The 65,568-nt window shown below is 40.3% G+C and overlaps 1 protein-coding gene across 1 annotated transcript; it reads left to right on the forward strand.

Annotated features, from left to right (window-relative positions):
* The first annotated feature begins 3,659 nt into the window (after nucleotides 1-3,659).
* Nucleotides 3,660-59,552, forward strand: ALPK1 (alpha kinase 1). Its single transcript, XM_008071606.2, has 10 exons — nucleotides 3,660-3,892; nucleotides 8,200-8,354; nucleotides 37,056-37,254; nucleotides 48,309-48,368; nucleotides 50,057-50,143; nucleotides 51,018-51,094; nucleotides 52,044-52,139; nucleotides 54,318-54,422; nucleotides 55,185-57,330; nucleotides 59,416-59,552. Exons 1-10 carry the CDS (start codon nucleotides 3,772-3,774, stop codon nucleotides 59,550-59,552), a joined length of 3,183 nt encoding a protein of 1,060 aa, XP_008069797.2. The 5' UTR covers nucleotides 3,660-3,771.
* Nucleotides 59,553-65,568: the final 6,016 nt, after the last annotated feature.

The following is a 65,568-nucleotide window of genomic DNA, read 5'->3' on the forward strand; positions in this document are numbered from 1 at the left end:
GAACTCAAATCACTCCGTGAAAAAGATACCTGCACACTCATGTTCATTGCAGCATTATTCACAATAGCAAAAACATGGAACCAATCATGCTGTTCATCGAAGAGGACTGGATTTTTAAAAATGTGTTACAATACACAATGTAATATTATGCAGCCATAAAGAACTTCACAGCAACGTGGATGGGCACACCTTATCAACAAGGGTACTTGCATAATGAACATTTGCATACCTAACCCTGAACTGTACCCCACATCTTTAAAATTAAAAATTTAAAAAACAGAAATCTGCTGTTTCATCTACATTAAAAACCTGTTGGTTAGTGTAGCCACCGTCATCAATGATCATAGCCAGATCTTCTGTTTAACTTTCTGCGGCTTTCCATCAGTACTTGCTGCTTCATCTTGCACTTCAGTGTTATGGAGACGGCTTCTTAAACCACATAAACCAACCTTTGCTAACTTCAAACTTTTTTGCTGCTTCCTCACCTCTCTCAGCCTTCATAGAATTGAAGAAAGTTAGGGCCTTGCTTTGCATTAGGCTCTGGCTTAAGGGAATGCTAAGACTGGTTTGATCTTCTATTCAGAACACTTAGACTTTCTCCATATCAACAATAAGCCTGTTTCACTCTCTTATCATTCGTGTTTCACTAGAGTAGCACTTTTAAATTCCTTCAACTACTTTTCCTTTGTGTTCACAACTTGGCTAACTGATGCAAGAGGCCCAGTTTTGGGCCTCTCTCCTCTTTTGACATGCCTTTCTCACTAAGCTTAATCATCTCTAGCTTTTGACTTAAAGTGAGAGAGATGCGACTCTTCCTTTCACTTGAACACTTAGAGACAAGTGTAGGGTTATTAACTGGCCTAATTTCAATATCGTTGTATCTCTGGAATATCACACCTTCCTGGCAACAGGGAGAAACAAGAAGAGGGATAGAGATGGGGGAACGATTGGTGAGTGGAGTAGTCAGAGCACATGTAACATTTACTGACAACTTTTGCCATCTTATATGGGCATGTGATGCCCCCAAACAAATAGCAGTATCAAAACTCACTGATCACAGATCACCATAACTGATATCATAATAGCAAAAAGTTTGAAATATTGAGAAAATTGCCTAAATATGACAGAGACATGAAGTGGACACATGTTGTTGGAAAAATGGCATTGATAGACTTGCTTCCAGTGACTAATTCCTCACCACCTCATTTAAGTGAATACCCTTTTTTTTATTTTAAAGATGTGGGGTACAATTCAGGTTAGGTGTACAAATGGTCATTATGAGGTGTGCCCCTCCCTCCTGTGGCTGTTTCACTCAATTGCCAATCACCACCTCATTTAAGTGAATACCCTTTTTTTTATTTTAAAGATGTGGGGTACAATTCAGGTTAGGTGTACAAATGGTCATTATGAGGTGTGCCCCTCCCTCCTGTGGCTGTTTCACTCAATTGCCAATCCCACCCATGCGCCCCCTCACCCCGGGCAATTTCCAGCTACTGCCAATCCCTTTCTTACAGTATTATGATAATTGTTCAAAGTCTGCTTATGAGTGAGAACATATGGTACTCTGTTCTTTGTTTCTGTGATAAATCACTGAGAATGATAAACTCTAAATCCATCCAAGTTGCTGCAAAGTCCATATGTTTGTCTTTCGTTATGACTGAGTAATATTCCATTGTATATATGTACCACATTTTCTTTATCCAGTCCAGCTTCAATGGGCAGTATAGTTGGTTCCATGTTTTTTGCTATTGTGGATAGAGGTGCAACAAACATGCGTGTGCAGGTAATCCCCCCCCCTACTGGGAATATACCCGGAGGAACTCAAGTCATTCTACCATAAAGATAATGAATGGCCTTTCAATTCCTTTCAACAAGAATTTTATATTCAAGAATTCTGCTTGTGTTTCTTCATCAACAGATACATTATTATTTTTAATAAAGCATGCCTGTAGTATCCTCAAGTTTTACTTTGGAAGTTCTAGCTATGTTGTGTGTGTGTGTGTGTGTGTGTGTGTGTGTGTGTGTGTTAAAACCAAAACTTATGGAGTATACCTGCCAAATTAATATGAAAACCACAAAATTTTTATTTCTAGTTAGCCCATCTTTCATTTTCTGTTCCTGCTAATTCATAGAATAGAAAAAGATAAAAAGAAAGGATTTCTTGCTATTTCAAATTCAGAACCAACTTCTTAAAGTAAGGCTGTTATATAGTAGAGAACACTTAACCCCAGCACCAACACAATAATTTATTGCTTTAATAGTCTCAATGATTACTTCGTTGCATGGATAAGCTCAGAGACAGAAGAACTACAGCCATCCATGTAGCTGTTACTTTCTTTTCTTTTGAACTCGCTTTCTTTGGCAAAAACATTCTATGTGCCCTTATGAAGTGTCTAAGTCAGACAGCAGCTCCATTATCCATTCAGGCAAAGTCAGAAAGAGAATAATGTCCTTTCTTTTGTTAACAATGTACTATTTGAATAAAAGGAGAAGAGACATAAAGATTTGTTAATTAGCTGGACACAAACAAAAATAAAAACCAAAGAAACAAACAAAAATATTGGCCAGATCCAGTGACTCACACCTATAATTCCAGCACTTTGGGAGACTGAAGCAAGAGGATTGTTTGAGCCCAGGAATTCAGGACCAGTCTGGGTAACATAGTGAGACCTTGTCTCTACAAAATAAAATAGAATAAAATAATCAAAAAAATTAGCCAGGTGTTGTGGCATGCACCTATAGTCCCACTACTCAGGAAGCTAAGGTGGAAGGATCACTTGTGCTCAGGAGGTCAAAGGTTCAGGGAGCTGTGATCATGCCTCTGCACTCCAGACTGGGTGATCAAGGGAGACCTTGACTCCAAGAAAATAAATAAATAAAGATGTATTAATTGAATAACTTTGTTCTATTTATTTGTCAGTCATTTTTGTGTTGTTAGCATTATTTCATTCTTGAAATTGTCTTGACTGCAGTAACTCATGACATCATACTCATATTTACATAAGAGATATCTCAACTGTATATATGTTAAATGATAATATAAGTGGATCCATCCATATGCTAGAATCTAGGAAACTGGGTTTTCTGGGATATCACTCTTCTATTCTTCTTGGCAGTGTGCCTGGCAGTGAAGAGCTTTAAATTTGGCATCTGTCACTGCCTATCTTGGTCCAAATGATATCATGCTAAATACCATGAAGAATACTGCACAGGGGAAATCAGCAGTGGGTTATGAGTGATAAACTTCATATTACTGTGTGCTTGTGTCTGAATATTAGAACTGTTAGCCAGATGCTTCCTGTGGTCTTCCACGGAGGCAGAGAGTGTGGTGCCACTGGAAGCCAGAGGCACTGATGTGAAGCATGCAGGAGATACATAAATCATGGGATATATTCATTTCCTTTGGTCCCATGTGACTCTGCTGACATCACTGTGGGTAGCCAGTGTCTGCACAGGACCCTCTCCTTTCTGCACTCTGATGCCTTCGAGGTGCTGACCGGCTAGAGCAAGCCCTGTAGTCATTTCACACACTCCTCTAATAAAGTCCTCAGGGGCTGTCATGTATTTTCATGTGTTTGCCCTATTATCCCTCCCTGCTTGAGTCTTACAGATAATTGATGGTGCTTCAGTTAATCATCTTTCCCCTCCTTTGTTCACCAGGTATCTCGGCCTTCAAAAGGCTTCTTTATTGAGAATCGATGTCTTCTCCTAGGTAATTGATCACCATAGACCCAGGGACACCCGATTCATCGTTGAGGGAGGATAATCATCATGAATAATCAAAAAGCTGTGGCCGTGCTACTGCAAGAGTGCAAGCAAGCGCTGGACCAGCTCTTGTTGGAGAGGCCAGATGTGTCGGAAGAGGACAAGAGCGGAGACCAGAGGAGCAGAGGTGAGGTTCTGATGGGAGGCACCAGGGGCGATCTAGCAGGTTCATCCTCCTCTCCCCTGCCTGAACGACACGTTCTCATCTCTGCCCTATTTTTCTTCCCTTGGCAGATGACCACCGAGAGATGAGTGGATTTCTAGGGCATGAATGGGACATGGGCTGCAGGCGGACGGGCAGGGGAGGAAGCCCACTTTGTTGCAGTGAATTACTGTCAGTTCTAATTTTAGGCTCCAGTAAACATGAGGCTACAAGAAACAGTTTAGTTCAAGAAGAACAAAGGGTCCAAGTTGGCTGGTGCACGTAAATTTCAATTATTAAAAAATTGAAGCAACTTCTGAATGGTGGCGCATACTTTTTTTTCAAACTAGGATTTTGTGCTTCATCAGTTTCCATAGACTTCTAGGGTTTCCATAAATATGTCATCTCACCAGTCCAATCTTGCTTTTTTGATCACCAGTACATCCCTCATACTATATTCTCATGCCATTTGCAAAATAAGTTCATTCGTCCCAAGAATACTGATTCCATCATTATCAGGGTTTAAGAATCTGGCTTTTTCTCATTTCATAGTTTGTGCCACTCATAGTTTTAGATAAGTCATTGTTTGGGAAGTTTCCATCACAAAGCTTAGAAAGGTAAAGCAGTACTTATTTCTTTTTTAGCCAACTTTCGAGAGGCAATCTTTTAGATTTCTTTTAAACAATCAATACATTTTCCTCCATTTCTATAAAGTATGTCCCTTTTGCATGCTTTTAATATTTTTTCTCTGTATTCTTAGTGCTTTGCTATCCCTTACATAAATAAGATTCCCAAATAAAACACACACTCCCCATTTGTATTGTTGTTGTAGCTCATTATGTAATGGGGAAAGGTTCTGGGAGAGTCTTCTCTGAGTCCTGATATATAGGTACATACATATTTACAGGGGCACTATGGAGGTCTTAATCATTTGTAACTTGTCATCTGTGCTCTTTTCAAGATAAAACTCCCTACGTCCAGTCATCTCACAGACTTAGTTGGTGTGTTACATCAAGGTGTGACTTTGCTTGCCAGTTACGTGTGCCTGTCAGCCTGAGATCACACTCATCATGTCAGCCCTTATCAGGGGATGGCAGGTACTTGGCACCTACAGAATATGCTCTATTGCTGGTCTCTGCTCTCCCCAGGGGCAGTGTGTTGTATTCTGCTGTTTCCACTGAAGTTTTTCTTTCTCGTCCTTTTACTACATCAGGCCCTTTGTCGCCTCAGCCCAAATTCCTTTAAGCTTTGTATTCTCCCCAGTGAAGATGCTGAGCCCACTCGAGTTACATTTTTTTCTTCTTTTTCTTCCCAAGTGCCACAGAATAGGAGAAATAATCAGTTTAGTTCCAGATAAGGCAAATCATGGCTGTAAAATCATTAAATTAGACATGGCCCTTCAGGTAAGCTGCTTGGAGAAGTAAGTGATCAGAGAGGCGGTGGAGGCTACTGCTGGGTGTGGGGCTGACTACCCGGCTTAGCTGAATCTGGTAAACCCTCTGCCTCCTACGCAGAGCCAACGACAGTCACAGTGTTGACCCATCCCAACAGCAGTGCCACATGGTCCACCTGAGCGCCATGAGCAGGCTGACTGGATGCGGCCTGAACCAGAGCCCTTCGCTAGGCAGGTGGTTTCTGAGCAGCTCTAGCAGGCAGGTCGTGCTGCCACCGATGTCGTCACCACATGTGCTCCGAGAGAAAGGCATTAGTACAGGGTCACTTATGGCGGCAGGCCGAGCTGGCTAACTCCGGAACACAAACACTGTGGTTCTATTCTTTTCCCTCCTCCTCTCAACTTCATCCTTGTCTCTCAGAAATTGTCTTTGTCAGCATGGGTGACCACTTCTAGCAATTTCCCCAGAGATGGAGAAGGAAGTGAAATCCAAATAGAAGTACATTTTTAAAATGTGTTTCAGGAGCACTTTTTATCTCCCTATGTTCCACGGGACATTCTGATGGGCCTATGGGAAAAGGGTGGTGTGGAGGAGGCAATAATGAGTTGTAAAGAAGAGACTTTTTCTGTTACTATGCAGAGACTTGAACACATTCACGCTATTCAGTTCAAAATATGACAACACTGTGAATTCGGAAGTCACATTTCTGTTGTCATTTGACTACTTGTGTTTATTCATAGAGTGTGTTCAAATAATTTATTAGTCAAACTGGAACACCTCTGAGAGTGAACAAGAGCACTGTTCATAAATACACTAGGACCACGTAGGATTGTCCTAAGCAAACAGGAGTGAATGGTTATCCTATTCATGACTGTTTAAAAATGTCCTTGGAGAAGTTTTCTCCACTCATATTAGAAATACTTTCAGAAATTGAAATTATATCAGTGGTGGTAAGAGTGTCAGCTTTTTCAGCAGAATATGGCCATGTAGGTCCTGAACACTGTGACTGCTTTCTTGGAGGGAGTGCTGCCACATAGTAGGTGCTCGGTAGTTCTGGAATGGGCGTGGGGTGATACTTTCAGTGTGATACTTGTAAGTCATCCTTAGTAATCAATGTGGATCATTCATTGGTGTGGCCCGTGGGAATCCCCTCAATGCCAAGCAGTCTTTCCCCACCAGGAAACTTCCTTACATTTGCCCAGTTGATGACAATTTTATAAAAAGTCACTGCAGACCAAGGCAGAATTAGACTTTCCTTCTTCTCTTCTTTTTGTTTTTTCATTTCTGTCATAACTCTTTTGCTCTATTTAGTATGTCTCACATAGACATAAAATGATCATTCACCCATCATGGTGTGATTTATAAAGGTGATGGGATATGATGCTTGTATTCAGGAAGCTCACAATTCACTGAGAGTGACAGATGTCATTACAGAGCCATGGGAAGAAGGATGAAAAGAGCATGCTCTTACCTTAGAAGGAGCATCTCAACTCCACTGTGAGGTCATGGCAGGCTAACAAGAAGTGGCAATGTTTGCATTGAACTCTGAAGTCAGTAGGCCTGAGTTTGATCACAACAGCATTGGGGAAGTGCAATCCAGACAGCCAGGACAGGATGTACAAAACCATGACAGAATTTTAAGTAGGACAATTGGCCTGGTTCATCTTGCTTTTAGCAAAGAGAAGATTAGCATTGTGGAAGATGGAGTGGATGGACAAGACTGAAAGCAGTAATTCAGGCAAGAATTACCAACAAGGAAGGGAAGGAAGTGGATTTTAGGAGCCAATGGATTTGATAGACAATTAGGTTGGAGGAAGGAGAGAGAGGAAACAAGTCTAGACTGACTCCTGGGTTTCAGATTTAGGTAATTCAGTGAATCGTGGTACCATTCACCTACACAGAAAATAGAAGAAAAATCAAATTTAGAAAAAGGGGCTGAGTTCAGTTTTGGATGTCTTGAGTATGCGGTGCCCACAAGACAAGCAACTAAAGATTTATAGCTGGTAGTCATGCCTGCAGATTCGCAATCCTGCATTCAGAATTCTGGGGTCACACGTACTTCAGAATTCAGAACTTCTCCAACATTTGGAGGGTCTTATGGTGCTTATGCTATACGTTACATTCATACTCCAACAGAAGGTGGGACAGAACTATTTAAATGTTAAAATGTTTTACAGCATACCTTTTGAATAACCTCACTAAGTCCTTAAATGGTATTGTAAATAACCCATAGTCAATGCAAGTCTGTTCTGGGTGCCAAACTTAAGAAAAAAAATTCTGGTTTCCAGAGCTTTGGGGGTTTCTGACGTTTGTGTGGTAGATTGTGGACCAGTATACTCAGGAGATTTAACATAGTTACTATTATGAAAGAGGGCCCTTTCACAATTAGTTGACACCATTTCAAATCTCAGTTGTGCTCCTGCATTTATTGTCTATATTCAAACATAACCCATAGTGAAAGGATGAGATACAGTGAAGTCTTAGAGAAGCAAAGAGAGATTGTACAAATGGACTCTTCATTATCCAGCTGCCACAAATGCCATTCCATTCCAACCCTTTCTCACTTTACAGGGAAAATAATATTTCCTTCATTCCTTTCTCTGATTCTTCATGCAGAGATGGTCACCAAAGTGCTTTACTTCCTGCTAAAAACCTTTCTTAATGCCTGACTACCCCAATTTACCTGTAGGGCAAAGTAGACCAAGGCCACCCCTGACAGATAGCTCCTCACTGTTATTCTTTGAGTCAAAACCAACAGCTTAGACCAGCCAACAAGAGGTAGGCAGAAGGGTTTTTTGTTTTTTGTTTTTTGCCACTGAGGTACTTCATCATAACATTGGTAGCTCAACAGCCTTTTCTTTGACTGCAATTTCCTTACCTGAACTCTGACCTTTTCAGCTTCACTCCCCAGCGAGTTAAGGACCCTGATCCAGGAGGCAAAGGAAATGAAGTGGCCCTTCGTGCCTGAAAAGTGGCAGTACAAACAAGCCGTGGGCCCAGAAGACAAAACAAACCTGCAGGATGTGATTGGCGCCGGGTTGCAGCAGTTACTGGTAGGAAGAGCCACCTGTTCTTCTGACATCCCCAATGAGGCATTTAGACTCTAAGTGGTGTAATAGATTAAATTTCTTTGAAGCACAAGACAGTCCCCCTACCCTTATGGCCAGCTCTGCCAGATTGACTAATGTAGGGGCAATAGTTGTTTGAAAAGTATTGCTTGCTCATAAGAACTTTTGTTGGAAAGCCAAATCTAGTAAAAGTGAAGAAGGGTGGTCAGTGGGTCTAACATGAGCACTGTCATCCTGAAATATTTCTGTATCCTCTGTAGCCAGAGAAGTAATTTTGATACCACCATGCCTCATGGCATTTTTATTTTAAATGCTGCCTTCTAAAAGTTGGGTAGCTTAAAAAATAAACTCACCATTGTTTCATTAATGTGACTTGCTGCCTAAGCTATTGAAGTCTGGCATGTCCCTTTCCTGGGCCCCCCTGGGTTCCTGATCACTTTTGGATCTCCTTATGATTAAGGTTGTTTAGGAAGCATCATGTCAAAGTCGTTGGCGTGCTTATTTCTCAACTCATTTACCGGAAATTAATTAAACTGGTGCTTCTACCCCAGAGAGGAGACAGCCTCAAAAATAGCACAGAAGCTTAAATTAGAACTCAGGATACAGGCTTAGGTTCTAGGGATATCACAAGTACCATTGTTCTTTTTGGCAGCATTGCTTTTTACCCACATTCTTTCAGATGATTGTTAAGAGAGAAAATCTACTAGCTTATATAAGTTTTTTCTTACATGAAAAATATATTGTCTGTAGTTCAGGCATTAGAAACAATGACAATAACTTAAACAATTTTGACTCTGTTGGTTTACATGAGATTGTATTTTGGGGCCACCCAAAATAAATATATAGACATTGTTTTTGCATATTAAAGCAAAAATCTAGGGAAGATTCTCTGATCTACAGATCCACGACAGCATCTTTAGACTTAACAAAAACAGTAAAACCCTTCCTTTCTCATTTTCCAAAAAGACGGACAAAACAGATAAGCGGATTGGGGATTATGGACGAAAAAGAAAGTGAAAACACTCATTGGTGTGCCAGGGGTTTGAAATAAATGTAGTCTGTATTAGTGAAGAAGTAGAATTAAATAATAGCTATAATTTGTGTATCACTGTAGAGTTTACAAAGTACTTGTGTATACATTATCTCATTTAATTCTCAAAAGAGTCCTACAGTGATTAAGCTGCTCCTTGACTTACCATGGGGTTGCCTCCCAAAAAAACCAACTTTAAGTTGAAAATATCATATGTCAAAAATGCATTAAATACACATAACCTACTGAGCATCATAGCTTAGTCTAGCCTAACTTAAACTAGCTCAGGACACTTACATTGTTGTACAGGTGGGTGAAGCCATCTCACACAAAACCTACTTTATAGTAAAGTATTGAATATCTCATGTAATTTATTGAATACTCTACTGAAAGTGAAAATAGAGTGGTTGTATTCTACTAAATGTATATTGCCTTTGCATTATTGCAAAGTCAAAAAAATCGTTAAGTCACATTATTTTAAGTTGGGAACCATATGTGTTGCCATTGTTATCCTTATTTTACAAATGAAGAAATTTAGATTCAGAGAGATTAACTTGTCCAGGGGAAGAGAACAGTAAGTGGTAGAGCTGTGACTTATAGCCTTCTCCTCTGTCCGTCTCCAATTCTCCAACATGAAGCCTCAAGTGAAGAACTTGACAGCACAGGTAGAAACCCTGAGACTTGTTTATGCTAAAACTTGTTTATGCTAGAACCTTCTGCAGTGATGAAAATGTTCTACTTTTGTGCTGTCCAATATGGCAGCCACTAGCCACAGATGACTCTTGTGCACTTACAATGTGACTGAACTAAATTTTCAGTTTTACTTACTTCTTATTAATGTCTGTGTAAATAGTCACATGTGGTCAGGGCCACCATTTTATTGGACAGTACAGCTCTGAAGCAGTGGTTACACCCATTGTGTACCATGCCCACTACTGGGGGAGAGAGAGCTTGTTGGAAGGCCAAACCTCGCCTTCATGCAATTACTTATGTAGCAAATCCTCACATGTGCCCCACAAATCTAAAATAAATTTTAAAAATAAAAATATACAATGGAAAAAAAAGCAGTGGTTATTAATGTGAGAGCTCCTGACAACAGCATTAGCATCATTTGGAAACTGGTTGGAAATTTAAATTCAAATTCGCAATCAAAAACCCTTACCAAATAAAAAACCATGGGGATGGGTGTCCAGCAATCAGCATTAGACAAGTTCTTCAGAGGATTCTGATACATACTGAAGCCTGAGACCCACGGCTCTAAAGAGCAAAATAGGCAAGTGATGGGGAAAGGCAGAAAGCCTGAATGGGAATGTGAGTGGAGAAAGGGTAAGACAAGGAATAAAAAAGAATCCAGTGTGAAAGTGGTAGGAGACCAAGCGGAAAAGAAATCTCTTTTCCATCAATTCTGGAAACTGGAGTCATTCTGGAAGAGCCGATATTTGCTTCGCTTGCTTGGAGAGTCCTTGTGTGATTAGGCTTGTGGAGTATTAGAATTTTACAAGCCTTCCAAGGTGGCTGAGAACAGCATAGCCTCACAGAGAGAGTGACCCCTGGCTTTGACCTTTGGGCTTAGCAAGTTTCTCTGCTTTTGAACACAGGCTGAGGGCCTGAGATGCAGTCTCTATAACCAGAGTTTTACTCCTCTCGTTCTATCCTGCAATCATCAGATGCCCCTTTCTGCTTTCAAAACTGGTAGTGACATCATCTAAAAAATTGAAGACAGTGTTTTTAAAAATTCAAGTCTCGCTGTATTGGGGAGTTAATGTGAGTTGGGAGACAAGCTATTTATGGTTGTTATTCTGTTTTAAGAATCTGCCCACTATTCCTCCCATTAGGCCTCTATATAATACACAAATTTCACAGTTGGGGAAATAAACACATAGAAAATTTAAGAAGTTTGTGCCCAGGTCACAAAGTCACTCAGTACAGCTCTAAGAAGCAGTCCATTAGGCCTTCTTTAGTCCCTAATGTATTTAATCTGGGAGCTTTTTGAACTCTGAGCATCATTTTCTTAACTTCCCCAGCAAGCTATAAATTAAGTAACCACACCTCCTAATGACTTTTAGGATGCTCTCTTATTGTGCCAGACTCCAAGTGCACAATTGCTAAACCATTCTGTTTTGTAAATACGGAGAACTATAGCACCCTGTGAACCAGGCTCTCCGGGACTCTCCCTACTTTTAATATCTTAGCTTGTTAAAAGTAGCTTGAGTCAATTCCATAATTTTTTTTTTTGTCTCATTATGCCATCAATTTCTATATAAGAGTTTACCGAAACTGGATGGTCACACTTTAAGACCTGATTACTTGTGAGATTCTGTTTTCACATAAAACATAGGTAAAGGTGACTGAGTTTTTATTTTCATTTTTATTGCATTTTCTTACATAATGTACAGTTTGTACATAAACTTAAACTTTCTGTGACTTTTTTTATCCCATAAAAAGTTTCCCCTCCATTTTTAAAATTAGCATTACACTTAGAGTATAAACATTTATTCTACAAGTGAATTTCATAATTAATGGAACAAGGTTTGAGCACAGAATGCCTGAGAAAAAAAGAAAAGTCGTCAACAACTGTTTTTATATGGTAAAATTAAGGGTCCTTTACAATATTACTCTCTTAGGCTGAACTTACTCAAGAACAATCATGTGTGTCTTGTGCTTTGCTTTCTGGTCTCCCTTGCCTCCCCCATTTCCTCCCGCTGCACTCCTCCCCAGTCTTCCTCCCCCACTCTCCAATCTTTTTTCCTTTGGTGTGTGGCCACAGACAGAAATTTATGGCAGGGGCCAACCTCCTTTACACTCCACACAAAGCTTGCTGACTTGAGAGAGTTTGTCCGCGCTCTCCCAGAAAAAACACCTGCAGAATGCTCCCCGAGAAACCTGGAGAGATGGGAGATTAATGTGGCTGTAATAGCTGGGCAGTGTTTTTGGTATTATGCCCTCTCCCCAGGTAGATGGGTCTTTTCCGAGATGATACCAATTATTTATTGCTGAAACATCTGTTGATAACTGCAGCTGCCCTTGTAAAACAAAGCATATCACAGGGTCACAGGCTACAGGGACCTAAAACCTTACCTCATGCTAGTTTCAGTCTATTCACCAGCACCCTCAAGTCCATGGGTTACCATCATCTTTAATGTCTCATCGTACCAGAAAATACTCTGTAAACACCACACTGCCCTACCCTACAGGCTTTGAAGTATTATTTCATCTTCATGGGCAATTTATATTCCAGTGTCATTGTACTGTGGGAAAAAGAAGGGGAACCTTTTTTGTTTTCCATTTAATTGTATATAGCCTGACACTTTGACCTGTATTATTAGTATTAGTCAGAAAAAGGATTTTCTCCCTCTCTTATTTAAAAATAAAATTTCAAGGGAAAGTAAGCGCTCCTTCAGCTCTTTTCACTCAAAACAATGTTTACACTCTGAGAGGGAAAGATGAAAAGCATGAGCAAGTTTTTTCAAGTGTCGGAGAAGGGCATTTCAGTTTTTGAAAGAGAACAGTAAGGCCCTTATAAATATCATTCAGCAAAACCTTTGATGGATTTTTCAAGTATAGAAGGCATTTAGTGTTGGCTTCTGTTTAGTGGCAGTGAAGGAGGGACTTACTTGCAATGCCAGCGAAGGCCTCTGCATGAATGCCACCTATGGGAATTTTTTTTTTTTTTTTTTAGTAATTTTCATTCTTCTAAACGAAAAATGTCTACAGAATTAAAAGAAAATCTGAAAATAAAGCTTTCAAAAAGCAGAGTAAAGAGTGTGTTTGGATTTGCATGTCTATGGCAATCCAGAGCAGATTAGGCCACAAGGCCCAAGAATTGTGTGGTAGATTCTGAGTTTGAGCAGTCCCTGCTCGGGTTTGGGGATCTTGATGCTGGTGGGAGACTGGCCTCTCCCTGGCCCTGTTTCTGTGGAGGAAGGGACCAGCTCTTCATCTGCCCTTTGTTTACTGGGGTTCTTCCTCAAAGAGACACAGGGTAATTTTCATAAGTTGGCACTAAAGGACCGTCTGAGGAGAGGCAGCAGGATCAGAATAAGGATATTTCTTTGCCTTTCCCTTCCATCTCTGCAAACATGAAAATGGATAATCTGATAGCCTTTATACCATAAGTGCTTTTGAAAAATATCTGTGCTACCTTGGAGTGATTTGAAGAGAACCCAAAATTAAATACATATTTGTTTGTTTTCTCATGCTATCTTGTGTGAAAATGATTGTGGATAAATACAATTTGGTAACTTTAGCTTCTAGAATATTTTTCTAATGTCTTTTCTGGTAATTTTGGTGCCTTTAACCTGTTGATATTTTTATTTTTGAACTACTTTAGATATAAGAGGAGCAAGATTTAAAACACAAATAAATATGAATAGTTATGAGTTGGTCATTGCATGATGGCATGAAATGCTTTAAAAATGCCTGGTATGACTAACTTGGGAGCTGAGAAGGTGGAAGAGGGTCTATAGGAAAAGAAGTTGAGGTGTGAATTTATTAGGAAATGCAATGTCAAGTTGAAAAATGTTATATAGCTTGAGGACGAGGTATGAGAGTGAGACACTACCAATGGGGATAATAAAATTCCCTCCATGAATAAACTCTTGGTTAAAAGATGTCCTTAAAGTCAAATACCACATGTACATATTCTCACTTATAAGTGGGAGCTAAACAATGTCTACACATGGACATAAAGAATGGAATAAGCTGGGCTTGGTGGCTCAGCCAGTAATCCCGCACTTTAGGAGGCTGAGGTGAGTGGATTGCCTGAGCCCACGGGTTCGAGACCCGCCTGGGCAACTTGGCGAGACCTCATCTCTACAATAATTCAAAAAACTAACCAGGCGTGGTAGCGCGTGCCTGTAGTTCCCGCTACTTGGAAGGCTGAAGGGGAAGGATCGCCAGAACCCAGCAGGTCAAGGCAGCGGTGGCCAGGAGCGGCCACTGCACTCCAGTCTGGGCTACTGCATGAGACTCCAACTCAAAAAAAAAGGAATAGAATAATAGATACTGGAGACTTCACAAAGTGGGAGGGTGGGAGGAGGGTGAGAGCTGTAAAGTTATCTAATGGGCACAATGATCACTATCCGGGTGATGGGTATGTTAAAAGCCCAGACTTCATCATGACACAATATGTGCATGTAAGAAATCTGCACTTTACCCCCAAATATAAAAATATATAAATAATTTTTAAAAGATGTTCTTAATAACTCAAAATATAACAGATGCTGGAGAGGATGTGGCAAAAAGGGAACACTTCTACACTATTGGTGGGAGTGTAAACTAGTACAGCCTCTGTGGAAAACAGTGTGGTGATTCCTAAAAGTTCTAAAAATCGACCTTCCATATGACCCTGCAATCCCCCTACTGGGAATATACCCAGAAGAACTCAGATCACTCTATAAAAATGATATCCGCACACATATGTTTATCGCAGCATTGTTCACAATAGCAAGAACATGGAACCAACCGTGCTGCCCAACAAAAGAGGACTGGATAAAAAGAATGTGGTACATATACACAATGAAATATTACACAGCCATGGAAAAGAACAAAATCATGAACTTCAGAGCAACCTGGATGAAATTAGAGTTTATAATATTGAGTGATCTTTCACCGAAACAAAGATCTGAATATCACATGTTCTCACTTAAAAGTGAACCTTGAATTACTACCGTAAGACTATAACAAAAGGATTGACAGTAGTGGGAAACTGTGGCAGGGAGGGGTGGCAGGGAGGTGGGATTGACAGTAATCGAGATCTTCCTGGGGGAGGGGGGCACACCTCATCAACAAGGGTACCTGCACTATGAGTATTTGTATACCTAACCCTGAATTGTACCCCACAATTAAAAAATAAAATAAAATAAATATAAAAAGATGTTCTTAAAACTAATTTTTTAAAAACACTTATTCCAGGTGCCAGCTTTCATATGGCTAAACTCATAATGGAGAATTCAAAGCTGTAACAAGTGCCATTTGGATTATGATTCTTTCAGCAACTGAGTTTCTCAGATGAGTTTTTCATCTTTAACTATTTGCACTATTTAATAGCTGAAATCCTTTTCATCAGGATGCAAAACTTAAAAAAAACAAAGTGAATATAAACTATGTATTCATTCATTCAGCAAAATTTTATTAAGTGTCAACATGTACCAGACATTTGATAGAGAACACTTGAGAGAAAGGCAAAAGAATTAGAAGACCCAGTTCACGACCTGGAAAATTTTCTACAAAAATGAAGAGGGAGGGCAACCTTGTGAAAGACTTGTTATTGAAATCTTGCTCTTCCCATTTTTTGACCATCTAGTGTTTCTTTTATTTGTTTATTTATTTTAGAGACAGGGCTTTTCCCTGTCACTCGGGCTGGAGCACAGTTGCACAATCATAGCTCAAGCCTGGGCTCAAGTGATTCTCCTATCTTAGCCTCCTAAATAGCTGGGACTATTGGTGTGGGCCACCGTGCCCAGCTAATTCATTTATTTAGGAAGTAAAACCACCTGGACTTGCTGATGGAGTGGTTATGGCAGGCAAGGAAGAGGAAGATGACAAGAATGACTCTGAAGCTTTCAGCTTATGTTAGTAGACCTTGGAAGAGGAGCTTATCTAGCGGGAGGGGAGCGGTAAGCCATGAGTTGGAGGTGTCTGTATGACATCCAAGAGGAGAAATCAAGAAAGCACATACCAGCTCCCCCTCCTGTGTTCTCTGTCTCAGGTAAAGGGATCATTATCAGCCAGGACAAGAGTAGGAACAATCAAGGCCTCTTGGCATGGCTGTGACCAACCACTGTTTGGTCTCAAACTCTTGGCCACAAGTGTTCCTTCCACCTCAGCCTCCCAAAGCGCTGGGGCTACAAGTGTGCTATGCCTGGTCTATATTCTTCTGATCATCACAATAACTCTTAAAGAAAAATGTTATTATTGCCTTTTCACAATTAAGAAAAGTAATGCTCAGAGAAGTTAAATAACTTGCCCGATCTCTCTGTGGACATCTCTATTCTTTCCGTTCGCAGGCACACCAGTAGGGTCATGCTGGCTTTATTTTAAAATGTGGAGATAGCTGGGCTCGGTGGCTCAGCCTGTAATCCCACGCCTTTGGGAGGCCGAGGTGAGTGGATTGCTTGAGCCCACGGGTTTGAGAACCGCCTGGGCAGGCAAGACCTCATCTCTACAATAAATCAAAAAAATTAGCCGGGCGTGGTAGCACGCGCCTGTAGTTCCAGCTCCTTGGAAGGCTGAGGTGGAAGGATCACTGGAGCCCAGCGGGTCGAGGTTGCAGTGGCCAGGAGCAGCCATTGCACTCCAGTCTGGGTGACAGAGTGAGACTCCAACTTAAAAAAAAATAAAAAAATAAAATAAAATAAAATAAAATGTGGAGATACCAGTGGTTGATCACAGCCATGCCCAGAGGCTTTGATTGCTCCTACTCTTGTCCTGGCTGATTCAGGACCCTCTAAATTGCTCTGTGATTTGAAAACTAAAGGGTAGGCTAAGAAAGGACCTTGCTCCAGCCAAATGACTAGTGTCCCTAAGGCCGAAGGGTTATTAAATATTCTGATTAGGTCCCCTAGATAGAGTAGCAGTCCATGGAAATGGAAGTTAGGAAAGGAACTGAGTTACTTATTAGAGGCAGAACAAACAGCGTGTAATGACCAGTTGGATGTGAGGGACAGGCTCTGAGGATGGATTTTCATTTCTCGCAATGTGAAGGAGGATGATCCCTTTGCCTGAGACAGAGAACACAGGAGGGGGAGCTGGTATGTGCTTTCTTGATTTCTCCTCTTGGATGTCGTACAGACACCAACTCATGGCCTACCGCTCCCCTCCCCCTAGATAAGGTCCTCTTCCAAGGTCTACTAACATAAACTGGAAGCTTCAGAGTCATTCTTGTCACCTTCCTCTTCCTTGCCTGCCATATCCACTCCATCAGCAAGTCCAGGTGGTTTGATTTCCTAAATACTTCCCCAAGAACCCCCAACCTCATCACTACTCCTATCCCAGCTACAGTCAGATCTCACCTAAACTCCTGCCGTTGCTTCCTAAGTGGCCACCCGTATCCACCTGCTCCTCCCTCATTTCTTCATACACAGGACAGTTTGTGCAAACTACAAACCAAGTCTCATTGCCCCAGCTCACCTAGGAATGCAAAGCTCTAGAACAGGCGCACAGGCCCTGTCAAGCACAGTCCGTCCCTCAGCTGCCCCGTGCTCCACCATCTCCACTACATGACTTCCTTCCAGTCCACACCCTTACTCCATACACAAGGCTGTTTTCCTTTCCCGAGATACTCTTCCCTCCCTTCTTTGCCCAGTGAATTCCCATGTATCTCTCACATCTCAGTTCAGGTCTCGGTTCTTCAGGACAGCCTTCCTTGATCTCTGTGACTAGATCAAAATTCCCCAATTATGGGCTCTGCTAGGATGTACCACCTCTATAGAACTTTCCTTTTTCCCTTTTTTTTTTGAGTTGGAGTCTCAACTCTGTTGTCCAGGCTGAGGTGCAGTGGACCACTCACGGCCACCACTGCCTCGACCTGCGGGGCTTAGGCGATCCTTCCACCTCAGCCTTCCAAGTAGCTGGAACTACAGATGCACGCCACCATGCCCAGCTAGCTTCTGTCACTTATTATAGAGACGAGGTCTTACCAAATTGCCCAGGCTGGTCTCAAACCCCCAGGCTCAGGCAATCCTCTCACCTCGGCCTCCCAAAGTGCTGGGATTGCAGGCTGAACCACCATGCCCGGCCCTTTGTAGAACTTTTCAAAGTTGCAGTTTACGTTTGTTTGTGGGGTTTCTTTTATTCCTGTCTCTCCTTCTTTCACTGACTACAGGTTTCTTGAAGATAGGGGCCTTATCTGTTTTAATTATTGTATCTCTGATATCTAAAACAGCATATCTTCCATAAATACTCTTGAATGAATGAATGAAATGATATGTGTGTTATTTGGAAAACATGGTGTTTGATATGCATGTGTGGTGGCTTAGCAATAAGGTTGTTCTGTGTGTGGTTCACAGTCAAACAATTGGCAGTGGTCAGGGGCATAATGCCCACGTATTTCTCAGAGATGGAAGGTATTTAAGTAAATACCGTAAATGCTTCTTGATAAAGAAATAAATAACACCTGAGGAAGCTCCCTGTATTTGTGGTACATATTATAAACTGCAATGTGGAGATGTCTAAGCTGCCAAGGAAAAAGAAACTCTATCTAGGAAACATTACCAAAGACACCTAAAGAGTGTGATGATTAATGAAACGAGCCGGGTTGAGGTCGACTGTGTGACTGTTTCCACATATTCACTGTGCTATGCAGCTTGTGTTCCTTCCTCTGGAAGGAGTCAACCTTCTTACGTTGCCATCAGGCTCGGCCACATGACCTATCTTAGCCAATGAAATGTGAGTGGAGGTGACATGGTCAGTCCTAAGCAGATGTGTAAGCTATTGTGTAGATCAGCAATTGAAAGTTTTCCTTTGTCTCATGAATGGGATGGGAGTTACTCCCTCAGCCGGAAAAGGGCAAGACATGTGGAGCAGAGTCTCAGACTTACAGCCAAACTGCAGCTAATATAAAATATAGACCACCACCACCAATAAAAATGTCATTGAAGGCAATGACATTTATTTTTGAGTTGGAGTCTTACTCTGTCGCCCAGACTGAAACGCAGTGGCCGCTCCTGGCCACCGCAGCCTCGACCTGCTGGGCTCTGGCGATCCTTCCGCCTCAGCCTTCCAAGTAGCCGGAATTACAGGCACACACTACCACACCCGGCTAATTTTTTGATTTATTGTAGAGATGAGGTCTCACCAAGTTGCCCAGGCGGGTCTCGAACCCGCAGGCTCAGGCAATCCACTCACCTTGGCCTCCCAAAGTACAGGATTACAGGCTGAGCCACCGAGCCCAGTCAGGCAATGACATTTTAGGATTATCACAGTCTTACCAAGTGTTATGGATTGAAAAGTCACCTCAAAAAAGATACATTAAAGTCTTAGCCCCCTGTGCTTCAGAATGTGACTTTATTTGAAAATAGGGTCACTGTGCTATTTGCATACCTAATCCTGAATTATACCCCACATCTTTAAAATAAAGTAAACATTTTTTTAAAAAGAAAAGAAAATAGGGTCATTGAAGGGGTAATTGATTAAATTAAAATGAAGTCGTACTGGAGTAGGGTGGCCCCTTATGCCAATGTGACTGATGTTCCTATAAGAAGATAGTTATGTGAAGACACAGAGTCAGAGGGGAAATACTGTGTGATGATGAAGGCAGAGAGTGTACCCATACAGCTGCAGGCCAGGGAGCATCGAGGATCGCTGGCAATACCAGGAAGTGAGAGAAAAGCACTCAGCAGATCCCCCCAGAGCCTCAGAAAGAGCATGCCTCTCTGACACCTTGATTTCAGATGTCTTGCCTCCAGAACTATAAAACAACACATCTCTATTGTTTTAAACTACCAATGTGTGGTAATTTGGCGTGGCTGCCATAGGAAACTAATATAGCAAGCGCAAATGTGTAAGATAATGCAGTAAGCTCTTAATGACTTCAAGATCCTTAGCATATAGTCCTATGCCTCCATAGGACAGAAGGCAAAACAAACCCCAGTTCACAGTAAAGAACAGAATTTGTTCAACAGAATATTTCAACAAAATATGATTTCTAAAATATTTTTAAAAAAAGGAGGCTCTAGTATCCTCTAGTGTTACCCAGACAGTCATGAATCCCTGGCTCAGGCAATCCTCTCACCTCAGCCTCCCAAAGTGCCGGGATTACATGCGTAAGCCACCATGCCTGGCCCATATTCTCTGTATCCTTAAGGATAGGAAAGTTATGCTGCAGAAAGATTAAGCAATTCCAGATGCTTAAGGGCTGAAAGCAAAAAAAGGTTTATCCTTTCCCTTACTATATGTCCATCTTAAGTCAGTGGGGAGACTCTGATTTATGTCACTCTCCCTCAGGGGCCCAGATTGCTGGAATAATACCTACCATCTAGAATATTACTAGTTGCCATCTCAGGGGGAAGCAGAAATGAGGACATGCACACTGTCATAAATGCTTCCACACATGTGACCATTGGTCAAGAGAAGCCATGTGGTCATACTTCTCTTCAAGGAGTCAAAGAAATACAATCCTAACATGTGTGCAGAAGGAGAAGACCCAGAAATGCACTGACAGAAAGACTGTGTGGTCTGCCAACTTCTCTCCACAATGTAACCATAGCATCTTTCCAAAATAACAAGCCAACTTTCTTTCCAGCTTAAATTCGAGGGCTAGGTAAAATCTCCACAAATTAAAAAACAAACAAACAAAAATATAACTCTTACAAAAGCACCTAACACTAATTCTGATCAAGAAAATCTTCTAAATAGATTTGGGTGAACTTTTCTTTAAAGTGGTGAGAGCACTAGATTTTTATTCTTTGTCTCTTTCTTTTTTCTCTTTTCTTTTCCCTCTCCTTCCTCCCTCCCTCCCTCCCTGCCACCCTCTCCCTTCCATTCTCTCCCTCCCTCCCTTCTTCCTTCCTTCATTCCTCCCTTCTTTCTTTTTGAGTCAGAGTCTGAGTCTCACTCTGTTGCCTAGGCTGGAGTGCAGTGGCGTGATCATGGCTCACCACAGCCATGAACTCCTGGGCTCTGACGATCCTCCCGCCTCAGCCTCCCGAGCAGCTGGTATTACAAGTGCATGCCAACATGCCCAGCTTCGTCCCTTTTTTTATTCCTCACCATAAAAGCATCCCCTGTTATCATAACAAAGGAAAGAGAGAGAGAGAGAAAGAGAGAGAGGAAAGAAGATTGTTGAACAATTGCCTTTAAACCTAGACAAGTTCAAATATTCAAAAACAAACTTCTCACTACTTCTCTAAGAGCAAGTATAAATCCTGAAGTGCTTGTCCCTTAACTGTGGAGAAGTAAAAGATATTAACTAAGTGTCTCAGGCAGTGTATCTTTTCACTGAATAAAGTAAGGATTCAAAACGCTGTGTTCTTTTTGAATCTTTTATCTTCCCATTTGGTAGCCTGCTATCAGCTAAGAATCATTATCCTCCTGCTATATTTCCAGAGATCATTTTAGCATGCATGTACACACATATATATGTGTGAAATATTTATATTGTATACATAGTTGGTATTGAATGCAAGTTATTTTTCTATCAGATGATAGAACATAGAAGCTGGAGGGAAATTTAGAGGTTGTTTCTGTCGAGTCCATTGTTGGATAGGTGGGGAAATGGAAACCTGAAGAGAATGAGAACTGGCTCACCTTAAGTCACAGAGCCAGTCAGTGGCAAAGACAGGACCATAACAAGGAGGTTTTCTCATCCTAAACTTGGTATTTTCTCCCTGAACTCAAGCAGCTGCCTGGCTAGGTGGCCTTGACACAGGACTGTAGTGGGACTGGAGAGGCCTTTCCCTTGTTGCATTCCTGTTCTTTCTGCAGCTCCATAGCCTGCCCCTCTGCCCCTCCTGTTAAGGAGATTTGACTTTCTTATTCAGGGCAGAGTTAATTAAAACAGAAATTTTATAATTTCCAATCACCAGCATTTAAAACTTGTATTTCTTCTGCTGAACATTGCAGTTCTTGCTTTGAAAAGAAGCTGGATAAAAAGTTCAGATTCTTTGAAAATAAATTTTATTTAATAAGGGAAAATTAGGTGCCTAGAGAATGGAGCCTTGGGAGAACAAATATTAGCCCCAAGGCCTATGTAGTTTCAGACGTTAAGATAAAGTATGATTAAAATCACCAAGGACTTAAACCCTGCTCTAAAACGCTGCCAAAAACTGCCCTTTTAATATGGCACATTCAAGTTTCAATGGGAGATAAATTAAAATGGTGTCTTGTCCTTAAAATTCTACCAAGGAAACTTTGGTTGCCACAGAATCAGGTATGCGAGTTATCCCTTTGATGAGGCCTAACCCTGTGGCATGGATTTCATGTCTCCCCATAATGAGGCCTGAAGGCTGCGCCAAGTCCTGAAGGAGTCGATTTGACTAAGACAAGTGGGTAGAGCAACCCAACTCAAAATGCAGGCAGAGAGCACACAAGTTCAAGTGTTGGGCAGACAAAAGAAAGTTATGAACTTCAGAAAATAAATCTTAGGACCGTATTCCTTTTCTCCTAAGAATAACAAGTAAGAATAACAGCACCTCCCAAATCTCACATACTTAAGTAAATAAAGAGCTGAAACAATAATCTCATCAACAGACATCTGACACTGTTTACATGAGATTGAATCATATGAAAATGTCTTTGTATGTCAACAAACGTCAAATACTGGCAATTTCACATGATTCAAATGGGTATATTCTTCACAACATATAATCTTGATGACAATTCTGCAGAGTGAAATTTATGACACCCATTTTACAGATGAGATGATTGACTCTGAGAGCTTGAGAAGACGATTCCAAGCAATGCCAGGAAGTATACCTCAGCAGAAATATGCCCCAGATCTCCTTCTGCCATCTTTTCATCATGTGTGATCACCTGCCTGCCCCCTATAACAAGACTCCCTCGGTCGAAGGGCAAGAACCAAGCATTCCTAAGCTCAACAAATTCAGACTTGGAATTAGACTTTCTTTTATTATCTGTGCTTGTGCAACACAAGAGGTTTGCTACAATTCCACAGATCAATTCATTTTGAATCAATTGTCATTAATTTTTTAAATTGCTCAGGTCATCAGTAGAAACTTTTGCACAGGTACCGTGATATACAATTATTGATTGGCTGAATGACATGCAGAACTGTGCATGCTCTGTAAAGCAGAAATTTAAAAAGAATGAGACAAAGATTCAATGGATATTTAACCATAATTTTTAAAGTTGCATTACTGGCATGAGAATCTCTTTGTTCATGTTAAAATTATGACCAAATATATTTAGTTTTTAAAATTCTGGCTTAGTACTCTGCTTTGAAGATGTGACTAGTACAGTTTATTTCAATACTTGGTTTTAATGGCTGTTATAATTGAAAAAATTATGTGTCAAAGGTGGGCAGATCTAAACAGAAATATCAACCCATCCACCAATTATGAGCAATCAGCTATTGAAATGCATCTAGCAAATTTCCATGTTTCCTAGTGTCAATTGTATGTTTCTGCAAATTAATCGAAGGATTTATTTTAACAAAAATGTCCAAAAAAACATTCAAGCTCTTTATTTGGAAGATTTGTAAACAAGTTGAAATTTTTCCACTTGCATGAGTTTTCTGTACGTGATATATTAATTTTAGTACCAAACTCACAATGCAGAAAACATTGCCAGCCCTCATTATTTGAAATGTATTTTTCAAAAGACCTGTCGAGTAGCATACTGTTATCAGTCACTTGTCATCACCGAAAAGGCTGGTAGATTTGGAGCATTTATCTTTTTATAAAGGAAAAATATCTAAACTCTACATCTGGCCACTCTTCTGCTTTGAAACTTGTGTAGTTTTCCCCCCTCCCATGAGTTATTCTAAAGTATCTATGATTTGTGATCCTATAAACTGTAAATCTACTTAGTCAGGTATATAAAATGCACTATGATATATACAGTAAGAACAGCCCAGTAAGTGAGTCCTCGTCATCAGCCCCCCAGGGTAAGGAACTCCTTATGTCATCTGTGCTGAGGAATCATCTGACATAATAGACAAAGTGAGGGGCTGGTGTTAATTCACTTTTTAAAATGTTAGTATAACTTAATTCCTTTCTTATTGGTAAACTTCAGTTACAACTTTTTGAATTTTCTTTATATTTTGAGATCTCAGAGACTGATTCCACAGACCTGCCTTCAATTCACTCTTAAAATAACAAGTCAAAAAATATTGAGCATTTTACATGTAGTTTCCTTTCATCTTCTCAATAATTTGTGTGATTTATTTATACAAGTACTTTTCTTCAAACTTCTCAGTAATTTATATAATTTATTTACACACATACTTTTCTTTCATCTCAGTAATTTGTTTCATAGATGAAAAAGTTAAATTCTAAAAGCTAAGTAGCATTCAAAATCACATAGTGCAGTCAAAACCCCATATCTTTGCCCTTTCCCAAGGCTTTTCCCTCTAGCAACTGATCTGACTTGCTTCCTTGTGAATGTAGTCTCAAACTGGCTTCTTTTCTACACATATGTGTGGTCTGTCACATTTTGAAAGTATTATCAACCCAATTCTGGAACTTTTTTCTATTTATTCATCATGTGAAGACTAGAGGCAAAATATGTTTCTTTCATGGTTAAAAACCTACTATCTATTCATATACTAGGCATGAATTATTTCCACTGGCATTGTATGTGAAATTGAGATCTCTAGGTCTTCTGGAGTCATCGTCAGGTAGAACTTTAAAAGAACTGGGGGTCAGACTCCTAACCTTTCTCAGTAGCTCCTCCTGTCTTGTTGCTTTGATCACAGGACTATGACTGCTTTCCTTCACTCTTTGTGTAAAGCCATACCTTTGCCTAATATGCTTAACATGCACATGATGTATATCTGTTTATGGCTTAAATGACTTATGCTGGAGATTCCAAATACTGGTCACCAGCCCGACCGAATCAGAATTACACGGGATGTGTCTGTAATCAAGGGTGGGAGGCAGGAAGGGCAAGGAGGCAAGGAGGACCCCCCCAAAAAACAGAATTTGCTTATAAAAAATTGTGTATTTATTCTTACATGTTTAAACTTTAGTCACCTTCAAAGTACTCTCCGTTTGATGCAATGTATCTACCAAGACACTTTTTCTACTACTCAAAATAGTTATTGAACTCATCAATTTGGATGCCTTGTAGTGCTTCTGCCATTCAAATCGGCAAAATGTCTCCCTTTGAGGATTTTTTTCATCCAGTGAAACAAAAAAAATCACTGTGAGATCAGGTAAACAGGAAGGTGGGGCAGGGAGATCAGGGAACTTTTGGTCAAAAAACTGAACAATTAGCACAGTGTGGACAGGTGAGCTCATAAATCATCCATCATGAAATGGGCAAATGCGGTGAAAGAATTGCCAAAAAAAATTCACTGAAGTTGAATGCAGCCTCTCACAACAACACTAGCTGGTACACTGTTGCTGATAGGTTCCTAGAACTCTTGCCTAGCAAAGGAAGCCTGTACTACAAGGGGCCTACCCTCCAAAAAAAAAAATATTCATTTTTTTGAGGGAGGTCCCCCTTCATATATGTTTATATCCCCAAGGACTACTACGTAGAGTTTCCAATGTAGTAGATGTTTCTTTGGCTCTAAGACTCTATATTACTAAAACATCACTGTTGACAAGATCAGGTACATTCAGGGTGGTATGACTGTAGACAATAACACTGTTGACTGTTCCATGCAACCTGTGTGAAGTTCCACTATTTTAATTTCCCCGTATCTTATTTGTCATTAGTCACATTAGTAATTGAATTATATTTTAGATAAATTATAGAAGCTCTTTATTTATGAATCCTATGGTGAGTGTTTCCACCAAATAAAGACACTTTTATGTGAGTAACCATTCCTTAAGTTGACACTTTCTAGTTAGTAGTCTGGGATTTTTTTTTTTTTCCTAATAAGTGGTTTTACTAAAGCAAAGCTAACCCTCATTTATTAAACATTTATTTCTGCTGTGATTACATGAATGTAATGCTTGAATTATAAGATTCTAAAGTAAAAAATTTGTTCCATATTTTTCTCTATGCATAGTTGTAAAATTGTAACAGGCACAATTAGGCTTTTTTTTTTTTTTTTGAACCTCACTCTGTCACCCAGGCTGGAGTGCAGTGGCATGATCATGGCCACAGCAGCCTCGACTTGCTGGGCTCAGGTGAGCCTTCTGCTTCAGCCTTCCAAGTAGGTAGAACTACAGGTGGGTGCCACCATGCCCAGCTAATTTTTTTTTATTTATTGTAGAGACAAGGTCTCGCCAAGTTGCCCAGGCTAGTCTCAAATCTGTGGGCTCAGGCAATCCTCTTGCCTCAGCCTCCCAAAGTGCTGGGATTACAGGCGTGAGCCACCACACCCAACTACAATTAGGCTCTTAATCCTTTTAGTGATAATTATTTATTTAAGAACAAATAAAAGCCCTAGGGAAAAGAGCGTCCAAGCAGTTCTCTTTGCATTATGCGTCTGCCACTATTCTAGTATATACTTTTGGTTACAATGACAACAGCAATATTGATAAACTTAGATAAAAGCTTAAGGAAGCTGACTTAGGAGCTAGGCTACTGGGGTTCAAATTCCAGTGTTTCCCCTTATTAGCTTTGTCATCTTGGGCAAGTTACCTAAACTGTTGAATTTCCATTTTCCTACCTCCTTAATAGTGATAACAATAGTATCAAATTTCTAGATTATTTGGGGGATTAAATGAATGAACACAAGAACTAGTTAGTACAGTGCCCAGCTCTCAATCCATTGCAACTGTTGTTATTGTATGAGCTAACTGACAAAAGGACATGGCTTAGGGCCATATGGGATTGTTGTAGTCATGGGGTAAGCAGAGACTAAGTTCAAATACAGTAATCAGGCTTCTAAGGGAATCTTGCTCTCAGGACATCAAATCTGACTGTGCTATTGAAATATTGATTAACATGTATAAGCAAACTTTCAAAGAACGCAAATAACTTAACCTTCCAAATTGTATGTTTGTGAATCTGACTATTTTAACTTGTGAGTATCTCCCTCAATACCACCATTATTTTTTAAATAAGTAAAAAGAGAAAAAGGTAATCAATGATGTAGCTGTGAGAGGACCCCAGACTACAAAATTCTAATTGTCAGACTGACTACTTTCTTTATTGTCTTATCTTCAAGGCATATAAGGATATAGCGGTGAACAAAACAAAGTGCCTAGGCATTTGACATTCAATGTGAATGGAAAGCCTGCTTTGGTGGGAAGATGGAGAAAAAACAGATAAACATTGGATGTGTGTGTGTGTTTTAATATCAGAGAGTGATAAGGACTATGAAGACAAAGCAGAGTTACATGACAGTGCATGATTGTAGGTACTATTATTGCAGGGGAACAGTTAGAAAAGGCTTCTTTGAGGGGGTGACTGGAGCTCAGACCTGAATGCAGGGGTCATGCATGTAACTGAGGGAAAAGCATTGCAGACAGAAGGAACAGCAAGTACAAAGGCACAAAGACACATGTTTGACGTGTTGGAGGATGAGCAAAAAGGTTGGAGAATATTGAGAAGTGATGGAAATAATGTTTTGTCCTAAGCACATGGGTGAATGGAGTGTCATTACTGAGACAGAGAACACTAAGGAAGAAGAAAGAATGGAGGAGAAAATAAAGAATTCTGTTTTAAACATGGTAAGTTTGAGATCTCAACTGACATCCAAGTTGGGCTATTGTGGGTAATTCCATATACAAGTCTGCATTTCAAGAAAAAGACACAGGATGGTATTTAAATTTGGGATTCATCAACAGAGTTGATATCTGAGACCTTGGAACAGTCTGAGTACAGTAGAGAAAAGAAGCGGTTTTAAAACTGAAGCCTGGACCTTCAGCATTCAGAATCTGGGAAAAAGAATGATCAAGCAATTAGAGTAAGGAAGAGAACCAGGAATGTATGCAGTGCCAGAAACCACCTGAGTTTAGAAAGGATTGATTGGGATTGATTGGCTCAGCCAAACACTCCTAGAAGTTTGAGTAAGGTGATTAATAAATGGTCACTGGCTTTGTTGGTAATCTTGAAAAGAATCAATGCAGTAGAGTGTTGGTGATGAAAAATATAGATTTAAGAAAGAATGGGAAATAAGGAGGTGAAGGCAGTGGTCTCAAACACCTGGGCTCAGGCAATCCTTTCACCTCTGCCTCCCAAAGTGCTGGGATTACAGGTGTGAGCCACCATGCCCTGCAGGGTCATACATTTAAAGTGTCATGGTTGCATGGGATTTTTTTCCAGCCATTTTCACTTAGGTTGAAGCTCAACTTACATATAATTTTGGAATTTTAAGTGCCAATAAATAACACTTATCTTCCTCTCCTATGTTCAGAACCAATTGAAAGATAGATGCATAAAAGCAACCTTCATTATTATAAAATGGATAAGAGAATGTAGCTTTAGGTATTCAGGTGTGTGGGTTGGAAAATTCTTCACTACGGATTCATCTTATTGCTGGCAGACACCATGCAGACCAGGCCGAAAATTATCCTCTCATGCAGGTAAGCAGATTTGAAGAGAGGAGAAAGGAAGGTCAGAGCCAGGCATGCCACTCCCATCAGATAATTCATTCCATCTCCATCAGGGAGGGGAGAGTGAAGGGGCAAAAGAGGCTGGAAGGTCAGCCTAGCTCAGCAGTTCTCAACTCTGGCTGCTCACTGGAATCACCTGGGGATTGGTAAAAGAAACCAACGCCCAGATACACTCCTAGAGATTTTGATCTAACTTGTCTGGGATACCATCCGGACCTCTGGAGTTTTGAAAGTCCCACCAGGTGATTCTAACGTGAGTCCAAATTCTTTCTCAAACAATGCACATGTTTAGAATTTGCCAGACAAATACAACAGAGGCAGAAAGGGGTCAAGGGGTCAAGGACAGTTTTTAAAAAGTCATTACATGGATGTAGCATGGAATTTAAAGGGCACATGAGGACATGAAGGGACTGATGGGATAGTAAAAGACTGCAGTGCCAGTGGGTGGTGTGGATATCTTGGAAGGGTTGCAGAATTGTTGGAGTTGGACTACGGAGAAAGGGAGCTAGAAGAACAGGGGATAAAGATTAATAATCGAATGCTTGAATTAAGATTCTGACCAAGATGCTGTCAAAATGGCAAGTTCTAAGGCAAGTCTGACCATGGGAGTAGGTGACTGAGGTGGAGTGGAGAACATGATCACTAGAGAGATAAGGAAGTCATGGGTAAGAAAGACCAGTGTACTGGATGAATCATCAGCATGGGTGTTGAACTCACCGAGAAGGATGACTGGAGTCATGGTAGCCATGGCAACCTGGGGTCCAGAAGAGAGGTAAGGCATGAAGGTCCCCAGCTCCCAGGGGCCATGAGATTCACCAGGATCCTCGTGAGGGGTTGTCTATTTTCACTGTGCTTTCTTTTTCCTTTAACATGCTGTCCACTCCATCTATAGTAGATTTGGGAGAGGGCAAGAGAGAAGGCATGGAGAGATGATTTAAAATATTATCTTTAGGTATTGAGATGGAGAAAAAGCTTACAACTATCTTCCAGAAGTGTTTGAATCTGCATTTTCTGTTGGTAAAATGAAAGAGAAGCCAGTGAAATGTGAACAGATCCTGGGTATAAGCCTTAAAAAAGTTCAGTTTTTCCCTTCTCACTTCCTTGTCACATTTAGCGGGTGGACAGATATGGAGCACACCACGTTTAGTCTTCCATTGACCTTAAGTAGGCCTGTTTGACTAGTTCTGCTCTTACTCTCCTTTTACTGTTGAGCACAACTATACAGGTATCCATCACTTTTCATTTGTTTATTCTGCTAATTCCTCACCTCACGACATCCTCACCGACCTTCCATCTTTCTCTGCCGTTTTCCAACCCCCCGATTTACTATGCAGCAATAATTTCCCTTTACACTATTCCTGCCAATTGCAGTGCCAGATGGCTTCAGCTCTGAGCCCCCACACCCAGCCCCCCCTTGAGAACAGCTGCCATTGTCATTGCTGTGAACACATCGCGGCTTTGAACCCATAGTTGGGACCCAAACTTGGTGCTCGGCGTTGGGAGGGGCTAGCACTCATGCAAGAGACCATGAAAACCGCACACACTTTTCCTTGCTGCTGTTCAGCAAAAGCCCTTAGAAAAGGCTCTTTAGCATTTTTTCAATCATCTGTGTATCGAAATCTCATTGTGGAGTTTAATTCCTTTACCACCTGACCCAGCTTCCTAGCCATGCAGTTCCCTTTGTGCCTTAAACTCAATTAGAACCCCCTATTTCCCATCCTGAAAACAGATGTGAGAAAACAACTGTGTGTGTGTCTGTGTGCATGCATTTGTGAGCCTGTCTCTTTGAAAATCCTGGGCATTCTCCTATCCGCATCCACATATTTTTATTTCAACATGATCACACAAAAGGAAAAATACAATTTGGTGGCTGTTTGGGCAATCTGCCTCTTCAGGCAGCCTCTGAGGAAATAAAAGAAGTCTTTCTGTTCATTTTTGATCATGAGTTACTCTACATTCATCCCAACGCTAAAATTCTGTTATTTTGACACTCCCTAAAACGATCATGTTTTTGAGTCTTCTGTGACGGCAGGTCAGTCGTGGGCCTAAAAACTCCAACAAAAAGAATCCTGAATCAAATTCTGTGTAGACCAATATGCATTTCAAAGGCATTGCCCATGTAGTCAGTGGGTTAGGGTTTTTGTGTTTTCTTTTTCTTTCTTTTTTTGGGGGATGGGGGAGGGAGAGGGGCTCTCTTTCATGTTAATCTAATTGTGCATAACCCAGGCACATTTCACCATGTAGGGAAACTCTCTTTAGTGTCCCTTCCCTGCCACACACTCTGGTCTTCTTTCATGCCTCCCCTTCTGATGTCAGAGCGCTCCCCCGGAGTACATTTTGGGAAGATTCCCAGGATGGTGATGTATTCTGCTTTGCTGCTGAGGAATTTACTATCCCCTCCCTTGGCAGCAAATGAAAGTGGGTATTAATTTCTGAGAGTGCTGGTAGAAACACGAGAGAGGGGCTGCAAGAATGATACCCACCTAAATCTGTATGTAGCGCACAGCATGCCGCCATTTCAAAAGAGGGAGAGAAAAGAAACTGAAAAGAAAGAAAAGATTCTCCTGAGTTGACTTTTCTGCATTTTGCATCGTTAGGTCTTGGAGAGAGATGCAAGAGGTTTGGGCCCTGAACGGAGTTAAATTATGCAGCTGTGGGGATGCCAGGTCCTCTAGAATAGGATGCTTCGTTTAGATTTTCCACAATGCTATTGAAGTGCTTATTTTCCTCCTGAAGAGACACAAACAGATGCAAACTTCTGTAAACACTTTAGAAATGAATTCAGTGAGTTTGGCCTCTCAGCAGTGCTCAATAGCTGACAGAAAAATGTCTAATTAGTGCAAGTGGAAATAATAGGGCCACTTGGATTCTTTCCATCCTCCTCCAAGTCTACTTTTCCAAGGAACTCAAAAGCCCTTTTGTCTGGCAGGTCACCCTCTCTCAGGCTTTTGTGCTCCAATCTATTAAGAGTAGAAGGGGGAAAAATAGATTAGGCAATGTTCTCCGCTCAGATATATGGTGTGTTCTTGCGAGATGCAGAATGGGGTGTTTGCAGCATCAGTTTACAGGTGCTTGGGGAGGGATTCCTCCATTGGTGACAGCCAAAAGCAATTTGCACGTGCGTGCTGAGAAGGCTCCCTTTCAACAACCAGCTTTCCTTCATCAAATGCCCTGGAGCCTGCCCACTTTCCTTTTCCTTTCTCAGTGTCCAGTAACATCACTCCTCAGAGTTGGTGAAGAGAAGAAAGAGATTAAGAGAATTTAGAGGCTTAGCCATTTTCTGAGATAAACCTTATAGGTAGATGTTAAATGCATGACCCATTATTTCTGTTTTACTCTATTGAAGATTCCACTGAAATTTATATTGAGAGCCTATCTTTGCCTCCTGTTCATATGTTTTCATACAAGAGAGTGAGAATGAGCAACTTTTTTTTTTTTTTGAGTCAGGGGTCTCACTCTGTCACCCAGACCAGAGTCTAGTGGCACACTCATGGTTCACCACAACTTCAAACTTCTGGGTTCAAGGGGCCCTCCTGCCTCAGCCTCCAGAGTAGCTGGCACTTCAATAGCATACCACCACACCTGGCTAATTTTTATTTTTTATAGAGATGAGGTCTCAATATGTAGCCCAGGCTGATCTCAAACTCCTGGACTCAAGCAGTCTTCCCTCTTTGGGATTACAGACGTGAGTCACCATGCCAGGCTTTTTTCTATTTCATCATAGTGTTCTATGTCATTTATTAAGGACCCACAATCTGCCAAGCTCTGTGCTGAGCATTTGACCCACATTTCCTCTAGTCCTGAAGCAGCACTACAATAGATATTATCCACATTTCATGAGGTTATTGGGACTAGAGAGGATAAGCAACTTACTATGACAAATAAACGGTGGAGAGAGGAAACAGACCCAGATACCTATGGTTTCATCTTTTTTTTTTATCTCTATAAGTTTGATTTGGATCATTTTTTATATCTTCCACGTCTCTTCCTGTACCTAATTTTTATTCCACCTTCCTGAACATATGAAATACAATTATAATAACTGTCATTTTGCAACCACTTTCTATTGATTTTCTTTTTCTGTGCAATATGAACTTCTTTCATGCCTGGTAATTTTTGACTGGATGCCAGATATTATAAATTTTACTTTATTGGATGGTGAATATTTTATATGCCTATAAATATTCCTGAGCTTTTTTCTGATAATTATTCAAGTTAGAAGTTGTTTGATTCTTTTTAAGCTCGCTTCTAAACTTTAAGAGTTGAACAAGAGCAGTCTTACTCTTAGGCTAATTTTGTCTCTACCAAAGCAATATCCTTCTGAATATGCTACCCCATGTCCTGTGAATGACAAGATTTTTCTACTTTGGCTGGGGAAAACACAAGCTGTTGAGGCCTGAGGACTGTTTACTTTGCTCATTTCAGTGGTTTTTTTCTCCCAACCTTGGGTGCTTTCTCTCCCTCTATAGGCTGGTCAGTATGCTGCTGAGGACTCAGAGAGGACCCTCTGCAGATCTCTGAGCTTCTTGCTTTGTGCAGCCCTTTTCTTCTGGTACTCTGCTCTGTGAACTTTGGCTATGTTGACCTCCTCAGACTCCAGGGAGCTCCATTTTCTCAACTCAGGAAGGCTACTACACAGAGTGGGCCACTGGACTTACAAAGCATACTGGCAGTATGAGGAGTACCCAACTGCAGTGATTTGCCTCTAATTACCAAACCACCATTTGCTCATAGTAACAACTTTTGCTAGAGAATTTCAAAACATGGACATTAAAAGCTAACTTCTGGGAGGTTATCTTTTCTTTCTGTCATACATACATAACATGAACATTCTTTTCACTAGGAATTTGTTCTTATCTGCCACTGGTTTCTTTTTTTCTTTCTCAGAATTTTCTCATCATAATGAAGGATATGGGTTCCCTAGAGTCACTGCTTGGACTCAGTGGTGACTTCAGCCCTAGCTTTAAAGATCCAGTTTTTTGACAACAGACAGCACTCTTGGTGTTGTCCTGCTTGTTGGGCCCTTTACAATGTTTCTTTCTTAATTAAAAAAAAAAATCCAGCTTCTTATACCCAGATTAGATACCACTCCAGATTACCTTGATTAGGCCACAGGAGGAAAGCAGAAGACAAACCGACACTCAAAAGACTTATGTGACTTAAGTGCAGACAGATGTAAAGAAAAATCCCACTGTTGGTGGGATTATAAAATAGTATAAACTCTTAGTTGGAAGGAACAAAAGCTCAATCAAGTACATTTATAAAAGGGGGAGTAGGTTATTATGAAAATTCAAATGGTATAATCAAGAAGACATGCTAACTCCTAGAACAACACTTACAAAGAGGTGAAATTAGATTCAGAGTCATCATCCTAAGATCTTGTCCATAAATGTGGCTTAGCTAGACTCCATTTCCTATCCTGCAAGAATAGCCCAATTCTTTCTACATTTCTCAGTTTCAGATTGATAAATTCATTTTTTAAGCCAGGCCACAAAGCTACGGGTCAGGCTATTCTTGATCAAGTGCCCTTGATCCTGTGGTGGGTTGTGAAGAAAAGTGCCAAGACAAAGTAGCAAAATACATGACAAATTCAAAGACAGGGGCTGTGGTCAGAGCAGATTTCCTTAAAGAGGGTTATGATGTACCTTTGAAAGGCCATGGTTAATGTCAGGGTCTTTGGGAAGATCCAATAAGTATTAACATATCCCTTTTCTGCTCCTGGATACCAAGCAAATTGAGAAATAAAACAAAAGAATTAAGCTACAAGAGATGAAATATTAGCTTCCATTCGGATAAAGGCTAAGTTAGACGATACAGCTTTGTATAAGAACATAGGGAACCTGCTAGCTGAACCCCAGAATTCCCCATTCACTCAGAGGAATCACTGGGCCAGGCAGAACAGCCCATGGAGTGTGGCTTACTAGATAACACTTATGATATAGAAAAGCAGAACAGTATTCCTGTTTCCCTTAGACAGCTTGTTCCCAAGAGAAAAAAGGGAGGAGAGAAACCATACATGCCCAATTTATTCTTCTCAAATTTACCAGTAAGATTAGTCACTCCACCCCCTGTAGAGCAGAGTGAGTAAAGGGGCAGAGAGAGGGCTGGAGTGCTGAAATAATTGAGCTCCCTTAGCATGGAAGGAAACAACAAGAGGGGAGAAGAGATATTCTCCCCAACAATTGGCATCTCTGTCACAATAAGTACAATGATTGGCTTAGAACAAAAAGATAAGTACAGTGAAAATTTTCAAATTTATTAATAATAAACACATTGACATTTAAGTTATTAAGTTATTTGCTTAATAAACACATTGATAGTTTTAAAGTCTTAACAAGTTAAGAAAGGATCAGTCTGAAAGAAAAGGGTTATTGTGCTGGTTAATGGTAGGCATTACCTGATTGATGAATGCCCCTAAATGTGAATGTTCCAGTGTATATTCAGTGCTGGAAATCATCATGAAAAAAAGGAAAAAATATAAACTGAATAATGCAAATAAATACCATAGATAAAATCCTGGAATGGACCAGATGTAAAAGTTCAGGCCAATTTTACTCAGAAATATGCAAGTATCAAATTAAAATTCTAAAAGAGCCATTCCAGCTATTCCAACTCATGCTTATAATTCCAGCAGTTTGGGAAGCCAAGGTGGGAGGATTGTTTGAGGTCAGGAGATCAAGACCCTCATCTCTACAAAGATTTAAAAATTGACCAGGTGTTCTGGCACATGCCTGTAGTCCTAGCTACTCAAGAGGCTGAGGTGGGAGGATCACTTGAGTCCAGGAGATCAAGGTTACAGTGAGCTAGGATATAAAATAAAATAGAATAATAAAATAAATCTATTCTATTATATTTTGAAAAGCAAACACTACTATCTACCACATAAATATATTATCTCCTAGTTTCAGTTTGTTAAACTGAACCATGTTTAGACAAGCAACTGCAACAATACTGATTGCACGTATGGCATTTATTAACATAGTTATGAGTATCAGGTTATTAATCTCTAACTCCTCCAGCTTTCCTAATCAAGAGTCAGAACAACAAGGGGTGTGACCATGTGGGATCTGGACCCCAGAGCTTAGTCGAAGGTCATGTGACCATGACACATTACTGAACCTCTCTGCATCTCAGTTTCTCATCTATAAAATGTTAATAATAATAATAGAAGATGCCTCTCAGGAGTGCTGTGAGTTAGTGCATATAAAGCACTTAGCACTGTACCTGGCACTTAGTTTTGCCCAATAAGTGTCAGTGCTCATGATTATGTGATAAAGAATGCAGTGCTTAGTGCAACAATATTGTAGAAGGAAAATGAGTGAAAAACACGCAAAAGTCACTCAGTTTGATGTAGTTTAGCATATAATGACAACAGTGTTGGGTGACATACTCATTTATGCCACTGGCTTCAAAACAACTAAATCAAAGGTCTTCCGTGTAACACGCTAACAGAGCAAAAGATGATAATGTTTTCCCATAAAAACTTGCCTCATTTATTTCTACTTCTCACTCTGTGTTAGACTTCCATTTCATGTCTTTTTTTTTTTCTTATTTTATCCATTAACCAAGCATGATAATATTGATCAAATTTAACATATTTCCTAAAATTTCACATTTCTGGCATGGCATGGTGGTTCACACCTGTAATCTCAGCACTTTGGGAAGCTGAGGTGGAAGGATTGCTTGAGTCCAGGATTTGGAGACCAGCCTGAGCAACATAGCCCGACCTTATCTCCAAAACATCAAAAAAAATTAGCTGTTTGTGGTGGCACACGACCATAGTCCCAGTCACCCAGGAGACTGTGGCAGAAGGATCCCTTGAGCCCAGGAGGTCAAGGCTTCAGTGAGCTGTGATTGTGCCAGTCACGACACCCCAGCCTGGGCATCAGAGTAAGACCCCAACTCAAAACAAAATCATATTTCTTCTTAATTAAAATGTAGGCAATAAGTGAAGCAGAGAATCATGAATGAATTCTCCCAGATGTAACAATGACTTAAATAAGAAAGCAGCAGAACAATATGTTTAGTGTGAACTCATTTGTGTGTGGCGGGGGTGGGGAGGGAAGGATGGGAGAGAGAAGCAAAGCAAGACAAATCAATGAATGTCTAAGAAGTTTCTGGAAGGATCTTCTCTCCCAAATCGTTATCAGGGAAAGTAGGACTAAGACTAAGGGGAGGAGAGGGAAGAAATAGGATAAGGAGTGGGGAAACTAGGGACATTTTTCATTTTCACCTATATACTTTTATATTGTTTGTATTTTTAACAGGAAATATGCATTGATCACTTTATAATTTTAGAAATGTAATGAGATGGAATATTGTTTTATCCTACACGTGAGATGGACTTTTCCTTATTTCCTTCCTTTTGGTTCAGTCACCTGATAGAGAATGTTTCTCTTCCTAGTTATGGGTCTTGTTCTGTCATGATGAAAATACCCAAAAGCCTAAGCGTGGTCCTATGCCTGCCGGCCTCTTTGGGGGCATGTCTGCCTGACTTCTCATGTCCCACGGCCGTCCCTCCAGGTGTCTTTGCGGGCCTGCATCCTCGCCCAGGACTGCGCTGAGGCGGCGGCGGTTGTGTTCTTGGTGGACCGGTTCCTGTATGGGCTCGACGTCTCTGAAAAGCTCCTGCAGGTCGCCAAGGGCCTCCACAAGCTGCAGCCGAAGACGCCCATCGCCCCGCAGGTGGTCATTCGCCAAGCCCGCATCTCGGTGAACTCAGGTGGGCTCCCTCGCACCCGCCTCCCCCCAGCGCCCAGAGTTGTCTGGGCTCAGGACCGCTTCCCTCAGGAGCTACTTGGCCTTGCGAGGGGCCTTGGGCACCCAGGCCCTGTGTGCCATCCTTCCGAGCCCGGGATCCCCTCCCCCGCCCGCCGCCGTGCCCTTCCACCCGCCTCTCTGCCAGCACAAAGGCCCTGGCATAAAGGGTTTCAGAGCCAAAAGCAGTAGAGAAAATTGTGAAAGGGTGTGGAAAATACTAATTGGAGCTTTTGTCTTCTAACAAATCTGTCCTGCTGCTTTCAAACAGGGGTATCTGAATTGCTATACTTCTGACCAAGAGCCTTTAAAAAGCAGATTAGAATTCTACTATTTTCTCTTAGCTCTCCTGTCTCCTTTCTGTAGGGCCACTTGACTAAGCCAACAATAGAGCTGACAAACCCACTGAAGTAATTTGAGGGGTTTTTTTTCATCATTCAGAACACCGGTACAGTACCTGATTAGGTCTTAAAGTATCTTTTTTTCCCCCCTGTCACTTTGAATGAAATGAAAAATAAGGCTGACATTCTAACTTAAGATGTGGCGTGGAGGGGGATTGGAGGGGGAGATTGCTATGCATTACAGCAAAATCCACTTCCATAGAATTCTTGAATTATTTAAATTGCCGATTGCCATTAGATTTAATGTGTAGCCTGCTATTCTCGTTTCCAAGAATGAAAGACTGAAGGATGAAAAGAGATGGCAAAGTTGCCCCTTTCAGAAAGTGGACTGACTCTTTTTTTTATTATTCTTGGTTTTAGCTTTTGCTGTTATTTTAATAACTCTGGTCTTTAAGAGGTTAAAATCTCTTTACTTCGTTTCCTTTGAAAAGGAACTGCACTAGCCATGCTAAATAGAACAACTGCTGAACGCAGAGACAAAAGGACATGGGAGAAATGGGCTTGTGGAGGTTAACTTTTCAAAAGCCCAAGTTCATTCACTGCGACTGTGTATAAACTGTGTTCACATCTTACTATTTACCTTTCTAGAGTAACTGCAGGTGCAGAGTTGAACTTAGGGAAAAAAATTATTCTTTCAACTGTCCCTGATAGTATTTATAACATTGGGACATGAGAGAACCCTAATAATGGATGTTCCTCATGATGGTGTCTGATGGCAATGATGTCTGATCAGACCATTCTCTGGGGGGGACAGAGTGTGCAGGCAGGGTTCTAACGTTGGCTCTCATCCAGAAGAACTTGGAACAGAGATCATGTAGCATATTTTGTGACAAGCAGAATTGCTATATTGTAACCTGAAAATGGAGACCAAATGGTAAGCAGGTATATTGTTAGCTTTGCTTTTACACAGTACAATTAATCTTCTAGATTTCCTTTTCTGTTGGTTTTGTTCTGCTATTTCTCTCATGTTTCTATCCAAGGTGGTATAGACTTTTCCTCCTGATATTGGATAATATGATCATAAATAGGATGCTCCTCTGCTCACATTATCATATGCCTAGGATAAAGGTCCTAGATCTTATTCCCCAACAGTTGGAGTTGCCTTTTCCCCCAGAGACAATACCAGAAGTGTCACAGGAAGACAAATGTAGCCTCAGCATTAAGTCTTCTATGTGTAAATATCTGCCCAGAAAGATCTCCTCAGCCTCCACCAACACTGGGTGTCTCAGAGAGAAAGGGACTGGAATTCAGAGTAGGGGTAGAGTTTAAGGGTAAGGGAAGAAGAAAGTAGGCTCTCAGACCCAGCACTCAGGAATCCTGGGGTAGAGAATTGAGAGAACGTATACAATACAATAGGGGATAAGAAGGAAAAACAAAGGTAATAAGAGAGGACAGCTTGGTTTTAATATTACCCACAGATCCCACCCTTCTTGGTATCTACCACCACAGGATTCCAAAAGGTCAAACCTTCAAATAGTGGGATGTGAGAGGCAAGAGAAGACTTCCTGGACCTGTCCAGCTCACTCTTTCCTGAAATTAGGAAACAAAACCTTTCAAACTACAGTTAGAGATAAAGACTCAAGCTACAAATTTCTTCAGCATAGAGAAGAAGTGCAGAATCTTCTCCCATAACAAATTCATAAATATGGTGAATTATAGATTTGGGCCAGGCGTGGTGGCTCACACCTGTAACCCCAGCACTTTGGGTGGCCAAGGTATGTGGTTTCTTAAGCCCAGGAGTTCAAGACCAGCATGGTTGACACAGCAAAACCTCCTCTCTTTAAAAAAAATTTTAAAATTCACCAAGTGTGGTGGCATGCGCCTGTAGTCCCAGCTACTCAGGATGCTGAGTTGAAACGATTGCCTGAGCCCAGGAGGTCGAGGCTGCCATGAGCTGTGATCAGCGTGAGCATGCCACTGCAGTCTAGCCTGGGCAACAGAGTAAGATCCAACTAAAAAAAAATAAAAAGATTTGTAAGGACTTGAAACATAGACGGTATTTAAAGTTAGAGCGGTAGACTACTGCTCATGACATTTATAACAAAAGGAGTTTATACGGGCACAGTCCTAAGAGAAGTTATTGTCATTTTAATCCCTAGGCAACATAAGGGACAGTTAGTTGCCTTGTGTTCACATAAAAAGTGAAATATTTGCATAAAACTTGAATTCTTAAAGGTTTACACAGGCTATGAAAGGGGTCTAAAAAGTTCCATCAGCCTGCTCAGAGAAGTTGCAAAGTAGATTGCTCTCTCCCCAAGCTCTAGGGTGGAGGAAAAACAAACAAACAAACAAAAAAATTCCAAAAAGAAATATAAATCTCAAGTCTATGCCAAATTTGGGTGTGGAATCTAAATGTATCCTCTCCACAAAGCAGGGAATCCCCAACCAAATAATTGACAAAGAAGAAAGAGAAAAAAAAAAAAAAACAGTTCAAGACTGAAATTTCTGGGGCCCAGGAGAAGATCAAATGCAAAACTATGCTCTAGAGAAATATCCACACCCTGGGGGGATGGGAATCTCACAGGAAAATATTATTGACCGAAGAAAACCTTATATTAAAATTTACAAGCAGCCAAAGGAAATGAAATGTGAGAGAGTAATAGTATATACAACAAAGAGGGAAAGTGCACTTCAAACAAAAGGAAACACAAATGTAGGACAACCTAACAGACGCATAAGGTCTTAAAAAGATATGTCTAAAAGAATAGAACATAACAGGAAAAGAAAGTAAATTTACAAACTTGAAAAAGAACTGAATAGAACGTTAAGCAATTAAAAAAAATACAGCAATTGAGATAATAAATCAATGTGCTTGTCAGAAAGCTGATGAGGAATTACCCACAAAATAGGCAAAGCATACAATTTTGTTTGTTGTAGTTTCAGGATACAGGAATTTAATCACATAACCATATCCAGAGAAAGCAGAAAACCCACCATCCCTCCACTTGGTGAGATGAGCTTCTGGCATTTCAGGTACTAATAAGGTACCCATCTGCCAAACACACCGCTTCACTGGGTGACTGCAATAAATAAATCATCAGAAAAATGAAATAAAAGATATAAAAATGCAAATATAAAGTATTTATTATTAGCTTTGAACATTATAAGATTATTTTGGCGAATGACTATAAAAATTTATAAAATTTATAAATGCCGTCTCTTAGTTTTTTTAATCTCAATTCAGACCGGTAACAAAAAGATACCAATAGTAACACTCCAGAGCATACTTCCAATGTCTCTCAATCCCCTGGAGATCTTGTTAAAATGCAGATTCTGATTCAGTAGGTCTGTAGTGTGACCATAGATCTTGCATTTCTAACCAGCTCAGAGATGACACTTATGTGCTGTTGTATGAACCTTACCTGACTGGTAATGGATGATTTAAATATTTTGTGCCTGGCTCTCTGCTTAGTACAATGACTGCTAATAACCTAAAATCAAGGGAAGTTTCCTAGGGCCAGTTTCTCAGGTGTTGTAACCCTTTAACTGACATACCTGAATGTATTCTTGAAATAAGGTTAACAGCAAGGATAAAATTACAGAACTAGAAATTGTATTCCAAGAAAATATTGAGAATGAGGCACAGAGAGTTAAGTAGATGAAAAAACAAAAGGAAAACTTTAGAAACTCAAATAAAGTGGAAAAAAAGCACAGAAGCATAATAGGACTTCCAGGAGGATTAACTAGATTCAGAATTGGATGAAAATATAAATTTTTACATTATGAATGTATATCTAACTTTGGGAGAAACAAAATTTAAAGAAACTCACACCTAGAACATACCTAATGTGGTAAAACTATAGAAAATCAAACAATGAGAGTATCTTAAAGGAAACAGAGCAAAAAGACAGATTAACATAGGAAGTGTATTTAGACTAACAAAAACTATCTTAATAGTAGTAACAGAGTCCAGAAAGCAAAACTGAGAATAAATAGCTTTTCACCTAGAATATTATACCTAGCAAAATTATTATTTAAAAGTGAGGACAAAATAGACATTTTCAGACAATACTAAAAATATTAATTACTCTTAAGACATCTCTCTCTCTCTCTCTCTCTCTCTCTCTCTCTCTCACACACACACACACACACACACACACACACCTACCAGGATGTATTTTTCTAAGGAGGCAATTGAACCTGGAGAGATGGAGTGAGAAATGCAAAAAAAAAAAAAAAGGATAAAGGATTTGGTAAATACACAGGCTAATTTAAATAAAATTCAAAGAAAAGGAAATTGTATAGGATGCAAAAATCTTTAAATATTATCAAATTGACCAGCATTGTATTAAATTAATAACACATTATAATCAAGGAAGGTTTGCTTATTCCAGATATGTAAGGACAGTTAAATATTTTTAAATCAATTCATTTGATTCACCACATGCACAGAATAAAGAAGAAAAACAATGTGCTCAATTAAATTGTTAAAAAATAGTTAATAAAATATTCAACACATTTAGGTTTAAAATGCAAACTAGAGATAGAAGTGTGATGAGGAGACAGAAACCACACAGTAATTCAAGTAAGGAAATTTTAATATAGAGAATGACCAACTACATCAGTGGATTAGAGTAGTGAAGGCTTGGTTAGTGAGAAGTAAACAGAACTCTAAAGAGCACAGGATTGCAATGATAAGGAGAAGCCATTATTCCTTGGACTGAGAACACCCACGAAAGAGCTCCCTGTCTTCACACCTAGGCAGACCAGGGCTGAAATCAAAACCTTGTTAGAGAAGGCACAGCCATGGCTCACTGCACAGCTGAGAAGTCATGGAGATTTCATGTCAGCAGAACTTGCTGGAAACCCACCTTCTGAGTGCTGGGGAAAGGCATCCACAGGGAGGTGCTGTACCTTGGAACTCACCACAAAGCTACCTGTACAGAGTGCCAGGGGAAACCGTTCCTGGGATTTGCCTAACTGGCAGCAATCCACTGTAGAGTCACCTGAGAGGATGCAGGAAGGAGCCACTGACTGCTGGGTCCTGCTGACGTCTGCACACTGATGACACATATGCTGCAGAAGTCACCTGTGTTGCAGAGGTCAGGCACTGAAGAAGTCGTGCACGTGTTGGGAGTCTGACAGGAGAAGCACAGAAAATCAGGAAGAGAAGCACCTTCCTCACGCAGTGTCCCTCCACACTCTGTAATGACAAAGCTTACCCATGATGCCAGTTGAAGGAGAAATATTTACAAGGTCTATTCCCATTATCACAAAGCAGATATTGAAGGGTGATTGGAAATGAAATACAACAAATTGATAACTGAATAAGAAGCAAGAAGGAACTTTTTGTTGTTTTAGTCAGGGTCCCACTCTATTGCCTAGGCTGGAGTGCAGCAGCACAATCACAGCTCACTGCAGCCTCAACCTCTTCACCTCAGGCGATCCTTCTGCCTCAGCCTCTTGAGTAGCTGGGACTACAGATGTACACTACCATGCCTTTTTGTAGAGATGGGGTCTCGATATATTGCCCACGCTGGTCTCAAACTCCTGGGCTCAAGCTATCCTCCCACTTTGACCTCCCAAAGTGCTAGGATTACAAGCGTAAGCCATTGTACTTGGCCGCAGGAATTTTCTTAACCTGATAAAAAGAAGCTACTGAAAACCTCCAGCAAAACTAATAATGAAAAATTGTAAAGATTCCTTTTAAAGTCAGGTCGAGAAAAAAATACACTTTATTATCACTCCTATTTGATACTGACCCTGAAGTCCTCCCAAAGCAATAAGATATGAAAAAGAAATAAAAGGTACAAAGATTAGAAGTAAATCAATGCAATTATCATTATCTGTAAGCAATCCAATTGCCCACATAGAATACTCCAAGAAATCCACAGATTAGTTAGTGGAATTAAGAGTTGAATAAGGGCAATATTTTTTTTTAAAGAGGTGGGGTACAATTCAGGGTTAGGTATACAAATGTTCATTATGCAGATACCCTTGTTGATGAGTTGTGTGCCTCCCTCCCCTGGCAAATTCCCACTACTGCCAATCCCACAAGGGTAATATTTTTAAATGCCCATTCTTATATGTTGACAACAATCAAATTAGAAAATCTAACTTTTTTAAAATATAACTTTTAAGAAGAGCGGTTGCTTTAATAAAATTCAGTCATTCAGGTATTTCATTTTATTTCTCTCCTTCTAAATACATTAGTATGAATAAATTTTATCAGCCCCTAAATCATAATGTAAAATTCTGGGTTTTTTATTTTATTTTTCCTTTTTTTTGTTATTCTTTTCTTCTTTTTTTGACAAATATGTGTTGAAAGGCTGCTATATGCTAAGAATTGCATTAGGCCTTAGGATAGTTATGAAAACGATCAAGGTCTATTACCTACAAGTGGTTCAAGTTAGGGGAGGAGATAGACTCATAAATAAATTTTAAAAGATAGTAAAATAATGAGGTTTCAAAATAGAGAAGGAGGAAGGGAAGGAGAGAGGAAGGGAGGGAGGAGGGGTGGAAACTTTTTTTAAAAATCGGTAAAGGAAAAGAGAAGGTAGGAAACTCTAAAAACTGCAAAAAGATTACTTTGTGCTGCATGTTCTTTTCTTGAAGACAGAAAAAGAGTACAAGCAAAGAAAATTATACCCTGCATGGCTAAAAACAGTCCGTAATATACAAAAATATCATGTTGTGCAATTAATCTGAAATACTGGTCACACTGGTAGCAGTTTAATATAGGCGAGCGTTTGGACTTTCGTGGCCGGCTGCCTTGAGGAATTGCATATCTTTTGATGATGCTATTTAACCTCTGTAGAGTCCATTTCCTCATCTGTGAAATGAAGATAATAGAGTACATAATTTATATATATGTATAATTTAGAACAACGTCCACCACATAGTACACACAATGAATGCTGGTTCTTGTTTTTCTTATTACCTTGAAGATAGGGACTCTGTCTTGTTCAACATTCAGTCTCCAGCTCTTAGCACATCCCGGGACAATTCAAACATTTGTTTGAACGAATGACAAATATTTATTGAGCATCTGCTCTGTTAGAGGCACGTAGGACAGAGGAGTGAACAAAATGGATAAAACCTGCTGCTGTCTTGGTTTTTACATTTCTATTGGGAAGATAGGCAATAAACAAATAATTAAAATTATACTGCGTCTTACAGCAATAAATGCCAAAGAGAAAAATAAAGCAGAGAAGATGAGGGAGCAGAGGATACTAGTGCTTTGGTTATCCTTTGCTTCACAACGAACCACTCCCAAAACTTAGATTCCTAAAACAATGTGATCCCAGTTCATGTTCTGGCCACAACAATTCGCAATCCTTCTCACATCCAAAATGCACTTACTCCTCCCTCAGACCCTCGTGCTTTGAAGGCATTCAGCTCAAAGTTTAGGATCTCATCCTCTGAATCAGGTGTAGGGACAAATAAGTCTCCTCAAGTGCTGCTTCTGCTTCTCACCAAGACTTGTAAACTAAAAGACAAGTGACAGCCATACCCTTGATTTGATCGTGACCCTCAGAACTCATTTTACTGCCAATGCCCTGAAATTGATCTTTTTCCCCGAGTTTTAATTTATTTTTGGAATGTCTTGCTGGCTGTAAAAATATTCTATACCACTTAACTTCAGTCAGGATGGCCATCATCAATAACTCAAAAAACAACAGATGCTGGAGAGGATGCTGGGAAAAGGGAACACTTCTGCACTGTTGGTGGGAGTGTAAACTAATACAACCTCTGTGGAAAACAGTGTGGCAATTCCTAAAAGATCTAAAACTCAACCTTCCATACGACCCCGCAGTCCCCCTACTGGGAATTTACCCGGAGGAACTCAAATCAGTCTATGAAAAAGATACCTCACATGCATGTTTATCGCAGCATTGTTCACGATAGCAGAAATATGGAATCAGCCGTGCTGCCCATCAAAAGAGGACCAGATTTTTTTAATGTGGTACCTATACATGATGGACTATTACGCAGCCATAAAGAAGGACAAAATTATAAACTTCACAGCAATCCACAGGGACAACTCACATCTCAGGTAGAAAGATTCAGAGGCTGTAATGCTGCGTGATCTATCACAGAAACAAAGAACCAAGTATCACAAGTTTTCACTCATAAGTGGACCTTGAACAATTATTGTAATACTATAAGAAAAGGATTGTCAGTAGTGGGAAAACTGCTTGGGGCTGGGGAACACTTCATCAACAAAGTGAACCTGCAAAGTGAACATTTGTATTGTACCCCACATCTTTAAAATTTTAAAAAAACCTATTCTGGGGCTTTCATGTTTTCTCTAAATCCTGATTTAAAATAAATTACCATAGCCCCTTCTTATTCACAGGGGATACGTCTCAGTACCTCAGTAGATGCCTAAAACCAATATAGTACCAAATTCAATTGTCATCAGTTGGAACATGTAGGTTCAAGTCTTCCACCCACAAACTTAACAACTTTTCCATCTAAATTAAACACTTAATTAATCACTGTGATTGTTACTTTTCTACCTTGAGGTGTGACAGCAAAACTAGCACACATTTCTTTCTCCTTTACCACTGTTGGATAAAAGATACATCTTCACAATATATCTTAGCAACCTCAGCATATGATTTGTTTTTTAATTTTGTTATTAAGTAAAGAACTTTCACCTTTTCACTTAAAGGAAGCATTTCACAGCTTTTCTTTGGCATATCCGAATTGCCAGCACCACTACTCTTGTTCTTTGGAGCCATTATTACATAAAATAAGGGTGACTTGCACACCATCACTGCAATACCTAACAGTTGACCTGATAACCAAGAGGGCTACTAAGTGACTAATGGATGGACAGTGTAGACAGAGAGGATCTGCTGGACAAAGGGACAACTCATATCTCAGGTGGAATGAGATTTCATGGCACTACTCAGAATGGCACACAATTTAAAACTTGCGAATTGTTTATTTCTAGAATTTTTCATTTAATATTTTTGGACTGCAATTGACTGCAGGTAACTGAAACTGCAGAAGGAGAAACTGTAGACGGTGGGGACTACTGCAATTCCTTCTTTATTTATCTCTTCCTTCTTGTATTTTATCCCAGGTTGCTACAAGATGTATTTTGGCACTTCCAATATCCTTCCTGGGTCCTCCTTAGCCAGATATGCAAGTTCATCAGCTACATTTTCTATATTCCACATTACCTCTGGATATCATGTTGTCAAACTTTACACCACTATATAATGTGTGTTCCTTTCCTCAAGCTTCTTTTGTCTCCTCAACATCCTTTAAGTCTCTAAGTTTTTGTTACATTAGTACTCCCACTTTTAAGATCAATTTCTGTTATGTATTGCTATATTACAAGCCACTTCATGACTTAGTGGCTTAAAACAATAGTAACTGTCCCATAATTTTGTAGTTGGGGTAATTATTTTAAATAGAGTCCACTGGAATCTGGGACAGCTGAAGGTCCAAAATGGTCTCATTCACATAGTAGACATTTGGCACTAGCTGCCAGTTAAGAGCTTAGCTGAGGCCTCAGGTGAGAGCCTCGGTCCTGTTCCGCATGCTTCTCCATGTGGCTGCGTCACTTCCTCATGGCATTGGGGTGTGCTCCAAGAAATGAAGGTAAAGTTAAAGAACTCCTGGTGCCCAGACTAGAGAGACACTGGTGTCACTTCTGCCACAATCCACTGGTCAAAATAGGTCACAAGATGAGTTTATGTTCAAGAACAGGGCAAAGAAACTCTAGACTCTCTTTCTCAAAGGACAAATGGTAGGTAACATTGCAAAAGACCATGTGGGTGGAAGATTTTCGTGAGGCCTTTTTTGGAAACACAATCTTACCACAGCCAGGGTGTATGTCTAAGTGCATAATTTAAAATAGGATGGTCAGGGAAGACCTTAGGAGACAGTGACATTTGAGTAAAGACCTGAAGTAAAGGAGAGCAAGCTTTGGAGATCTTTGGGATAAATGCATGATAGACAAAAATAATCGTAAGTATGAAAACTCTGATGTGGCGACAAGCCTGGCAGGTTCAAGGGACAGTAAGAAGGCCACTGTGACTGAAGTAGAGACCTGACAGGAAGGGAAAGCGTAGTTAGAGATGAGGTCAAAGAAGTCACAGGAGCCAGATAGTGTAGGGCTTAGAGACACCTGGGGGAAGGAATGGTTGGTTAAAGGACAAAAGACTGAATTTCCTACCTGTGGATTGTCCGTAGATTAGGCCTTTCCTAGTCAGCGGTAACCAAAACAAGGGCAAAGTTTAGAAAGAATCTCCCCACAACCGAATCCCTTCTGGATAATTATATAAATAGCCCTATTTATGGCGATTCCTTTACACTTCTTTAGGTATAGCTTTCACAGAGAGGAGACACGGCCTTATACAAAAGTTCACCTATGTTACTCAAGCCCTCTCTATATGAATGAATTATTAAAATACACTTGAATCTAACTGCCACTTCAAATACTGTACAATTTCCCACCTTACTAACTCCTGAAAACTTCATCTTTCTTCTTCAGCTTTATATGTAATATAGTTATTGATTTTAAACTTTAAAATAGAATGTTTTCTAGAGAGATTATGAGTCCTGATACAATATATCAATCTTTGAGCATGAACCCCTTGTCATACTTAAAGTAACATGTTCAGAACTAATTGTGTGGCATTTTGTCGCTTCTTTTCAGGGAAACTTTTAAAAGCAGAGTATATCCTGAGCAGTCTCATAAGCAACAGTGGAGCAACAGGTGGGTACTTTCACATGTTCACAACATCCTTTGCTCTCAGTCCCTACCAGAATTCTAATTTAATAACAATTCAATAACTTAGTAGCAACTATATGTTAGGTGCTCCCAGAACTATCTGGCACTGGTTGTGCCACTGATGAATGAAGTGGCTTTGAACCAGCTACTTCCCTGAGTCTCTGTTTTCTCAAATTTCAAAAACAAAACAACAACATGGGGTCTGTTTTCCTGCTTCATTACAGAGTGTGTGATCTGATGGACAATAACTGTCAAGGTGGGTAACTATGTGCCTCGAAAAAGGGCTCTGTAGTGGTCTTTAAAAGAACCCCCTAAAACTATTGCATTTTTTTTTAAGTTTAAAAAAAGAATTGCAATTGAAAATAAAAGCCTGTAAATTCAGAAGAGTATGCCTAGAGCTTTAGGTATTTAAATGATTTGAAAAATCAATTTGATTTTGCTACACAAGAACTTTAATAATAGCTCATTTTGAAATAAGTTTTCTCTCAATATTTAATCATGCATGAAAAAAGCAAGTTCTAATAGTTAGGTAACAATTTGTGCCATCACATATCTTGACTGAATTTCTGGGCATTTATGTCAACGAGTTTCCCAATATGTTAAGCAAAATTTTGAATGGACTTTTAAACCCGATGTGATTGGATATAAGTTCCCAAGTTCCTTGAAACTTGTGACCATTTCCAGTCAGGAAATATTTTGGAATACAAATATTCACCACACACCTCTCACTTGAGGCCACCATCATTAAACCACAATATGCATACTTGCCATCTTCTGCACTCTACTCCCACACACAGACACAAACACACACACACACACACACACACACACACACACAAACACACACAGAGAGAGATTAAAAGCTAAGAGGAAATTAAAGAGGGTGATGTGTCAGAGAATAATAAGCAGATGTAATAAAGAGTCTGACTATTTTTGATGTTTGGCCACTGGCAGCTTTTAGGCTCAGCTTTTTGCCCCACACTGGACAAGCTGATTTAAAAAAACAAAACAAAACAAAAAAACTTATCCACAAACCGAAGCCCGGCTTACCAGAACCTTTACCCAACCCTACACCTTAACCACAGTGAAAACCAAAGCTACACACAACTTCTCTCCAGAGTCAAAAGAACCAATGTGGGTACCTGCCCTGCTCTCCCTAGCAAGTCTCATCATATGAGCAATAAATCTTGTCATACCCTCTTGGTGCATGTGTGGAATCATCAGTTTTGACAATCAAATCAATTTGGGGCAGTTGGGATTGATCCAGCACACAAGACAGTGGGGAATTCTGTAGATGTATTAATCTGGGGAGGACTTTGAAGCAATAGCTTTGAGGTTGGCAGGAGAAGGAGCAGAAGAAGGAGCCAGAGGAATGAGGATTTCAGACAGGGCTAGCAGTAAGTGCAAATGCCATGGAGACCACTATCCATAGAAGGAACACAGGTGACACCAGAGTGAAAGCTGGCTGAGGGAGAGGTGGAGACCACACAGTCAACAGTTCCTGCTGCTGACCTTAAGCTACAGCAAGGTATTTGAACCTTATTCTAAACGTAGAGATGAGATTGTCTCTCAAATTGACATCACCTGTGCTCACGAAGGCTTTTATAAAAATAGTTCCACCTTACTGGGCTATTTTGTTAATAACTCAAAAGTTTTTTCCTCTTTCATTTTAGGTTCCTGGCTCTACAGAAATGAAAGTGACAAGGTCCTGGTGCAGTCAGTCTGTATACAGATCAGAGGGCAGATTCTGCAGAAGCTAGGTACTGTCATCCAACATTTGTTTCTCTCAATGCTCGTTTACAAGGACTGGGCTGCAAAATCCTTCTGTGGCATTTTCTTATTGTATCTGGCTAGAATTGTTAATCTTCACCTGCCTTAGTTTTCTCATGGAAAAGAGAATGACATTTAGAATCCAAGGACTAGGCCAATAGCTCATACCTGTAATCCCAGCACTTTGGGAGACCAAGGTGGGAGGATTGTTGAGCACAGGAGTTTAAGACCAGCCTAGGCAACATAGTGAAATCTCGTCTCTACAAAAAAAATAAACAAATTAAGTAAAAAAGATCCTAGGACTGTCATGAATTTTAATAAAATAAAATATTTTAATTGAGTTTGTTGGAGAAATCTACAGTTGTATATTGTGGCTTTAACTGTAGGGTTCTCAGTATTATTTCTATCATCTGACTCAGTTTGGCAGCACTCCATGTGATATAGTGACACATTATTCTGAACCCACCATGGCATCTTACTTGTTCATTCCTTGGGGTACTCACGAATTTTTCAAGTTTATAGAACTTTAATTATACTTTAAAGTGCAAACTAGAGGGTTTGAAAAATTTTAACAGGAGATGCAATTATTATTCCTGTAAATAATTGAGAAAACTATTTGCATATAATATACATTAGTATATATTATATACAATAATTCTACTGTTTTCAGTGAAATAGAAAAATGATCTGTATTAAAACAACTGAAAAAACAGGTTACTCTGTCAGTCTAATCCAACCCTGAGTTCTCCTAACAGGATCAAATGAATCTTCTTTCTATATTAGTTTCCAAAGGCATTTTCTAACTTAAGAGCACAGATACTAGCTGTTTCTCCCTGTTTCTGTCTCCCTTTTTTTTTTTTTCAGGAATGTGGTATGAAGCAGCAGAATTAATATGGGCCTCAATCGTAGGATATCTGACACTTCCTCAACCAGATAAAAAGGTTGTTTGTCTGTGCTTTCTTTCTCCTTTCCTGGGTTTGTTTTTGGGCGATTATCTCTTTATGGCACAATTCCGTTTATCATGTATCAGTTTCATTGATCCTATTTATTTATTTATTCTTCATGATCCTAGGACCCCGAACATTTAGTAAGTTCCTTCTGTGTCTTGCTTTGTCCTCACTCACAGCTAGAGTCTTGGCATATATACTGTATAGTGTTTCTATAACCATTCATAGTTGTGTATGTATATATATAGTTATCTCCACTGGTTCATTCTTCTATCTATTATATTATATAGCTAGCCTCTGATTTCACAATAAAGTCAAGATGGCTAGGTTGCTTATATGTAAAATCATTTTTCTCCAGTGGAGTGGGCAAAGACTTTAATTGTTTATATATGTCGCACTTTTATTCAAGATACTGAGAAGCACTGGCTTTTTAACTTGACATTTCCATTCTCTGAAATTCTGTGGGAATACTCTCCTTGTATCTGAAGCATCAGGTTACTACATTTTCCTGAGCTGTATGAGCAGAGTGGCAACATGGTTAGAACGTGATGCAAAAAACGTTTCCTTGAGCCAATTATTCAGGCCTAGCAGTATAAACAAGTTAGTGTTGATGATCTGGTGAATCCCAACTAAGAAATAGCTGTGTTTACATTAGGTCCATGTGCCCCAGGGTGTGATGATCTCTCAAGTCCTGTGATATCCAGTTTAAAAGTATCTTCAAATAGGGTATGATCATTACACAATGTATACGTGTATTGAAACATTGCACTGTGCCCCATAAATAATTGTGTATCAATTTTTAAAAAGTATTTCCACTGTCATAGTATAAAAATGATAGGCATATGGTTCATATGCAGGGAAAATCATTGCGTTTAGGCCAAGAGTCAGGAACAATAACCCACCGTGAATTCCCATTCTGTGATTGTTTGTGTTTTCCCCGCAGGGCATTTCCACGTCACTGGGTATACTGGCAGACATCTTTGTTTCCATGAGCAAGAAAGATTATGAGAAGTTTAAAAACCATCCACAGATTAACCTGGTAATTATCATGTGTCAAAAACATGGTGCAGAGTGGCATCACCTAAAAACGGTCAACACTATTCCTGATGGTTGGTTAGTTAATCTCTTAGGAGACTGGGAGACAGGGAGCACAGTGTCTCTTCTTTTAGACTAAAGTGAGTAATTCCAGGAATGATCCTAGGAATTCCTAGGGTGTCCTATTTGGTTTTATTCAAGAAATTGAGAAGCATTGGATTTTTTTTATTATTTGAGCACCTATCACAATACCCAACTCAGAGAGGGTACTCAAAATGTTACTGGCGAATGAATGAATGAGTATCAACAGAGTGATTTTGAGCCCTGCATGTCCTTTCAACTTGTCATAAAATTCAGTTTCCCAATTTGGGCCTTCTAGATGATAAAGGTCATAATTTTTAAACTTTACTCACCATCTATTCAAGTCAGAGCATCAGTAATTTGTTCCATGCTCTTACTCCTGATGATAATGACTAATAAGATTTACATATCACTTTACAACTCAAAAAAATGTGCATAGCTACTGAGAGTGATGGATCCATTTAAAGCCCAGACTTCTTCACCATTATACAATGCATCCAAGTAACCTAAAAACATTAGTACCCCTAAAGCTGTTGAAATAAAGATTTTTTAAAATAACAAAATACAATAAAATTCAGATTCAAAAAATGTGCATATATCCACATAAGACCATCTGAGGTAGATAGAGCAAACCGTATCATCCCCATTTTAGAGAATAATAAAATGTGGTGCAAAGAAACTAAATAGCTTCTGTACTTTACACAACCAGTAAGAGAGAGAACTGGGAGCAGAACTCATGCCCCTGACCAGCCCAGATAATTGGTAAACACGTTCAAATGCTTTCCGTGCTGTGCTAAAATTGAGGACTATCATCTATTTTACCATTTTTATTAAAGTCTCAAATGGCAGCAATAACCATATTCAATACAAGTTAGTGTCACAAAAGACCACATACAGCTTGTTCCTAGTCATCTGAATGTAAGATGCTTTTTATGTCCAACCAAAACAAAAAGACAATCATGTCCTTTGTTCGCCTAAGTTGTCCCTGATGAGGTTTTTTTTTTTTGAGTTGGAGTCTCACTCTGTCGCCCAGACTGGAGCGCAGTGGCTGCTCCCGGCCACCGCAGCCTCGACCTGCTGGGCTCCGGCGATCCTTCCGCCTCAGCCTTCCAAGTAGCCGGAACTACACACGCGCGCTACCATGCCCGGCTGATTTTTTGATTTATGGTAGAGATGAGGTCTCGCTGCCCAGGCGGGTCTCGAACCTGCAGGCTCAGGCAATCCACTCACCTCAGCCTCCCAAAGGTGTGGGATTACAGGCCGAGCCACCAAACCCGGCCCCTGATGACTTTTTAAAGTTGCAGATTTCTTTGCCCCAACCTCTCTCATCCCTTCTCCACTTAATTTATTTCCAGAACACTTATAATCATCCCAAATACTATGCATGTTACTTATTTTGCATATTGACTGATTCCTCCTCAACAGAAAGTAACCTCATTGCGGGCTCACTGTCCGCTGTCTCCCCTGTGTCTGGAACAGTACCTGGCATGTGAAGGTACTCAAAGCATATTTCTAGAATGAGTGAGTGAAGGAATTCTAATTGCTGTGAAATCATAAATTAAAGGGCATTTTGCCAAGAGCAGTGCAGAAGTCATTAATTAATCTGACCGCAAAATGTTCAGAGTTCCCGTGGTCAAAGAACTGCCATCATCCTTCAAAGCTCACCTGAATTATTTTTCACAGGTAGGCATTATAAAATTTTGCACATATTAGGCCCTCACTGGGGTGTGTGTGAAGGATGGAGGGCGTATGGAAGCTGGGGAAGGGAACAGTCAACAACACCCTGTGGTCTTTAGTCCCACTTACTCTTGATGTTGTTCTGAATGAGTTGGGACGAGGCGTGAGGAGTCCCTTGAGATCTTGAAAGGAAAAGCAAAGGAGACCAGGTGTTTATGCCTGTAATCCCTGCACTTTGGAAGGCTGAGGTGGGAGCATTGCTGGAGCCCAGAAGTTCTAGATCAGCCTAGGCAACATAGTGAGACCTCGTCTCTACTACCAAAAGATAAAATAAAATTTAAAAAAGCAGAGAAATTTCATGGCCTGTTTTTGCTCGTCAATGATGAATCACCACCATCCCTCTTTGCCTCCTGTTCTCTCGCAGACCCTGCTGAAGGAGTCTGACCACCATTTGCCGTCTGCCGCAGAAGCCTGCAAGCTAGCAGCTGCCTTCAGCGCCTACACACCCCTCTTCGTGCTCACAGCTGTGGTAAACAGGGTGCAGCCCCTCACCCATGGGTGCTCACTGATGTCACCAGTGGGAGGGAAAGGCCTAACCTTAAAGTATAAGGTGATAAGACTCCACATATGTAAAAGTGCTATGTGTCAGAGTGGTGACATCCCGGTGGGAGCTAAGTCAGTTCAGCCCAAAATAGAATGCTGTCATTCCACAACAATGGTTCCCATGCCTGGCTGCACAGTCACCCAAGGAGCCTTTTCAAAATACATATTCCCTGGGCCCTACTCTTGATCCATTAAATGCAAATCTCTGGGACTGGTACCCAGAAATCTTTAATTTTGAGATATTGCCCAGGGGATTCAAATGCACAGATGGATTTGGAATTTTTACTGTTAAATGAATGATATGTTCATATATAGCAACCCTATTTGCATAGAGAAACATTAAGTACATTTCCGTGTGTTGACACCACTAAACCTAACAATAGCAACAACCACCAGAAATCTATCATCTTTCATCAAAAAGCATCAGGGATATAATAGAATGGAAGTTGAAGCAAATTTTTTACCATTTCATACCAGTCATCACTGACATCCCAGTCCCTTCTGCTGATTCCCCAAGGACCTCAGACCCTTAACTCAATGTTTAATTGTGTATTTTTCTTAGAATATCCATGGCATGTGTTTATTTTCTTATATTTCAAATGACTGTTCTCCAGGAATGAAAAGTATGTTCTGATTCGCTTCCAGCTTCCAATTCAATATCTGAGTTTGTATTTGGTATTTTCCCCAGAATATTCGTGGCACATGCTTGTTGTCATATAGTAGCTCTAATGATTGTCCTCGAGGAATGAAAAATTCATATCTGTGTGAAGCCAAAGAGGCCTTTGAAATTGGCCTCCTCACCAAGAGAGATGATGAACCCGTCACTGGGAAACAGGAGCTTCACAGTTTTGTCAAAGCTGCTTTCGGTCTCACCACAGTGCATAGAAGACTGCATGGGGACACAGGGACAGTGTGTGCAGTGAGTCAGCTCTGTAAGGAAGCCATGGAGAAGCTGTACACTTTCACTACTTCCTCCAGAAGTCAGGACAGAGAAGCTCTGTCTCAGGAAATCATGTCTGTGATCGCCCAGGTGAAGTGTCATTTACAAGTTCAAAGCTTCTCAAATTTAGATGACAGATCTTATGTTCCAGAGAGTTTTAAGAGCGGATTAGATAAGCCCATCTTGTGTGAGAAAGTGGATTTCAAAAAAATCCTTGAAACCTATTCACAGCACCATACTTCAGTGTGTGAGGTATTTGAAACCACTTGTGAAAACAGCAAAAATAAACAGAAAGATGCAAAAACAGGAGTCTGTATCACTGCTCTAAAAACAGAAACAAAAAACTTAGATACTATGACTACTACTCAAGACAAACCATGCTGTCAAAAAGGCGCAGGAACATCTTCCTCTCAAATGGCTAAGTGTAGTCAGGAGAAACTCAGAAGGGCAGGAGGGAGAAACTGGGCCCATTCTGATGCATTTCGAGTCTCCCTGGATCAAGATGTGGAGACGGCGACTGAGCCACCAGACCACAGCAATGGCGTAGGAGCTGTTTTGAACAAGTCTCTGAGTGACAGCCAGAGCTCCAGTTCTTGGAGCAAGTTATCAGGGTTCAGTTCTTCTACAAGCTGGGAGGAAGTGAATCATCATATTGACAATAGGTCAGCCAGGAAAGAGCCTAGCAAAGAAGAACATCCGGTGGACACTCAGGGTTCCACTGCCTTTTGTGAGAAGTGGGAGAGTAGTAGGGAAGGCAGAGCTGTACATTCATGGCATTCAGAGCTTCACAGTCTCTCTCTCCAGGTATCTGAGGATGGCAATTTAGAGTCTTCTCAAAGTCAGCTACACAAGAACATGCCCTTGATGGCCTCCCCTCATCATAACACAACAGGTACCTTCCTGGCCTCTGGTGCAGGGTTATTAGAAGGAGATCTGGAAAGTATCCAGGAAGGCAGAAATATGGGACCCAGAAAGACTTTTGCTCACTCCGCAACCTCGTGTGATTCTGCTTCTTGGTCTTCTTCTGATTCTAATAGACTCAAAAATATGGCCACATATCCTTTAGTCCAAGAAGAGGAAATATTTGAAATAACTGATGAGTCTCAAGGAACCAACTATGATGCCAAAGCCAGGCATAGGGAAGAGAAGGGAGAAGAAATCAATGAAAGAGGCACAGGCCCTACGTTTAAAGATATCTCCTCCTGGGTTGACCCAGAAGGAGAAACAGCAGAAAGCACAGAAGACTCACCCTTAGACTCTCATGTAGTCATGGAGAATTCTCTGGGCAACAGTTCCATGCTGACATGTGGCTCTTTCACTCCTCACGGGAATGAAAACCATGACTCAGGAAAGGGTCGTGGCTCCATCACAGAACAGGACATCGACCCTGACGCCTCCACGGTGGATGAGGAGGAGCAATTGCACCAAATGCTGGACAGCATGGAGGCTCACTCCACAAGTGGGTGTGGCTCTCATAGATCATGTGCCCTGAGGCAGCTGCCTGGTCAGAAGGCCAAGACCCCCAATTCCTCTGTGAGCAGTAACATTCCTTTCGCTGTCCTCAGCGAAGACTGCACCACCACAGAGGAAGGAAATGAACCTGGGAGCATGCTCCACTGCAGCCAGAACTCCAGCTCATCCTCAGCGTGGTGGTTGAAATCACCTGCTTTTTCCAGCGGTTCTTCTGAGGGGGAAAGCCTGTGGTCCTATCTGAATTCCAGCGGAAGCTCTTGGGTTTCATTGCCAGGAAAGACAAGGCAAGAGGTCCTGGAGGCTCGCACCTTGCAGCCTGACGACTTTGGAAAACTCTTGGCGGGAGTGAGGCATGATTGGTTGTTCCAGAGGCTGGAGAATACAGGAGTTTTTAAGCCCAGTCAGCTCCAACGAGCGCACAGTAAGTTCAACCTTTTCAGTCAGTGCATGCTCAGGAAGCATCTATGGTGGGACCCTCTGAGGGGCTTGTTATGTAGATCATTTAAAGCTCATGAAAGATAGAGACCCCCTAATACCCTTTGCAAGTTTACAGAGAAATGTATACTTCAGGGGTCTCCCCTACTCTGTGTGTGATGGACTCTGTGCAACGACAGTGAGGCTCAGGCTCAGGCTGCCTCACACACCTCACTTCTAAGGACACATGAGACAGTGAGGGAATCTTAGGGGACTCAAGCACAGCTATCATTCAGGGTTTGAAATGGCTCTGGATGCTGTCTCATCCACTCAGCATCTATCTTCTCCATTGCTTCTCATTACCAACCAACTGATTTTAACTGTCTGGATAACATATTATCCACTCAACCAGCACCTATCTTCTTCAAGTCTCTTTACCAACCATTCAAATCCTAGGGGGACAGAGTTTGACCTAGCTAAATATAATCCTTCTAATGGGCAGATATTTTCATACCTGTCCACATAAGTGATTTCTTTCCAGTCAATGGTTTAGTCAGATGCCCCCTTGTCTAGTTCTTTCACGCTGCTATAACAAAATACCACCAACTGAGTAGCATATAAAAACAGAATTTGTTTCTCATAGTTCTTGAGGCTGGAAGCCCAAGATCAAGGTACCAGCAGATTCAATGTCTGGTGAGGGTCAGCTTTCTGATTCATTGACAGCAACTTTTCTCTGGGTCCTCACATGGTGGAAGGGGTGAGGTTTCTCTCCAGAGTCTATTTTGTAAGAGCACTAATCCCATTCAGGAAGGCTCCACCCCCATGACCAAATCACCTCCCAAAATCATCACCTTGTGGGTTAGTACTTCAACACATGAATTTGGCAAAAATACTAATGTTCAGACACAGCACCCCAACTATTGCAATCAGCAGCTACTACTTGCTTAAGAAACAGCCCAAGGCCACTGCCCATAGCATGAAATCCAGGCTGGGGAGCAACTAGCCATCAATGTGTCTAATACAGCTTTAAAGTGGTGCAGAAGCTGAGAGGAAGATAGGAGACTCTTCTCTTAGCCCAGAGAATCACATCATAATGCCCTCTCAATATGCGGAAGAATTATTTGAATGAGAAAAAGACCATTAGAAAGTACATCTCAGAAGAAACAGACTATGTAGATTGCTAAGTACTGGATACTAAAATAGTAGTTATCAATCTTGGCACCACAAGAGAATCTCCTGGACACCTTTTAAAAACTTCCAGTGCCTCATCCCAGAGGTTTCCATCTAGTAGGTCTGGGATGTAGATCCAAGCATCAGTATTTCTTATGAGCTCTCTAGTGATTCCATTTAAAGCCCATGTTGAGAGCTTCTGCTTCAAAGTATCCCAATGTTTTGCTTGCAACCTTGAAGTCAGACTAGAATACAGATCATGTTGTCACAAAAACAGCAACGTTTTCCAGTAATAGACTGTTCTTACTATGAGAGTCTTCAATTTTAGAATCACATTTCTTAGAGTTAGGTCATTGCTTGCTTTATTGTTGTGTGCCAAATTACATGTGAATAAGCACAATGGGGAAAGCAAGGCCCAAAGTTGCCAAAACAGAGTAATGATATACTTCCTTCTTCCGTCTTCTCTCAATTCAATACCCTTCTTATGTGTCTATAAAAAACTCACCTTTTATTTCCATTCAACTTCTCTGATTGAGACACCCAACTGGTCACCATTTCCCCCAGCTCACAGTCATCCCTTCCCCAAACCTATGGGTTTATCTTTTTTTTTAATTTTCTTGAATATTTTATTGGAATTCTTTTGTTTAAACCAGATATACTTGCATAAAACAAAGTAAATATAACAAGTTCTCTGTACTTGACATGCCCCCAAATTTCTGGACAGTTTCCCCCCTCAATAAGTTGACAGCTGCTCACACAGGTTAATATAGGAAAGATACACATTCCAAGGATCTGCCAAACACAAGATATAAGACACCCTTTTTGTCAGCAAATTCCACAGCATCTAAGGAGTAAGGGCATGGCTCTCCATCTGTCACAGTCTAAAGATTAAGTTGCAGGAACTGTTCTCTGGGCCTCACAGCCATCTCAATCGCATGTCCCCAAGGAGGGAGAATCCAAACCGTAGGGCTTCAGTCATCCAGTTTAGTGCAGAATCTCTGTGAGGAGGTATTGCCCCTAGCTGGGCTTCAAGAGCTCTCGTTCTTTATCCAAGGATAACACAGCGATAGACATCTTAAAAATTTCTAATGGAAAAGTAAGACACAAGAATAAAATATCAGTATAAGGTTCCTGGTCACAAATATCTCGCCGAGTCTAGGTCTAGGGATTCTAGCTGAGGATGTGGTCACGGGTTTATCTTAAGTATTTTCTTTTCTTTCTTTCATTTTTAGAAAAATATTTCTTGCAGTTTGTTTGTTCAAAGATTAGACACTGGAATAAAGATAGAAAATGCTTACAAACAAAATGGGTAGTAACATGAATTAGGTAGTAGTCATAGATATATATTATACTATATATATATATATATCTCCAAAATAGAAAAAGTTATTTAAAAAAAGAGAACTTCAAAACTTGTAAGTGTCTTACAGTATTTATGTAATCTAAATTCTCATTCCAAAAGATATAGTTCTATGCTTAAGAAATATTTACATTTCTTTTTTTTCTTTTTTTTTAACATATTTTTTATTTAAAAATTGTGGGGTACAGTTGAGGGTTAGGTATACAAATATGCATCATTCAGGCACCCTTGTGGATAAGGGGTGTCTCCCATCCCCAGACAGATATTGACTACCATTAATCCCACCTCCCTTCCCCTCCCTACTCCCCCCCATAGTTTCCCACCACTGTCAATCCTTTTCTTATAGTATTATGATAGATGTTCAAGGTCCACTATATGAGTGAGAACATGTGATACTCAGGTCTTTGTTTCTGTGAGAGATCACTCAGTATTATAGACTCTAGTTCAATCCAGGTTGCTGCGACATTCATGATTTTGTTCTTTTTTATGACTGCATAGTATTCCATCGTGTATATGTACCACATTTTTTTAATCCAGTCCTCTTTTGATGGACAGCATGGTTGCTTCCAGGTTCTTGCTATTGTGAACTATGCTGCAATAAACATACATGTGCAGGTATCTTTTTGATAGTGATTTGAGTTCTTCAGGGTATATTCCCAGTAGGGGGATTGCAGGGTCATATGGGAGGTCGATACTTAGAGCTTTTAGGAATCGCCACACTGATTTCCACAGAGGTTGCACTAGCTTACACTCCCATCAACAGTGTAGAAGTGTTCCCTTTTCACCACATCCTCTCCAGCAACTGTTATTTTTTGAGTTATTGATAATGGCCATTCTGACTAAAGTTAGGTGGTATCTCAGTGTAGTTTTAATTTGCATCTCCTTGATGATTCGTGAGGTTGAACATTTCTTCATGTGTCTGTTGGCCGCTCGTATGTCTTCTTTTGTGAAGTGTCTGTTCGTATCTTTTGCCCACTTTGTAATGAGGTTGTTTGTTTTTTTCTTTTCAGCATGTTTGAGTTCCTTGTAGATCCAAGATGTTAGGCCTTTGTCAGACATGGAGTTGGCAGATACTTTTTCCCAGTCTGTGGGCTGTCTCCCTGCTCTCTTGATGGTTTCTTTGGCTTTGCAGAAGCTTGTCAGTTTAATGAGGTCCAATTTGTCTATCTTATCTCTTATGGCCTGCGCATTTCTGGTTTTGTTCAGGAATTGGATGCCAGTTCCAATTTCCATGAGGGTATGTCCTTCATTTTCTAAGGTTTTACATTTAGGTCTCTGATCCATTTGGAGTTAATTTTTGTGTATGGGGATAGATAAGGATCCTGTTTCAATCTTCTGCATGTGGTCAGCCAGTTTTCCCAACACCATTTACTGATTAGGTTCTCCTCTCCCCAGTGGTCGGTGGTGAAGACTTTGTCAAAGATGAGCTGGTTGAAAAATTGAGGTTTTGCTTCTGGAATCTCAATTCTATTCCATCGGTCTATATGCCTGTTCCTGTACCAATACCAAGCTGTTTTATACTCAAGTTTGAAGTCTGGTAATGTGATACCTCCTGCGATTCCTGGTCGTTTATGGTTCCATATGAATTCCTGTATTGTTTTTTCTAGCTCTGAGAAGAATGTTGTTGGTAATTTGATGGGTATTGCATTAAATCTGTAGATTGCCTTAGGTAAGACGGACATCTTCACAATGTTGATTCTTCCAATCCATGAGCATGGGATATTTTTCCACTTGTTTGTGTCATCTTTGATTTCTTTGAGCAGTGTTTTGTAGTTTTCTTTGTAAAGGTCTTTCACGTCTCTGGTTAGGAAGATACCAAGGTATTTCATTTTTTTGTGACTATTGTGAATGGGATTGTGCTTTTTATTTGGGTTTCTGTTTGTTTATTATTGGTATAAAGAAATGCAATTGTCTTTTGCACATTTATTTGATACCCTGAGACTTATCCAAAGTCCTTTATCAGTGCAAGGAGGCTTTTGACAGATTCTCTTGGGTTTTCAAGGTACACAAACATGTTGTCTGCAAAGAGAAATAGCTTGACTTTCTCTTTTCCTGTTTGGATACCCCTGATCACCTTCTCTTTTCTGATTGTTCTAGCCAGGAATTCCAATACTATATTGAACAGGAGGGGAGAGAGTGGGCATCCTAGTCTTGTTCCAGTTTTCAGGGGAAATGGTTCCAGTTTTATCTGTTTAGGAATATGCTAGCTGTGAATTTCTCGTAGATGACTTTTACTGTTTTGAGTTATATTCCATGTATGCCTAGATTTTCGAGGGTTTATATTAAGAAGGGGTGCTGGATTTTATCAAAAGCTTTTTCTGCATCTAATGATATAATCATGTGGTTTTTGTTTTGACATCTATTGATGTATTTAATTACATTTATGGTTTTACGAATGTTGAACCAGCCTTGCATCCCAGGGATGAAGCCTACTTGGTCATGATGGATGATTTTTGAGATGTATTGTTGAATCTAGTTTGCTAGGATCTTGTTGGGAATTTTAGCATCTATGTTCATCAAAGATATTGGCCTGTAGTTCTCTTTCTTTGTTGGGTCTTTACCTGGCTTGGGTATCAATGTGAGGTTAGCTTCATAAAACGATTTGGTGAGGGTTCCATCGTTCTCAATTGCCTGGAATACTTTCAGTAGGATTGGTATCAGCTCCTCCTTAAATGTCTTATAGAATTCTCCTGGAAAGTGATCTGGTCCAGGGCTTTTTTTTGTAGGTAGTTTTCTTATAACATAGTCAATTTCCTTGATTGTTATTGGTCTATTTTGGGTCTCAATTTCATCTTGTTTCAAACTAAGCAGGTTTTGTGATGTCAGAAAGTCTTCCATTTCCTTAAGGTTTTCAAGTTTGTTTCCATACAAGTGTACATAGTAATCTCTAATGATCTTTTGTATTTCTTCAGGGTTAGATGTGACTTCATCTTTTGTGTTTCTGACTGCATTTATTTGGGCTTTTTCTCGTTTTTTCTTGGTCAGTCTAGCTAGGGGACCATCAATCTTGTTTATCCTTTCAAAGAACCAGGTTTTTGTTTCATTGATTTTTTTTTTTGTATTATCTTTTCGTCTTCTATGTCCCGGATTTGGGCTTTTATTTTGGTGATCTGAATTCTTCTGCTGAAGTTAAGGTTTTGGTGGTCTTGCTTTCCCAGCTTCCTAAGGTGATTTGTTAGGATGTTAATTTGTGATCCTTCCATTTTCTTCATGTTGTTTGTAGAGATATGAATTCCCCTCTTACTACAGCTTTCATGGAGTCCCAGAGATTTTGGTAAGACGTTTCTTCATTTTCATTTGTTTCCAGGTATCTTTTAATCTCTGTTTTGATTTCATCATTGACCCAGGAGTTGTTTAGCATCATGCTATTTAGTGTCCATGTCTTTGGGGGTTTGGGGGGAACCTTGTTGGTGTTGATGTTTATTTTTATTCCACTATGGTCCAAGAAGGTGCATGACAAAATTTTGATATTAAGAAATTTGTTTATGCTTGATTTATGGTCAAGTATGTGGTTGATCTTAGAGTATGTTCCATGCGGTGATGAGTAGAATGTATATTCTGTGGTCGTTGGGTGGAGTGTTCTGTAGGTATCAATTAAGTCCATTTGAACAAGAGTCACATTGAGGTTCTGAATCTTGTTGCTGATTTTTTGTCCTGATGATCTGTCTAGGGTTGTTAGTGGGGTATTAAAGTTCCCAGCTATGATAGTGTTAGAGTCAATATCTTTTTTTTTATTAATCAGTATTTTTTATTATGGTTTTGTGGGGTACAGTTAAGGGTTAGGTGTACAATTACGTTTCATTCAGGCACCCTGTTGATAAGAGGTGTTTTCCCATCCCCCAACAGATATTTGCTACTGTTAATCCCATTCCCCTTCCCCCCATAGTTTCCCAGTACCATCAGTCATTTTCTTATAGTATTACATTGGATGATCAAGGTCCATTATATGAGTGAGAACTTGTGATATTCGGATCTTTGTTTCTGTGAGAGGTCACTCAGTATTATAGACTCTAGTTCCATCCAGGTTACTGCGAAATTCATGATTTTGTTCTTTTTTATGGCTACATAGTATTCCATCGTGTATATGTACCACATTTTTTTAATCCAGTCCTCTTTTGATGGGCAGCATGGTTGTTTCCAGGTTCTTGCTATTGTGAACAACGCTGCGATAAACATACGTGTGCAGGTATCTTTTTTATAGAGTGATTTGAGTTCTTCAGGGTATATTCCCAGTAGGGGGATTGCAGGGTCATATGGAAGGTCAATATTTAGAGCTTTTAAGAATCGCCACACTGCTTTCCACAGAGGTTGCACTAGTTTACACTCCCACCAACAGTGTAGAAGTGTTCCCTTTTCACCACACCCTCTCCAGCAGCTGTTATTTTTTGAGTTGTTGATAATTGTCTTTCTGACTGGAGTTAGGTGGTATCTCAGTGTGGTTTTGATTTACATCTCCCTGAGGATTAGTGAGGTTGAGCATTTATTCATGTGTTTGTTGGCTGCTCGGATGTCTTCTTTTGTGAAGTGTCTGTTCATGTCTTTTGCCCATTTTATAATGGGGTTGTTTGTTTTCTTCTTTTCAGTACGTTTCAGTTCCTTGTAGATCCATAATGTTAAGCCTTTGTCAGACCTAGAGTTGGCAAATACTTTTTCCCAGTCTGTAGGCTGTCTCCCTGCTCTCTTGATGGTTTCTTTGGCTTTGCAGAAGCTTGTCAGTTTAATAAGGTCCCATTTGTCTATCTTCTCTCTTAAGTTCTGTGGGTTTCGGGTTTTGTACAGGAATTGGATGCCAGTTCTGATTTCCATGAGGGTATTTCCTTCCTTTTCTAAGGTTCTTATGGTTTGAGGTTTTACATTTAGGTCTCTGATCCATTTGGAGTTAACCTTTGTGCATGGGGATAGATAGGGGTCCTGTTTCAATCTTCTGCATGTGGTCAGCCAATTTTCCCAGCACCATTTACTGAATAGGTTCTCCTCTCCCCATTGGTAGGTGGTGGGGGCTTTGTCGAAGATGAGTTGGTTGAGAAATTGAGGTTTTGCTTCGGGAATTTCAATTCTATTCCATTGATCTATATGCCTGTTCCTGTACCAGTACCAAGCTGTTTTGATGATTGTAGCTTTATACTAAAGTTTGAAGTCTGGTATTGTGATACCACCTGCTTTGTTTTTTTTGCTGAGGATTGTTCTGGCTATTCTCGGACGTTTGTGTTTCCATATGAATTCCTGTGTTGGTTTTTTCTAGGTCTGAGAAGAATGTTGTTGGTAATTTAATGGGTATTGCATTGAATTTGTAGATTGCCTTAGGTAAGATGGACATCTTCACAATGTTGATTCTTCCAATCCCTGAGCATGGGATATTTTTCCACTTGTTCGTGTCAGCTTTGATTTCTTTGAGCAGTGTTTTGTAACTTTCATTGTAAAGGTCTTTCACGTCTCTGGTTAGGAAGATGCCAAGGTATTTCTTTTTTTTTGGTGGCTATTGTGAATGGAATTGTGTTTTTTATTTGGGTTTCTGTTTGTTTATTTTTGGTGTAGAGAAATGCGATTGTCTTTTGGACATTTATTTTGTATCCTGAGACTTTGCCAAAGGCTTTATCAATGTAAGGAGGCCTCTGACAGATTCTCTTGGGTTTTCAAGGTACACCATCATATCATCTGCATAGAGAGATAACTTGACTTCCTCTTTTCCTATTTGAATACCTCTGATTGCCTCCT

This window comes from Carlito syrichta, unplaced genomic scaffold (genome assembly GCF_000164805.1).
Source record: "Carlito syrichta isolate Samal-C Ts95f unplaced genomic scaffold, Tarsius_syrichta-2.0.1 Scaffold314525, whole genome shotgun sequence".
Lineage (NCBI taxonomy): Eukaryota > Metazoa > Chordata > Mammalia > Primates > Tarsiidae > Carlito > Carlito syrichta.

What these genes read in the sequence shown, in the direction of transcription:
- ALPK1 (XM_008071606.2), top strand. Translation starts at nt 3,772, where the DNA reads ATGAATAATCAAAAAGCTGTGGCCGTGCTACTGCAAGAGTGCAAGCAA. An exon ending in TTCCTCAACCAGATAAAAAG is followed by an intron (nt 51,095 to 52,043) that starts GTTGTTTGTCTG and finishes TTTTCCCCGCAG; the next exon opens with GGCATTTCCACGTCACTGGG. An exon ending in TCAGCTCCAACGAGCGCACA is followed by an intron (nt 57,331 to 59,415) that starts GTAAGTTCAACC and finishes TGGGCCTCACAG; the next exon opens with CCATCTCAATCGCATGTCCC.